This window comes from Setaria viridis, chromosome 2, assembly GCF_005286985.2.
Source record: "Setaria viridis chromosome 2, Setaria_viridis_v4.0, whole genome shotgun sequence".
In the NCBI taxonomy this organism is placed as follows: Eukaryota; Viridiplantae; Streptophyta; class Magnoliopsida; order Poales; family Poaceae; genus Setaria; species Setaria viridis.
The window spans coordinates 21,754,476-21,826,564 of record NC_048264.2 but is presented as its reverse complement, the minus strand read 5'-3'; the positions used below and the strand labels follow the sequence as shown (position 1 = coordinate 21,826,564).

Genomic DNA, 72,089 nt, shown 5'->3' with positions numbered 1-72,089 from the left:
TGTCATGGTAATACCTTCGTCAACTACCGTTTCTGTGGTCAACACGCTTACTGGTTCATTATTCTGCCAAAATGAAAGCTTTGATGTGAACAAGTTGCATTTTATATGTAAACATGTTGCATCTTCTGCAAGTAACCTTTGTTGCATTTGTATTACCTCTATAGCTGCATCCTCTATACGTGGTGGTGTGATGAAGTTGTTGTTGATACTTGGTCCATTTGGTGTGGTGTTGATGGTTCCTGGGATAGCCTGCATAGCCCAAAAGACAAGGAACATTAGCTAAAATAGAGGAGCCAAAAAAGGAGAACCGTGGTCTAAAGTTATTACCTGCCACAATGCTAATTGTATTTGTTGTTGTAGTGTTGACCGGAATTCTTCCTTGATTTCTTCAATTTGTTTCTTAGTTTCTTCCTTGTCTCTTTCCCTTGCTGAAACTGCATGTTCAAGCTTTTCTTTTAATTCTTCAACCTCTTGTTGGTGCTGCATTCTTTCTTGTCGAGCTAAAACTTCAGTACGAGCTGCATCTTCTTCTCTATGTTTCACTAGAGCATTTCTTGTTGGATATTTCGCCATGTATCCACGTCCATGACATCTGTATGACTTTATTCCAAGAGTTTTAGAGTAGTTGAGTTGGAAAACTGTGTTTTCCTCCTCAACCGTAAGGAAGGGCCTACCCTTCCCTTTTTCTACCTCTGTAACTTGGATGCAGGCATTTTCCTAAGTGAAACATGAGAAATAAATTAGAAGCATGTAATTTCAAACAGTTCCAAAATAGGTTTGAAACATGCTAAAATTTTAAAGGTGCAATCATATACAGGCACTCACCTAGATATCCCTAGAGTCTTCATTTGACCGTTGCCCATCCTTGGTGGGAGTAGTCATCCAAAGTTGCAAATCAGTAGTCTCCAAAGTTGCAAATCAGTAGTCTGTTGGCCATTACCCTTGTTTCTCTGAGATGGCAATAATTTAGCATTAGGTAACAACCATCTAAGAAAGTAATTAACTTAGCTAATGTTGTCATTACCTGTTCAAAACTAATTTGGGAATATGATTTCGATCCTGTGAGATGCTTAGTCTTCACCTTCTGGATTCCAGAGTTCCTAGTGCCAATTTTCTACAAAAGGTGTACAAGCAGCGCTCTGTTAATTACATTATACTTTAGTAGTGGAATCACTAAAGAAATTGGACACCGACGAACCTGGAATGGCTTACTTCCAAACTATTGGATCAAGTAGTACCACTCCACGTCGTCTAAATGTTCATGCTTATGCTTCATTCGTTGAGCGTAAGTGGAGTATGCCTTGTATGTCGAACTAAATGAAGCTCTCCATCCTTTGTACCTCTGTTTGGTAATTGCCCATATCTTTTCAGTAGCATCTTCAATGTCATCTAAGTTCCAAATTTTCTATTTGAATGGAAAGACAAATATAACATTAAAGCGAAGGTACTAAATTCATAACATTTGGCTAAAGAAAACAATTGACTTACCATCATTTCTTCTGCTATTGCTATTTTCACATTGTCCTTCACATCCTTCCATGATTGCACTCCTATAAGTGGAGCCATTTTCCTGGTAAAGATTACAATCTCATCCACAAATGTGCGGCTGTTCTCACCATAGGGGCCTCCCAGCAAGGAATTAAATTCGATCTTTAATTTCTGAGATCTGCTCTTACTTCTCTTTGTAGCTGCTTTATATCCTTTGAGACATCCACGTCCACGAGTTTTGGGTCCACCTTATTAACGTATGAAACAAATATAATATATATGATCACCAAAAGAGTATAATGCAAAATGGAAAGACCAGCACATACCATTCCTTTGTTGTTTTGGTTTTCTTGCATGAGCTGGCCTATCTTTGTTTGCTGTGCTCCTTTCCTGATTTCCCTCCCATCCAGTTATATGGTCATCTTCTGTATGTTCTTTCAATAATGACACTGCAAAAAAAATCACCATGCATCAATTATTTTATTGAATGTACAAGAGCTGGTAATATATTTGATGACATCATACAAGCAATTAAATTACGCATATGTCAACGACGGCTTGTATGCCTTAGCCATTCCTTGTATGTTTTGATTGTTTCGTCCCTGAAGTCATCCATGTAGTCTTTGAGTCATGATTAACCAGATGCACTTATCAAAGCAATATTGTGTTATAACATTTTTCATGGGTGATGCAAAGAATGATCGTACCTATGTCTGGTTCTTTGGCTTGCAGTTTTGCTAGCCACACCTTGTAGGCATCAAGGTGTTCATCTGTACCTGATTGATCATGTTTTTGCTTCCCCCCATGTTTCTTAATTGGTGTTATGCTGACATTTACCTCTGGTTCTAGCTCCCTTGACAATACCAACCTGATTTTCCTCTCCGCAGCATTGTCCTATAGCATTGCTTCTGCATGGCGTAAATATTCGATGGCCTAAAGTTTAGCTACATCCCTACCGCAACGTTTCTTGTAGTATAAGAAGTCCCTAGCTCCATACCCAAGCTATTCTTTGAAGTATACCACGTTATAAAATGAGATATGAGCTCTGTCTACTTCAATGTCGACGAATTCGTCGTCCTCAGGTTTCCCCTTGCGTTGGAAACAAAATTTCCACGTCTCATCCATCAATGGTTCACTGTTTGCAATAGAGCAAAAAAATAACATTGTGTGGTTTAAGATATTACTTACACTTTAATTTAACAAAATTAGCAAAATGTGATTGCAATACAGGAGGTAATATTTTTCTCATTATGATGAAACTTTGATTAATAATTTCTCTACTAGCATCGACTGATCAAACTTAGGAAACCGAACATCTGACATCATGTAAATGCTTCTAATATATTGAAAACTACGTTTCAGCCATCCACCTTTAGTTTAGATTACATAGATCTAAATCAGTGTTGTATATTAGATATGCATCAGGCAATATAAATAGTGAGGGCATAACAGTATGTTAGCATGTTCAGGAGGTTGTGCTGATGAAATTAGGATTGCTTATTGATGCATAGAAAATATCACTGAAATTTAAATTATTAGATGTGCAAAGAATATGACTGATAATTATTGGAACTGCCGTTGTCCTGCGTATATGCTTTTTGTTCATACACAATACGTATAGAAATCACCTTCTGTAACGCTGAAGTTACTGAATTTGAGTTCTTGTAATTCAGTTAGATGTGTTCTCCCAGAAGGCTCGGTATACCAATGACTTTTCTTGATGAATGGCTGCTGAACCTGGACAACACTTTGCAGTTTTGCAGACAACATGTGGTGTCGATCTGCTTCAGTTTAGCTTATTCTTTCTTAATAACACCAATGAACATCCATGGTTTGGTTCAAAACAAAAAACACAATAATTACTAAATTATTACACTCGATGACCAGCTTTGTGTTCTACAGATTCCTGGCATTCCTGCAACTTTGGAGATGTATAAAGTTTGCACCCTTCTAACATCATATGCATGTGTTTCAGAGTTTCTCAGCATCCAAACTTGTTTCATGGAGTTGCTGCTGGGATGTGAACAGTTACTCTGCAATTTGCATTTTTGTTGCCAGCATGTGGTGTCTAACTGCTTCAATTTGGCGCGCTCTTTTTCCATGAAAAAGATACTAGCAAAAGATAGAGGAACACTTTCTGGTCAGTCCAAACTGTAGTCTGCCATTTACTAGTCCCTCTTTATTTCTGCGTGAATCTGAATTGTTCGTTGTACTGTTGTACAAGGGGCTTGTCTTGGGTTCTGTACAGGCTTTGCAGAATTGGCCTACTGCTGAATTTTGGGATCTGTTTCGATAAACTATCGCGTGAAGACTTGTTCAACTGTCACTGACTTTGCATCTGGAAAATGGCGCGGCTACTATTGTGAAACATTTTAATTAGTGATCAATTAGTATTAGAGATACACTAGTAGAGAATTGGCCTTTAGTCCCGGTTGGTAGGGTGTATATCTCTCGGATATCCCTCCGGGATAAACCAACCGGGACAAAAGGGGGTCTTTAGTCCCGTGTTTTTTAACCGGGAGTAAAGGTCCCCCTTTAGTCCCGGTTCCCAACCGGGACTAAAGGGTTACCCTTTAGTCCCGGCTGGATTCCAACCGGGACTAAATGGCGCCTGCATGGCACTGCCGTGGCGCCTGAATTTTTCATGCATGCATCACGTATACGTAGTACCGCAGCCCTTTTAATTGTTAACCTTTAGTAGTTGAGATTTTTTTAGAACGAAATCAACTAGTATTTAAACGAATGAGATTTGTAATTATACAATTACTATATATATACACAATCCTTATACACAATTCATATACACAATTCAACTAGCTTAGGGGGCGTTTTCTTCCACTGACTTATTTTTAGCACGTGTCACATCAAATGTTTAGATACTAATTAGGAGTATTAAACGTAGACTATTTACAAAACCCATTACATAAGACGAATCTAAACGAGGAGACGAATCTATTAAGCCTAATTACGCCTAATTAATCCATCATTAGCAAATGTTTACTGTAGCAACACATTGTCAAATCATGGGCTAATTAGGCTTAATAGATTCGTCTCGCCGTTTAGATTCGTCTTATGTAATGGGTTTTGTAAATAGTCTATGTTTAATACTCCTAATTAGTATCTAAACATTCGATGTGACAGGTGCTAAAAATAAGTCAGTGGAAGAAAACCGGGCCTTAGTACAAATCGATCATAATTAGCGCGTATTATATATACAAATAAATCAAAGTATCTGTCTACAATCTTCCCGTCGTGGTGTTGCTGATCGGAGTGTCTAATTGTCGTCCATCGTAATAAAATTCTCCTTTTGGATTTACCACCTCGTCCATTATAAATCCAATGAGACCTTCACATATTGCCGCTACTCTTTCTTCCTTCAAGAGTCCTTGTTGAATATTTAACATCTATAATTTGGAAATTTGTGAATGTTACACGAACAAATACATATAAGGAGCTAGAAAATAATTAACTAGTAATAGTTTTATTTTACGTACTTTAAAGTTGTGCAGCATCATCTTCGGTCCCTTGGGTCCCATAAAACTGTGCATGTGCTCACAGATGTAGTAGCCACATAGATTATTCCCGGGTTCCTGTCTTAAGCACTTCAGTGCGAAAAAAAAATAAGTTATGAAATATTCGTGTTATACAATGTAATAAATGTGCAGACTTCATACGTACCGGGAAGTCTGTGTTCCATGTAAGTTTTTCTTTGAATGGACCTTTGTGTGTCCTTATGAATTGTTTCCATGCGCTGTGGATTAGAATAATGAATGATATAGTGTAACAGGGATAAAATTTAGGAAATAAACTTTTGCATAGAGATAAAGGTCCAGAATTATTACAAGCCTAGCATGTCTTGCACTTCTTGGTAGTCCACTGGATCTTTCCTTAACAAATCAAAGACAGTGACGTGGCTTCTTTCAGGCTCAATTATAATAAGGATCCAGTGGAAGCTGCGTGCGTAAAATGTTCATGCATATTAGAGCTAACTAACATGTAGAGATAAGGAAAAAGACATCGAAAGTAGACGGTATACACACACTTACTTGAAGTTGTATGGAAGTAGTATGAAATCCTTGAATGTTTGTTTGTCTAGGAAATTGTATACTTCCGCAAAGGTTTTTTCCGGCGCTAATTGTATTTGTTGTTGGTTAACTACAGATGGATCCATGAAGCCTACATGTAGGTATGCCTCTCGGCGGCATGTCTGAATTAGCATCCTACATGAAATGGAAGATGAAGTTAGTACGGTGACGCACACCAAAATTTACATGTAGAGATAAACGGATACTTACAGAACCCAAGCGCTGATCAGAGAGACATCCAGGGCATCATGATGGTACACTTCGTATATATCCTTGAAGTCTAGCCACAGCACTTTCTCCCCTTCACCGTGAAAATCTATCGGTTTTACCTTCATGCCGATCATCTCCCTCGAGTCGGCGGATGCCATCATGTACCATTGATGGAATGCGTACATCTTTGTTGATAGCTTCCGTACCAATGAAGGCTTTACTAGAGGTTTGCCTAGCTCATAAGGCCATCTCGGCTCAGGGGGCGGTGCAGTTGGCGTCTCAACTTGCCCTATGCATTCATCAAGTCCCAGACCTGTTTCTTCCATGAACTTCAATACATTTGCTTGTTGATCCAAGGGCATTGCTTTTACCCGTTGAGCATCTTTTTTTGATAAATGGCTGAGGTCGGGGACTGGACCGCTGGAAGATGACTTTCCTTTCCTTTTATCCTTTTCATCAGCCTTTACTAGAGCCCGTTCTTAGTTTGACAAGAGTGGTATCCTTTTCTTGGCTCCTTCTTCCATCCTGATAAAAAAGTTTAAATCTCGCCGACTTACTGGCGGTGGCTCCATCTCCCTTGCTTTTTTTTCTTCGGCTTGTTTCTTGAACCACTCACTGGCCTCTCGTTGGATTTCTGCCCACTGTTCCGCATGAGACATTGCCTCCCAGCGTTCCTTACGAGTCACTTCAGGCTCCTTTGTTTTCTTCTTTCTCTGTCTTTGCTTGGGAGGCGGTGCTTGTGACTTCTTTAGTGGTGGTGCAGGTTACTTCAAGGGGGCCGCTCTTGGTGCCGGCGACGGTGATCGGGGAGGGGTATTGTTATTGTCGTCGTCGCTCCCAACACCAGGATGTGGTGGAGATGGAGACCTTGATATAGATGGAAGGGACGGTCCTGGAGCAGGAGATGACGGTCTCGAGGTATGAGGAGAAGGTCGCTGCTGGGGATCTACGGGGAGCGGTCTTAAGGTCTGAGGAGATGGCTCCGTGCCGGGAATAATGATGTAGAGTTTTTGCCATAGAATGATCCCATGAAGCGCATCTGCCAATGTCTTTTCCCCGTCGCCTCCCGGGAAGTCGAGCTCTAGACCTTCATACTGGCTATCAACTATTTGCTCTACGCAGACGCTGGCGTAGCCTGGTGGAATTTCCATGCCATGACTGCTCTGCCCCGCTAGGGTTGCTAACGCACTCCCGTACGCTACCTGTACATATAGCAGAAGTAAACAAGTTGAACTCCAATCTCGAGGCCTGGATCAATTGACAAGATTGCATAAATATTATGTATAAGTATACCTTAATAGTGAGGTTGTCGACCGGTGCATGCAGCTCACATGAGGTCCGTTGTGTGATGGCATCCACGGGGAACCGTTGCTCCTCCACGGGTAACCTGGGCGTCTGCGCATCGGGGACCCCTGTAGAAGCACAACTGCTCAAGAGGCGTTGAGAAGGGCTGGCGGTGTTAGGAATCGGCAATGCTCCAGATTGGGCCAACTCCACAACTGCGTGGGTCACCCGCCGATTGATTTCATCCATCATTCTTTGTTCTTGTGCCTGCACTTTAGATTCTAGCATCTGCCGCCAGCTCTCCTCAATCTGTTCCTTTCTTCGCTTCCGGCTTCTGTACGAGGCGCTGTCGCCTCAGAAAGCAAACTTCCACGGAACCACCCCGAACCCTCGGCAACGTCCTGGGTGCTCTTGATTACCGAGGGCCAATGTGAGCTCATCATTTTCTCGGTCCACCTTCAACCTCCCAGCCTTGGAATCTTCAATGTTCTTCATGAGATGTTCGGCCTTCTTACGTATTGTGTCATTTAAAAATCAACGTCCCATCCTCTTGGCTTAGGGAGCCTCCATGAGCGTAGTACCAATTTTTTGATCGTTCGGGCCATTCAATAGTTGCAGGTACGATTCCCCGTTCGATCAGATCTTGTTCCATCTTCCTCCACTTGGGAATTGCTGAGCCATACCCACCTCGCCCCAAATGATGGTGGTAGCCTTCTGACTAGCATTTGCTGTGTTGGTCGTGATCTTTTTCACACCGTCTTCACTCCTCTTATATTCAACAAATGCATCCCAGTGGTCCCTCAACTTTGGCCATGCGTTGAAGTCTGGAGTTCGGCCCTTCTTAATGTAGTGGGTATCCAGCATCTTCTTGAATGTCTGGAATTGAGTAGCCATCTTCTTCAGCGTCCACGCTTTGACATCCTTCTCACTATATCCTTCGGGGAATGTGAAATGTCTCTTCACGTCTTCCCACAGCATATTCTTTTTTCTGTCTCCGGGAGGGCGTACGGATTAGTGCTTCTGCCCTTCCATTCTCTGATGCTGATAGGCACGTTGTCCCGGACGATTGCCCCGATCTGACTCACGTACTTCTTTGCTACTTTCTCAGGAGCAACCGGCCTGCCCTCTTCTATCGCTTCCGTGATGACAAGCCTCCCTTCCATCACCTTTGTACGACCTCGGGTCTTCTGCCCTTGCGTCGATCCGGAGGGCTAATAGTTCAAGATTCGTTAATTAGTACGTAGTAGTAACGGTGGCGTGAAACAATACAAGAATGGTTATATATACCTCGCCGGAACCTTCCGCCACGGCAAGTTGTTGCTGCGGCTGTTGCTCTTCATTCCCATCGGCGGACATGTTGAGGAACATGTCCGCCTGGGTGCCCTCTTTATCCGTGTATGATAGTGGAACGTTGTCGCCACTACCATCACCAGCGATTATCTGCTCCATGATATACCTTGCAGTCTCATCGTCTGCCATTTCAACTATTGATTGAAACATACATGGAATCATACATGACAGTCATACATGTATATAATGAAATCATAAAATAACATGAATCCTACAAAGTCCAGAATATTTATACAAATTTCTACGAATTTCTACGATATTCTACGAATTTCTAGCAATAACCACATGCGGTGCCTAGGTTGTGACGGCGGCGGTCAGGGCGGCGGAGGCGGGGACGGTTCCCTGGAACCACGGGCGGTGCCTAGGTTGTGACAGCGGCGGTCAGGGCGGCGCGGGACGGCGGGACAGCGTAGGCGGGGACGGTTCCCCGGAACCACGGGCGGTGCCTACTAGGTTGTGACGGCGGCGGTCACAGCGGCGGGACGGCGGAGGGGACACATATACAAAAATCTAACTTAAAAAAATTCTAACTTAAAATAAATCTAACTTAAAAATCTAACTTAAAAATCTAACTTAATTTTCTAACTTAACAATCATACTTAAAAATCTATCATAAAAATATAACTTAATTTTCTAACTTAAAAAAAAAGGCCCTCCCGGTCGGGGCGATGGAGGACGACGATGTCTGGGCGCGGTTGGCGGCGGGACGACGACAGCCGGCGCAATGGGGGACGACGACGGTGGCGGCCGGCGAGGGAGGCGGATGGGCGACGACGGCGGAGCAGAACGCGCGGGACTTGGCGAAAATTTTGCTAAGTGTAATTGGCGGGGGGTAGAAGGGGAGTACAGTGCCTTTTAACCCCTCCCCCCTTTTATCCCGGTTCGTAATGGTACCCGGGACAAAAGGGCCTTTTGTCGCGGGTCCCGTCACCAACCGGGATAAAAGGCCCCCCCCCTTTTATCCCGGTTGGTGACGGGACCCGGGACAAAAGGGTGCGTCCGCCAGGTGGGGCTGGAAGCGTACCCTTTTATCCCGGGTGCCACCACGAACCGGGATAAAAGGGGGGGCCTTTTATCCCAGTTGCAGTTGGCAACCGGGATAAAAGGGTACGTTCGGGCAGGAGACGAAACGTACCCTTTTATCCCGGTTGCCGTTTGCAACCGGGATAAAAGGGGGGCCTTTTGTCCCGGTTGCTGTTAGCACCCGAGACAAAAGGTCTTTTTTCCTAGTTTTGTTCTCCCGCCTGTTTTTTGGAAATGGATTTTATTTTATCTTTTCACTGCATTTCAGGATGAAATACAAAACCTTCACAGATTTTGTACATGCAAAAATATATTTAATTAACGAGTAATTTGACAATAAGTATGAATTAATCATTAATTCTATACCAGTTCATTTACCCTCTAAAATATTTATTTTACTGCATTGCTGTGATCAAGAAATTATTCAATTAAATAATTTCAATGCGCAGAAAAATCCATGTTTGTATGTGGTTAACATTGTTCATGTTTATCTAAAAAATCTTCACCTAACTAATTTAAGAACACATGAAACCATACATAGGGTAAATTACAAATTGTATCAATTAATTGTGGCGGATCCACTTCGGATCTACTGGTTAGACATGATTTAGCCGCCTAATATGCGACATTCATGCCTAAGCCCAATAAACACGAAGTGCCATCGGATTTTTCCTCCGATTTAACCACTTGAACAGGACCGATTTAGCAGACCCACACAAAGGTAGCGATTCCAGAGAGTACAACAAGTCCACCAAGTTAACAAATTAACCACTGGATTTAGTTGCGAAAGGAACATCAGAGTTTTACAAGATTTCCGGAAAAACAACAGAAAATAAAAACACTAGCGGAAGCAATCGTCGGGGTCGGACGTCCTGGTGAGGCCAGCCGGGACATCACTGATCCCTCTCCTCGCCGTCCGAGGAGGGATCCCACTCGACCGTCCAGCCCGGCGGAAGCTGGGGCGGCCAAGCACCAACAAGAGAGGGGTCGGTAGCAGCAGCTTCACCTGAAAAACAAGGGCCACAACAAGGCTGAGCTACTAAGCTCAACAAGACTTAACCGATAGGAGTAAAACTACTCCTCCTTCTAGACATGCAGGGCTTTTTGGCTGAGGGGTTTGTTTGCCAAAAGCACTAAGTAAAACCCTATTTTCAAGTTTTAGCGCCGGTTCTAGGTTCATTTACCGGTCTAGGTTTTGCAACCTGTTCTAAGAAATCATAGAGTCAACAAGATGTGTAGATATATCAATAAACATGTCATCATCAGATTCCTCATTTACTCAGGGTGACATAGCGATCAAGCAATCTCAAACTGTGAGAGGCAGACGAATCAATTCGAGTTCTTTAACCATGCATGGTGAACCTAACCTCACGACATCCGCGTACCCAGAGGTCGCTTCCTGTGTCGGCCTTCCCCATCAATCCCCTAACCCGTGTCGGGCCCATTTCCTTTGGTGCAAGGTTCCACAGACCCGGCCTCTGCCATTCTGGGGCCACGCATGCCACCACGTGCGACATCCAGCAGGGGAAACTCCGTTCCAAGAACAATGGGGCGACCGCTCACGTCTAGGTTCAATCCGGTACTAGGCTTCCTCATCCCATACTAAGTATGAGGCTAGTACTTTCAAACACTTGATCACGAACACCACCACTGTCGGGCCTTAGCAAGTTATTCGTAGACAGACGGGGCAAAAATCCGTCCACCAAAGAGTAAACAAAACCCTGCCCCGTCCATCGTCCTTATAGTTATAGCAAAAAGGTAGACATCCAACTCCTACAACTCACGAGTGACATGGAATCACTCGACTTTTACCGTCTCCTAGTTAAGCAAGCAGCTACTCGGTCCAACAGCTAGTGTTCAGATCATAGGAAACTAGGTCATGCATCTAGGGTTTTAAACAACTCCTATACGTAAATGCACAAGCATGTCACAGAAGGCATGCGCAAGTTTGGTAAAACACGCAGGGTTTTCATGCAACCGGGGCTTGCCTTCGAGCAAAGAGGAATGAAACTGCTCGACTTCGGGGGCGACTTCGGCTTCAGCGGGCAGGAGCTCAGCTACAGCTTCGTCTTCTGGTGCCGGGTGTAGCTCGTAGAAGCCGTCGGCGAGGCGCAGCTTTACACGAATGCAATGCAAGAGTTAGTTTTAGACGGTTATTTCAACAGCAACACTGCTCGCCTGAGCCCAGAAACTCGCGACAAAGGGCAGGAGGGTGGGGAGGTTCAAGAGAGCTGGTGAGGATCGAAAGGCAAGGGTCGGAAAGGAACTTATGATCTGATCCTTGAACTAGAGAATGTGGTATACTAGGGATCCTCAGACGCAAGCACTGAAGGGTTCCTAAGTTTTACACATACACCCTCGGGTTGAAGAAAAGATCACAGCCGAGCCCTCGGGCGAGGCGGATAAGGTCGGCGGGACAGATAGGGTCGGGCGAGACGGAACCGGGGTCGGGCGGATAGAAGGGGTCGGGCGAGGCGGACTGGGGTCGGCAGCGTACCTTCTTCCTGAAAGGAAAGCTTGGGGTCGGGAAGAAGCAGACTTGGGCGGAGGGACTAAAGCTTTGAACAAACGGCTAAGACCGGCAATGCTCCGGTGGCGGTGATGCTTCTTGTAGATCACAAGTAAGCTTTTACGTAGCACGGAGGAGCAAGCGGCTGGGTGACTTGGAGAACACTGAGGGAGAAGCTGAGAGAAGAGTTCCTCAAGAACTTGGCGTGTGGCGCTAGGAGCTTGAGCAGGGAGCGAGAGAATGGCTGAAGGCAACAATGGCGGAGGGAACTCTGGCGGGCTTGTGCATTCCCTTTTATAGCTGCTGGAATGGGGAAGGGAAGCAGCGCGGGAGAGAGAGAAGGGGAGCGGCGCGAAGGCCGGGGAGAAGCAATGGAGTGCTCTGCCGGGAAGGCAATTGAGCGACGAGGGCGGTGGTGCAAGACTCGGGGATGACGCCAGCGGTCATTGGGTTCTGCCGTCAGGGCGGCGCAGGAGCGGGTATGCCGGTGGTTGAGATTTGGCGGAGGCGGGCGTCGTCGTGCGGGAGATTTGATAGAAGCGACTGGTTAAACGGCGCTAGGATCGAGGGCGCACAGGTGAGAAGACAGGCAGGCTGCTGCTGCGCGAGCGAGCGCGAAGCAACACTCTGTCGGGGCGGCTTCTGACGGGGCGGGAAAAGGAGCTGTCGCTGCCGTGGTCGGGGTTGGCTGTGGAGGAATCGTCGTGTAGCGGAGACCAGGCGGCGCGACTGAGATCGAAGTGACGGAAAACACGGGCGACATCGGGCTCTGGGGCCGGGATCTGGCGGTGTGATGATGGGCGCGGGAGGCGAGGCTCTGCAGAAAGGTGGCAGAGGGCTTCCGACGCCATTGGGGAAGGGGGCGCGAGGATCCACTCGGTCGCGAGCCAGAGACAAAACTGAGCGGCGGCGGCGGAGAAGATGAGCCATGTGGCGGGGAGACTCTGAAGCGGGCATGCAACTCGAGTGCGCCTGTCGCGGAAGATCTGGGGGAAAAAGATCGCACGGGTCCACCGGCGGATAGAACGGGCGTTTGCGGAAGACTTAGAAGGATCCGACGGTGGGCTGAGCTCGCCGGGGTCGGGATCGGAGCGAAGCGGGGAGGGGTCGGGTCTCAGGGGTCGGGACCGGGCGGAAAGCTAAGCACTCAGGCGCGGTAAAACAAGACAGATGACTATGATCAAGGGCTCCGATTAAGATTAACTCGGGAGATTAGGGGTCGGTCGTCACATTAATACACAAAGGTCATGTACATTTAACGCATTACAATACAACGTTGTAAAATTTCTTCTTCACGAAAGTTCCTTGATCATGATCGCGGTGTAAGTACGGAGCCTCTTCTTTGGATAGCAGGATGCTTGGATCAACTTCAACGGCGAATGGAGGCATGCCATCAAACTGATCATAATCATCTGATTGGTCTATTTTATCCTCGACTCCCACAATTTTTCTTTTACCTGGAAGAACTATGTGGCACTTTGGCTCCCATGTCTCTTCTGGATTCCTCTTGGGTTTGCTACACATGTCCTTCACATAGAACACCTGATGCACATCATTGGCAAGTACGAATGGGTCATCACTGTATCCAGTCTTGCTCAGATCTACTATTGTCATTCCGTACTGATCTTTGGTGACGGCAGTTAGCTTCACCCAATTGCAAAGAAATAGAGGGATGTACAGTGGTCCGTATTCGAGTTCCCATATCTCCTGTATGAAACCATAATACGACTCCTTGCTATTATTTCTGTCCATGGCATCTATGCGGACACCACTATTCTGGTTCGTGCTTTTCTGGTCCTGGGCTCTCGTGTAAAATGTGTAACCATTTATCTCATAGCCTTGGAATTTGACGATTGTGCTAGCAGGTCCCCTGGCTAACCAGGCAAGCTGTGGGTGAATCTCAGAGTTACCCATAAGTTGTTGGCGCAACCAGGAGGGAAAAGTTTCCATGTGATGACGGGTAAGCCAAGCATCGGATTTGGTCGGGTTTTTGGAAGCTACCATCTGCCTGTGCTGCTCGATATACGGAGACACAAAGGATGACTGTTGTAGAACAGTGTAGTGTGCCTTGTCGAACAAATCAGTATCATTGCTCAAACTTGATTTCCTTCCAAGGGTGCCCATTCCTCGGAGCCTCCCCTCGTGGCGTGAAGTTGGAACCCTAATCGAGTCAATTGAATCAATGAAATCAACACAAAACTCGATCACCTCCTCTGTTCCATATCCCTTGGCGATGCTTCCTTCTGGACGGGCACGATTAAGAACATAGTTTTTTAGGACTGCCATGAACCTCTCGAAAGACCACATATTGTGCAGGTATACAGGTCCGAGAATACCAATCTCTTTTACTAGGTGAATCAGTAAGTGCGTCATAATATTGAAGAAGGATGGTGGAAATAACAACTCAAAACTGACAAGACATTGCACCACATCGTTCTGTAGCTTTGATAGCTTGGATGGATCGATTGCCTTCTGCAAAATCGCATTGAGAAACGCGCATAGCTTTACGAGCAGCAACCGGACATTTTCTGGTAGAACACCCCTCAGTGCAACCGGAAGCAACTGGGTCATCAACATGTGGCAGTCATGAGCCTTGAGATTTGTAAACTTCTTTTGTTTCATATTTATTATTCCCTTTATATTCGAGGAGTACCCAGACAGGACCTTCATACTATTCAAGCATTCAAACATGCTATCCTTCTCTTCCTTGCTGAGAGTGTAACTGGCAGGACGTAAGTAGTGCTGTCCATTATCTCTCTTTTCCGGATGTAGGTCATCTCGTTGCCCCATGGCTTTCAAGTCCTGTCGTGCTTCCAATGTATCTTTTGAGGTTCCATAGACACCCATGAAGCCTAGCACGTTCACGCAAAGATTCTTCATCAGGTGCATCATGTCTATTGCATTGCGAACCTCTAGGATTTCCCAATAAGGTAGCTCCCAAAATATTGACTTTTTCTTCCACATGGGTGCATGTCCGTTATCGTTGTTCGGAACAGGTTGGCTATCAAGTCCCTTTCCAAAGACTACATTTACATCCTTCATCATCTCGAACACACGCTTTCCATTACGGTGTGCAGGTTTTTTACGATGGTCTGGCGCCCCTTTGAAATGCATCCCGCTCTTTCTCAGCTGGTGGTGAGTAGGGAGAAATCGATGATGACCCATATAGATGACCTTCTACAGTGCTTCAAGTACATGCTGTCTGTGTCGTCTAAATAGTGGGTGCATGCCCGATATCCCTTATTTGTCTGTCCCGAAAGGTTACTCAATGCAGGCCAATCATTGATGGTTACGAACAACAATGCTCGTAGATTAAAGATCTCTTGTCTATCCTCATCCCACACACGTACACCTTCTTCCTTCCAGAGCTGTAAAAGGTCATCAACCAACGGCCTTAGGTACACGTCAATGTCGTTGCCGGGTTGTTTTGGGCCTTGGATAAGCGCCGGCATCATAATGAACTTCCGCTTCATGCACAGCCAAGGAGGAAGGTTGAACATACAAAGGGTCACAGGCCAAGTACTATGGCCACTACTCAACTCACCGAATGGATTGAATCCATCAGTGCTTAAACCAAACCTTATGTTCCTTGCTTCACTTTCAAAGTCTGGGAATGTTCTATCAATTGATCTCCACTGTGCCCCATCTGCGGGGTGTCTCAGCATCTCATCTTCCTTACGATCTTCTTTGTGCCATCGCATCAACTTAGCATTCGCCTTGTTCCTGAACAAGCGCTTCAAGCATGGTATTATAGGGAAATACCACATCACCTTCGCGGGAACTCTCTTCTTGGGAGACTGCCCCTCGACATCACCAGGATCATCTCGCCTGATCTTATACCACAGGGCTTCGCAGACGGGACAAGCATCCAATTTCTCGTATTCATCACCACGATAGAGGATACAGTCATTAGGGCATGCGTGTATCTTTTGAACATCCAATCCGAGAGGGCAAATAATCTGTTTAGCTTCATATGTTGTGGATGGTAATTCATTATTCTCAGGGAGAATCTTCTTGACAATGTTCAAAATCCCCTGAAATGCCTTATCGGACACACCATTTTTTGCCTTCCATTGCACAAATTCTAGTGTCGTACCTAGTTTTTTATGGCCCTGCTGGCAACCTGGGTACAACAATTTTTGGTGATCATCTATCATGCGCTGCAACTTTGCTGCTTCCTTCTCAGTTTCGCAATCTCTGTATGCATCTCGTATCACCTGACCAAGGTCATCAGTAGGGCCATTTTCTGCAAACTTATCTTCATCAGCCTCGCCCATTGTAGTACCTGCAAAAGCTTGGCCTGCAACCCAGTTCGGAATGGTGTCATCTTCCTCCTCCTCCTCGCCATCTTCCATTACAACACCTAGTTCACCGTGCTTGGTCCAAACCAAATAGTTATGCATGAAACCGTATTTAAATAAGTGGCTGTGAATAGTCCCCCAGGAATCCTTTGAATATTCCTTCTTGTTATTGCATTGGAAGCATGGACAACATACGAACCCATTCTCTGGCTTGTTCGCTTTTGCCACTTCGAGAAAATAATGCAAGCCATCAATAAACACCTTGCTCCGCCTGTCTGCATTATACATCCATTGCCGGTCCATCTGCATCATATTACGCATGAAAATGGATTACACTTGACAATGGATTACGCGTGAAAATCGATTAAAGATCCAAACAACATGGTACAATACAACAACATGAAGATCCAAATACACATATTTAAATTAAAGTCCCAAACAACATGATACAATACAACAAGCCATCGACTGGTTATTATCAAGAAGGACTTTAAGCATCCTTGGACGGTGAAGACGAAGGTTCCGCTGACCCAACCTCATCCTTAGGTTTATTTGTGCCGCCTGAAACGGTAGTACTAAGTGGACGTGAAACACCCGGGACTGAGGGTGGAGCATAACGACCACCAAAAGGAGGTTCCTGACCCGCGGCAACAGCTTCTTCATGACGTTGCTGCAAATAACGAAGCATTGCTTTTTCCAGCGCGCTCTTTTTCTTCGGCTTATGCTGAGGGCCAACTATGATTGGAACCTTCCCGAAATAGGAACCACGATCGCCCCCACCATCGCCACTTCCTCCAGTAGTAGAAGCCATCTATGTACAAAAATTATTACCTTAACACTGCATAAGTTGTTGAACTTGAAGACTGTGATCATCTCGCGAGGATGTCCTCAACTGGGCGGCACCGCACTTCGTCATGAAAGAGGTTAGATGCTACGGAAAAGGGGACACGGTCACGATGTCCGTATCCACTCTTTCTCGTAGAATCGACCCTCCTTCGTGACATACGTTGCTGCTCGGCGGAGAACATCCTTCGCGAGATGACCACGGTATGCAAGTTCAACAAGTATGGATTTGAAAACCTTATTGAATTTGATAAGTTCAACAAGTAGCAGAAGTCATCTATGTACAAAAATTCTTTCCTTACCACTACAGAAGTTGTTGAACTTGAAGACCGTGATCATTTCACGAGGATGTCCTCAACTGGGCGGCACCGCACTTCGTCATGAAAGAGGTTAGATGCTACGAAAAAGGGGACACGGTCACGATGTCCGTATCCACTCTTTCTCGTAGAATCGAACCTCCTTCTTAACATACGTTGCTGCTCGGCGGAGAACATCATAGCAGAAATGAACACGGTATGCAAGTTCAACAAGTATGGATTTAAAAAACCATATTGAATTTGATAAGATAAACCGTCTAGACAAGGTAGCATCATTTTTAAACCACTGCAATAATGCATACTATATATGACACATCAATCTCCCTCACATTCTAGCTCAAAATACCTCTCCATTTTTCTACTTCATCATCACATTCTAGCAAATAATCTTTCCATCTCCAAAGCATAAATCAAAGCATAACACGAGGATGAAGTAGCAAACCTTCGCAACACTTGTGTTGGCCGAGTGAAATTCCCACGAAAATGAGGGAAAAAACTTCGGGCAGCACCTCCCTTGCTTGCTTCGGCACCACCGGAGAGTAGGTGAAGCTCAGCTCTATCTGTCAATGTGCTGGACTGGCTCGGGCTGGAGGAGGAAGAAAGTCCTCTGTCTTGGCCGTATATAATGGGGATGAGTTTTTATCCTGATTAAAAACTCCAACCGAGACAAAAAGGAACACCTTTTGTCCCGGTTGAATAGTTAGTCCCGGTTGGAAGCTCCAACCGGGATAAAAGGGTGCCGCCACCGATAGCCCCCCACTAGCCGTTACCGGGAGTAAATCTCCCCTCCATTTTTGCCTACCATGGCGCACCCCCTTTTGTCACAGGCCAACTTTAAACCGGGACAAAAGGGGGCGGATCGAAAGCCAATTCTCTACTAGTGATATGCCATGAATTCGATTCCTTCTTGGATTTTGACATAGAGATACGACTTGCTGATTAACTGTCGCCTAAGAACAACCATACTGTGCCACCAAAAAAGATGGAACTCGGCGACTTGTCTCTCGTTGAGTAGATTGATTTTGATTCAAGCTCGCCCGATGATCTCGACGATCTGCCCCACGGTGGGCGCCAATGTCGGTGTTTTATACCGGTCGTCTACCAAGGGGTACCCGAGGTAGCAGAATGTGTAGCGGGGGATCGCCGGACCTGGAACTTGAAGGTAAAAGTGAGGACACGAGACACGGATTTAGACAGGTTCGAGCCGCTAGAGTAGCGTAATACCCTACTGTTGGGATACGAGGTAGGCTACACTAGCACAAAACAAAATTTTCTACCGCGTAAACCAGGAAAACTGCCGTATAAGGATCACAGGATTACCACTCGACGCACTACTGGTGCGGAAGATGTAGATTTGCGTCGATGCAGCGAAGTCGATCAACGTAGTCGTATGTAGTCGATCACGTCGACGTCCAGCAGCTCGTCCACGTGCAGCAAGATCTCCCTCGTGCCGCGGCTCGTCGTGGCTCGTCGGCGGCTCGTCGTGGCTCGTCGGCGGCTCGTCCAAGTGCTGCAGGCGCAACACCTCCAAGGTATCCACAAGTGCAGGAAGGAAGCGTCGCAAGCCGGATTGCTAGATCCGTGAGTTGCAACAGGCGAGGGTATGGGAGGCGCGGCAGATGAGTTTCGCCAAAAAGGTGTAAACCCTAGGGCGTCCCCACGCCTCTATTTGTAGAGGTTCCTAACGGGCCTCTGGGTCCGAGGCCCATTAGTACTTCTAAACCTAATCCAACTCGGATCACATCCGAATTGGGCTTCCAGCCCCTTAAGTGTGCGACCCTATGGCTTCGGATACGTATAGACATGGCCCGAGTACTCCTACTCGGCCCAATAGTCGGTAGCGGCCTCTAGCAAGATGTGCCAACTCCTATACGCACACGAAGATCATATCAAACGAACCATCACAACATTATATACATGCTATTCCCTTTGCCTCACGATATTTGGTCTAGCTTCAAGCCAACCGCTCTTTCTCGATCCTGTGATTCGGAATCCCTTTGTAGGTTAACTCTTAACCGTACGTAGCATGGCCATGCATTTTCGGATCCGATCACTCGAGGGGCCCAGAGATATCACTCTCAATCAGAGAGGGGCAAATCCCATCTTGATTGACCATGTCTCATAGCATGCTTCTTGACAAACCCGAAAACTACCTTTATAACTACCCTGTTACGGCGTAGCGTTTGATAGCCCCTAAGTAAGTCGATCCACATCTTGAATACATGAGACAATCTCAGGTCTAAGGATAAAGCGTATATGTTGTTTAAAGAGAGAATTACTTCTCGTGTTGGGTCAGTCCTAGCACATGTCTCCACATGTGTCCACATTATTAGTTCAACATCTCCATGTCCATGACTTGTGAAACATAGTCATCAACTAATACATGTGCTAGTCTAATATTCATGTGTGTCCTCACATGAACTCCGACTAGGGACAACTTTAGAATAACCATACAAGTAAAGAGTTTCACACACAATTCACATAATTGCAAATCAATTCAAGTAGCCTTTAATGGATATTCAAGGAACACAACATAAATCATGGATACAAATGGAATATCATCATCTCTATGATTGCCTCTAGGGCATACCTCCAACACCTACGTCCTGTTTAGGGGTGTTTGTATATTGCGTCCTTCACTTGGGTGTTGAGGTGTGACCTACCGAGCTAGGTACCCCTGCCCTCCTTTATATACTCCAGGAGGCAGAGTACTAGTCGGTTACAAGGAGGAGTCCTAGTAGGATTACACGAGACGAGTCCTAGTAGGATTACAGGGCGAATCCTAGTAGGAGTCTGACTTCTTCCTTCCTTGCGGGTATTGGGGATGTATCCCCGACACTAACATAACCGCACTTTGACATATCGCTGATCTGTGGGCCCGATGGGCTTGAGGTCTTCCACAAAGCACAACAATGCCGAACCGAGAACACCCACACCAAGCATAGATTAGAGAAGCTGCTGCCGGAGCTGTTGGTTCTCCCTTCTTAGTTGCTGCACTTTCTTTGTCAGGCCTTCCACCTTCTCCAGGACCAAATTCAGCACGCCAGACATTTCCATCTGCTTGTTCCGACAAGGTCCATTATGTGAAAAAAGAATTAAACCAAAGGGTACAAGAAAAAGGTTGAGCACAAACTAGCCTACAAACATTTCGAAACAGTAGGCATTGGTTCAGAACTTGGGACAAGGAATTGGACAGGCATATTTAACAAATGTGCATGGCTTATCCAGTGATAAAAATTCATGATTGTGCCAAACGAATGCAAGGACAAAAGAATAGCAAGCTGCCCTCCGATCCATTTTCAATATAAAAATACCTAGTTGTGAAAACAAATCAGATACAGGTAGATGAGGGGATCAAGGGCTCAACAGATCAGTACCTTGGATAAAAAAAAAGTCGGTACACTACTGAGTACAAATATGGAATGGAAAACAACAAGTGCAATCATAGCCATGGACACACAGAATCGTGAAAAAAAAACATTTTGAGTGTATACGTGACATCAACAAAAACACAAAATATATTTTACTTGATCATCATTTCTTCATATTTTCAGCAATAAAAGCAACATAGATCATCAATAAAATTTTAGTAAATTTTCATCATAATGAAAGTAATACTGCTGAAAACGTTACAGAAAGTGGGATGTACTTTAATATACTACTATAGCTTCAAAACAACACACATTGAAACAGAACAGCCCAGTTCCATTTTGAGAGGTCTTTGTGGAGCTCACTTTCATAGGGTAAGAAAACATGCACCACAAGCATTGTACCACTACTGGTCCAGGTATTCAGAATTAGTGTGATTTTCTACCAGAAACTACAAACTATGTGTGTTTCAAGAAATGAATTATGAAAATTGGAAGGTGAATGCAAAAGGATCACTAAGCATGAAAAGAAGGAAAAAAATAATAGACTTCCTAATGATGTTGATTTGGAGCTAAATTGAAACAATCCCGTAGGCACTTGCATTTTGCATATTCTTGGGATACATGAAGTGCATCTTTGTCGTCTCAAGAACACCCTCATCATGGAGCTTACGATAGGTGTGATCATTATCTCCAACTCTGAACATAGATACAAAGACGGGATAAGTGATGTGGTGCCTGCCACCCTCGATCATCCAAAACATAGCCCTCTCATTTGCAATATGTCCAAAGTACACGGTAGCAAAGAATTGTGCAATGATTTCCTTGTTCCAACTGTGCTTGAACCCCATGAAATGCTTAATTCTTTTCTCAGCACAAGCATTCATCACTTCATCAAATATAGGATTATGCTTCTTCCCCATATACCCAATGTGCTTCATGCATGATTTTGGACTTTCAAGAATGACGGTGGTGTGGAGATCCTGCTGAAAAGGAGTCCAAAATCTATACTCTTGAGCAGTCTTAGGAGCACTTTATGGAACCTCTCCTCTCAACCTTTTCACTATCTCAGTCATCCCATCCCCAAAATAATGTGTCGGTCCTCTATGAAAGGGATAGGTAGGCCTCTAAATGATGGGCATAGCAATATTGTCCACATCCTCATCATCACTCTCCTCATCCTCATCATCCTCTCCATCATCCTCATCACCATTTCCACCTCTACCATCATTATTGCCATCACCATCACCATCACCGTTGTCCTCATCACTGTCACTGCCTGCTGGTTCCTTGTCATTACGGTGCTTCACATTGTACTCCTCTTCCTCATCTTCATCACTGTTGGTATTTCTTAACATATGCAAATGAATCCACAAGCGCACGGATATACCATTGTAGCATTTCACCCAGAGAGTATTCAAGGTACCGATATTTATATTTTCCCAAAGAATGGCATGGTGTAGAAGAGGATATCGGATACATAACTTGGATAATATGCTCAAGAAATAGACTGACTACTCATAAAGGGGTAAGCCATGATAGAGTATAAGGGTAATATGACACACACACGTAGCCAATCTCAAGGATAAATAGAGAATAAAATAAATAAAATAATAGGCCTAAGGTTAGCGCGAGGGACAAACAAGGCTGCCACCACCTGCCGCCTACACCTCAAATCGTGGGGCACAGTCATATCAATGGATCCTTTGATGCCTAGGCACCACTCCCACGCACGTGATCACTACTCTAGCCCATCTGTAACCCTGACCATGATGATCGATAGGCATAGAACTAGAGCAAGCCCGAAGGCACACCAAATTGATACAATATAGTAAATCTAGACTAAGCATACGAGTATAACGATATGAAGCACAGGATATGGTATAGCATACTATCAAGATAGCATAAATACCAAACTCTGTATAAATATGATATAGATGAGTCAAGTACAAAGCCATACCGAAGGCCAACCGACCCAAGGGAGGGCAGAGCACTACTAGCGAGAAAGCTCTAGCCTAAGCTCCACTTCTAGCCTAAGGACTACTAGGATCCAGCACTGTCATGACGCCTATATTAGGTTGCAATATGGTTATTTTGGTTGCAATAAAGATCAATTACATCTATGTATGGTCATTGACAGGTGGTTGCATTTGGAACGGTGCAATAGGTCCTTGCATCCTTTTGGATATGGTGTTGCAATATGGTGGTTTTGCAATGCACATAAAAAAAACTAACGCAACTGCGATTTGGTTGCAAGCACGGATATTGCGACTAGCAGAATGGTTGCATGAATTATTGTTGCAATGAAATACGTGGCTGCAATATGATAGTATTGCCACAAATGAATTTGTCGCAAAATAGGTTTATTGTCACCCCGTAGTTACATGGGAATATGGCCATATTGCCATGCAATATGCTCCATTGCATCAAATAAATATTGCAACGTAAAAAATTTGCTGGCTAGAGTCACAATTGCAACATTCACTTGCTGGTAGCAATAAAAGGTAATGCAACGAATTATTATTAGTGGTCATAGATGGAAAATGTAACGAATTATTGTTGTTGGTAATAGATGGAAAATGCAATGAATTATTGTTAGTGGAAATAGATGGAAAATGCAACGAACCATTGTTGGTGGTAGACACGTCCTATAGCAACACATAAAGTTTGTGGTAGTAATGTATATTGCAACAACAAACAGTGGTTGCATAGTGCTTTGTTGCAACGATGGCATTTTAGCCAGCACCTTTTTAATTTTTTTTTGTAGCTAGAAATTCAATTGTTGTTACAAAATAATTGTGCCATGAATATATATTTCATCATCACATATAAGAACTCAAACCTTCATTAACTTTAAATATATGTCTCAACCAAAGTAATAACACAATGAATAGAGTACTGTTAAAATAAACATGACCACAACAGAATAAAAACATCATCTCTAACTACAAGTTTGCAACTATGTTTGGCATAAGAAAATAAAACTAAATATGAGTTCTCTTATTGATCTCTTCATGCCCCATCAGCACCAGCTGTCACCAATAAAAATTTCGATTATTCTTCATTCTTCTAGCTATCCAACACCAGCATATAGGCATAAAGCTTTCTCTAAATATTTTGGTTGTCCACGCTTTCCTGCAATTCATGAACACACATATAATTTATTAATTTAATATAGGAACCTTGGTGATTAAGTGCATGGAATAACTAATCACGTGCAAACTAAATGATCATAGTGACATAGTAAATATATAAACTAAATTAAGGAACACTCTGCAATAATATCATATACTGTTTGAGATGACAAGATCCCCACCAGTTTGATGAACTTTATTGACATATCATAAAAAACATATTGCCCACCATTTCAAAGACAAATCACATTGGTATTCATACCTGCTGTTTTTTCTTTTGATTATGAGTCCTCAATAGTTGTTGGGTAGAAACATAATTCAATGATCCATTGGAACCATTCTTTTTTTGGAAAGAGTTCTGGTTGCACTAGTCTTTGTTGTCATGGTAATACCTTCGTCAACTACTGTTTCTGTGGTCAACACGCTTACTGGTTCATTATTCTGCCAAAATGAAAGCTTTGATGTGAACAAGTTGCATTTTATATGTAAACATGTTGCATCTTCTGTAAGTAACCTTTGTTGCATTTGTATTACCTCTATAGCTGCATCCTCTATACGTGGTGGTGTAATAAAGTTGTTGTTGATACTTGGTCCGTTTGGTGTGGTGTCGATGGTCCCTGGGATAGCCTGTGTAGCCCAAAAGACAAGGAACATTAGCTAAAATAGAGGAGCCAAAAAAGGAAAACCGTGGTCCAAAGTTATTACCTGCCACAATGCTAATTGTATTTGTTGTTGTAGTGTTGACCAGAATTCTTCCCTGATTTCTTCAATTTGTTTCTTAGTTTCTTCCTTGTCTCTTTCCCTTGCTGAAACTGCATATTCAACCTTTTTTTTTAATTTTTCAACCTCTTATTGGTGCTGCATACTTTCTTGTCAAATACGGGCTGCATCTTCTTCTCTATGTTTCCGTAGAGCATTTCTTGTTGGATATTTTGCCATGTATCCACGTCCATGACATCTGTATGACTTTATTCCAAGAGTTTTAGAGTAGTTGAGTTGGAAAACTATGTTTTCCTCCTCAACCGTAAGGAAGGGCCTACCCTTCCCTTTTTCTACCTCTGTAACTTGGATGCAGGCATTTTCCTAAGTGAAACATGAGAAATAAATTAGAAGCATGTAATTTCAAATAGTTCCAAAATAGGTTGGAAACATGCTAAAATTTTAAAGGTGCAATCATATACAAGCACTCACGTAGATATCCCTAGAGTCTTCATTTGACCATTGCCCATCCTTGGTGTGAGTAGTCATCCAAAGTTGCAAATTAGTAGTCTGGTGGCCATTACCCTTATTTCTCTGAGATGGCAACAATTTAGCATTAGGTAACAACCATCTAAGAAAGTAATTAACTTAGCTAATGTTGTCATTACCTGTTCAAAACTAATTTGGGAATATGATTTTGATCCTGTGAGATGCTTAGTCTTCACCTTCTGGATTCCAGAGTTCCTAGTGCCAATTTTCTACAAAAGGTGTACAAGCAGCGCTTGTTATTTTCACATTGTCCTTCACATCCTTCCACGATTGCACTCCTATAAGTGGAGCCTTTTTCCTGGTAAAGATTACAATCTCATCCACAAATGTGCGGCTGTTCTCACCATAGGGGCCTCCCAGCAAGGAATCAAATTCGATCTTTAATTTCTGAGATCCGTTCTTACTTCTCTTTGTAGCTGCTTTATATCCTTTGAGACATCCATGTCCACGAGTTTTGGGTCCACCTTATTAACATATGAAACAAATATAATATATATGATCAGCAAAAGAGTATAATGCAAAATGGAAAGACCAGCACATACCATTCCTTTGTTGTTTTGGTTTTCTTGCATGAGCTGGCCTATCTTTGTTTGCTGTGCTCCTTTCCTGATTTCCCTCCCATCCAGTTATATGATAATATTCTGTATGTTCTTTCAATAATGACACTGTAAAAAAAATCACCATGCGTCAATTATTTTATTGAATGTACAAGAGCCGGTAATATATTTGATGACATCATAAAAGCAATTAAATTACGCATATGTTGACAACGGCTTGTATGCCTTAGCCATTCCTTGTATGTTTCGATTGTTTCGTCCCTGAAGTCATCCCTATAGTCTTTGAGTCATGATTAACCAGATGCACTTGTCAAAGCAACATTGTGTTATAACAATTTGAATGGGTGATGCAAAGAATGATCGTACCTATGTCTAGTTCTTTGGCTTGCAGTTTGCTAGCCACACCTTGTAGGCATCAAGGTGTTCATCTGTACCTGATTGATCATGTTTTCGCTTCCCCCCATATTGCTTAATTGGTGTTATGCTGACATTTACCTCTGGTTCTAGCTTCCTTGACAATACCAACATGATTTTCCTCTCCGCAGCATTGTCCTATAGCATTGCTTCTGAATGGCATAAATATTCGATGGCCTAAAATTTAGCTACATCCCTACCGCAACGTTTCTTGTAGTATAAGAAGTCCCTGGCTCCATACCCAAGCTGTTCTTTGAAGTATACCACGTTATAAAATGAGATATGAGCTCTATCTACTTCAATGTCGATGAATTCGTCGTCCTTAGGTTTCCCCTTGCGTTGTAAACAAAATTTCCATGTCTCACCCATCAATGGTTCACTGTGTGCAATAGAGCAAAAAAAATAACATTGTGTGGTTTAAGATATTACTTACACTTGAATTTAACAAAATTAGCAAAATGTGATTGCAATACAAGAGGTAATATTTTTCTCATTATGATGAAACTTTGATTAATAATTTCTCTACTAGCGTCGACTGATCAAACTTAGGAAACCAAACATCTGACATCATGTAAATGCTTCTAATATATTGAAAACTACATTTCAGCCATCCACCTTTAGTTTAGATTACATAGATCTAAATCAGTGTTGTATATTAGATATGCATCAGGCAATATAAATAGTGAGGGTATAACAGTATGTTTGCATGTTCAGGAGGTTGTGCTGATGAAATTAGGACTGCTTATTGATGCATAGAAAATATCACTCAAATTTAAATTATTAGGTGTGCAAAGAATATGACTGATAATTATTGGAAATGCCGTTGTCCTGCGTATATGCTTTTTGTTCATACACAATGAGTATAGAAATCATCCTTTAAATTCCTACATCAACACAGAGGGCAATCACCTAGTAATTTTTAGGTGAGAACACACCCTATATAAGGCTAGAATAAAGAATTATCAGAGGAAAAATATTGTGCCAGCAGGTGATGATTGAATGAACTTAAATTTCAGAAAAGAATAATCAGATACTAATCCAATTATAAACATTATAGATCTCTTTATACTAAGCAAGAAAGTTGATCCAGAACGCATACTTCTATCTTGATTAAAATGTCGAAATTTCTACAACGTATACAAGCCTCGATCGATCGGCCGATACCCATCACGTGCACCAACTAACACCAACAGTAGCATATACTATGTACCTGCTGTAGAGAAAACGTAGCATCCCTGAGCCATCACCGTAGTCGTTGCTGTCATCTTCCTGGACGACAGCTTCCTTAGTAGGACGGCGCCTCTCTTGTGAAGCAGATGCTGGATGATGAAGCATGGAAGATGGATGCGCAGATGTAGGAGGCGGCATCACGGCGCGCTTGCGTATGGCGCCGAAGGAAGCAGCCGTGGGTGTGTCCATCGAGCTGCCGTCGTGGTCTCCGTGGTCGCCGCCGTCGCTTGACCTAGCGTCAAAACCTACGCCGCTGCCACGCATGGTTGTTTCTGGAAAGAGGCACCGAAGGGTTGCCGTGTGATTGGATCTAATCCAGGAGCTAGCTATGGGGCTGTGCAGGTGGACCCAAACATGCAGGCTAATGAGGAGGTAGCACGGAAACTGCAAATACGCAAGCCCATAAGGTCGTCCTGGTGGGCGGCCCGCTCGACGCGCTGGGCTCCAACCTTTGGAAGGTGGACAGCTCGAACGGCTTGAGGCGCGCGCCCGGATCCTGTCTATCCATCAGCATACCGTACAGGTCGTCCGTCTCGTCGGAGCAGATGTGGTGAGGTGAGACGGCGAGCTTCTCGATGAGCATGGTGAGGTTCGCGTAGTGCAGCGCCAGGGCGGCGCCACCGAGGGACGTCGCCGGTGCATTGGTCAGAACGTCGTGCGTGGACTCGAGCACATGCCGATACTAGATGACGTGCATTATGACAACCAGTTACGCAAGCTGTTCCCTGAGGCAGTGCTGTCCCAGCAAGGATACGAGGTCCTCAATGGCCTCCTGACGTGCAACCCCAACAGGCGGCTCACGGCGGCTGCCGCGCTCAAACAACCATGGTTTGCCAAGGTCGACGCAATGGAGCTGCTGAGGACCGAAGAGGCGGAATCGGCATTGCCCAAGAAGCAGCTGCTCGTGGCTCCACTGCTCCAGCGGTGTGTGCAACCTGATGAGAGAGTCCTTCGATTTTTGGTGTAAAGAACTAAAGATCTGATCAGACTATTCAAACGAGCAGGTCATGTAATCGCTTATGTAATGTTCAGACGTACCGTAAATTGCATTATTATTGACTCGATTTGTGAGAAGAAATTTTCTGGTCCTATTGTCTGTGCTCTGCCGTGAACATCTCAGCTGAATCTACAGCATCTCTGAATTTTGGTAGTCCAGATTTCAGAATCGAAACAATATGTACATGCCGTTCTGTTGTGTATAACTATATATGCATATAATAGTAGTACTAGATTCGTTGGTGGTGGTGTCTGCTGGCAAGCAGCTATATGGGTTCATAGTTCAGACACCTGAACATCGATTGTTTTGTCAGTGCATAAACATGATTACATAACAGGAATCATATAGATCAAAACTCTGTATTCAAATTGCGCTCAACAGATTTCGGGAACTTCTGCGCTCTACAAATTTCTGAAACTTCTGTAACGCTGAAGTTACTGAATTTGAGTTCTTGTAATTCAGTTAGATGTGTTCTCCCAGAAGGCTCGGTATACCAATGACTTTTCTTGATGAATGGCTGCTGAACCTGGACAACACTTTGCAGTTTTGCAGACAACATGTGGTGTCGATCTGCTTCAGTTTAGCTTACTCTTTCTTAATAACACCAATGAACATCCATGGTTTGGTTCAAAACAAAAAACACAATAATTACTAAATTATTATACTCGATGACCAACTTTGTGTTCTACAGATTCCTGGCATTCCTGCAACTTTGGAGATGTATAAAGTTTGCACCCTTCTAACATCATATGCATGTGTTTCAGAGTTTCTCAGCATCCAAACTTGTTTCATGGAGTTGCTGCTGGGATGTGAACAGTTACTCTGCAATTTGCATTTTTGTTGCCAGCATGTGGTGTCTAACTGCTTCAATTTGGCGCGCTCTTTTTCCATGAAAAAGATACTAGCAAAAGATAGAGGAACACTTTCTGGTCAGTCCAAACTGTAGTCTGCCATTTACTAGTCCCTCTTTATTTCTGCGTGAATCTGAATTGTTCGTTGTACTGTTGTACAAGGGGCTTGTCTTGGGTTCTGTACAGGCTTTGCAGAATTGGCCTACTGCTGAATTTTGGGATCTGTTTCGATAAACTATCGCGTGAAGACTTGTTCAACTGTCACTGACTTTGCATCTAGAAAATCGCGCGGCTACTATTGTAAAACATTTTAATTAGTGATCAATTAATATTAGAGATAATTGTAGAGGATCTTTCATGAAAAAGTGTGGACCTTTCATGAAGAGACCAACTTCATGAAAGGATGTGGACCTTCCAACTCCCAAGAAACATGATGTCTTTCCCCCTTTATAAATATGTAACCAAACCATTCATTTAATCAATAGAGAGAATCCTCACATTCATTCTTTCGATCTCTCTTCAATTCTCAACAGCTACCGCGCGAGGTCACGTTATCAGTGAGGAAGAAAATTTGATAGATCCGGTGTCCAAACTTTCGTCAGTGTGCCCAGACCTTCGATGGCCGCCGCGTGGCATCCCAACAGATCAGACGCTATACGGAAAATACGGCTCTGTAGCAGCTAGGCGGACGCACGGCTCGTCCAAACTACACACGGCTCTAGCTCACTAAAGGTGCATCAGCTCGTCATGTACCCTGGTCGCTGGTCACTAGCCCCTAGGTCACCGATAAGATACATGAGTGTGGCTCGTCACGTACCCTGGTCGCTGCAAGCACAAGTGCTGGGACTTCTTGCGAGCGCACAGATATCTTCCTGCGAGGACATGGACGACACGAGTTCTTGTGTGAATCCCTTCGAGGTTCGAGCGCACGTTAGGTGAGAGAATGGAGCACTTGCAGGAATAGCGCGGCCACGCCACCACCGGCATTGAGGGCTATGACACAGGACGGGAGGTACTTGTGGATCCATGCCTAGGTCGCGCATTTCATCGAACACCTAGGACGCATATTTCGTCGAATAACTGGGAATCTGGGATGCTGTATGAATGGCTACACGACCGCCCACACCGAAGCACCGGTTGACGATACGATGTATTCTGGCGCGAACGAGCTCACGAATAGCAAGAATGGTTTTGAGCAGGTTCACTGGTTTCCAGGTTAAAAACTGATCACTGGAAACAGATTCAGTATGAAGTGGTTTAGAACCAACCAAACTGGCAAACCTATATTCAACTTTTCAACAGCAACAGAGAAGCAAGGAGAGAAGGCTCTGGACGCTCGACAGTGATGCCACTGAAAGTGACAGAGAGCCTTAGGAGAATGGAAAAACGGAACACCTGCAATGTGCCTACACTGCCTACCCCTGCAGTGTGGCTGTTCCTTCACCCGACGCCCAACAGACATGCTAGGTCTGCATGTCCTATAAACTAATGTTCTCCCATTCCATTCCATGCTAAGCACAAATTGAGACTTACGACTTGACACGAGGGGTGTTGAGATTTGGAGTTTGCGAGATTGGGCGGCATGCTACTCATTCCCTCTTGTGTTTCATGTGGAATTCGATCAGGGTACCAAGCACATTCTCAGGAGATGATTGCGGGAGCTAGTGTGGTATTGTGCAAGGGATCTTGAGATGAAGTCCGCCTTCACTGTAGGCAGCATGTAACACCTCTGGTGTTTAGAAAACTTTAAGCAAGTTTAATTAAAATTAAACGTGTCATTGCATCTCACATTGTTCATAAGCCAAACGGTCATCTTATATGTTTATGTTTAAATTTTTGCAAATTTCATGTTTAAAAATTAAATTTAAAAGCCAAACTAAAAGTTAGAGCAACATGTGGATGTGAATAGTTGAAATGTTATTTTGCTCATAAACATGATTATTAGAAAGCATATACGTGATATATGTGAAAATAGTTCTGAATTTTCTTATAGGAGCAAAATGTTTAAATTAGCCATGTTTGAGTGCTTGCCAATTTAAATTCCTTTAAATAACCTATATGTTTTATGGTCAAAATGGAACGAAAAAACTATCTAGTTTCATAATATGTAACCCTTGTTATGTGATTCCAAGTTTAAAGGTTTAAAAATATTAGTCAAAATTTGGTCAAACAGCAATTTTGAAACCAGTTAACTGAACCTAGGATTCAGTGAGTTTTCCTCAACTTGGAGCCTTCCTATCTCCGAAACCAATTCTAATTGGACCAAACTTCCTTACTAAAATTTGAAGTACTACATACTAGATATAACTTTGATATAGCTACTAGGGTCGGGTTGTATAGTGTTTATGAAAGTTTCGGCCACCTGAATATGTGTTTCCCGAGCAATTATAACTGAACCCCTTTGATTCAGTTTCGTCAGAGGGGGGGACTGGGCGTGCGCGCCTCAGAGCCGTGCCACCAGGGCGCACGGCGTGTCGACGCCTCGGCCCAAGTGATGTTTTGGGTTTTGTTGTTTTTCGTATTTTGGAGTATAGGTTCAATCTTGTTTATTGCATAGAAAATTGTAGAAAAATACTAAAAATGCAAAACTAAATTTTGTTCGGTTCCTGGTGAATACATCTATGCAAATAAGATGGAGCTGGGGCGGGGCAGAGAGGGGCGCGACCGGCCGCGGGTGGTTGGGGCGGGGGCAGCGCGCGGCTCGCCGGGGTTAGGCAGGGGCTGGCGCGGGCGGGGCTCGGGCGGGGGAGCGCGGCCTTGCCGGTAGGCTGGCGGCTGGCGGCGAGTCACTGCCAGGCGCGGCCACAGCCGGGGGAGGGCCACGCGGTGGCCGGGGAAGACCAGGCGAGCGCGCGGTGGCTGGTCGCGGTGAAGAAGACTCGCGACAGGAGAAAGAGAAGAAAAAAATAGAATGAACCGTCATTTTCCACTTACCAGTGGCAGTGGTGCTCCACGAATCGATGGATTTGGTGGCAGATTCACCATTTTTTAAGTAGATCAGCGGTGGAGCTGCTGAAGCTGAAACCGTTTGACTGAAAAAATCTAGAGCAGAGGTGTTTTTTTATCTGAAGCTTCGTGGAAGTTTCGAGCCTCGTAGGTGCGGTCCGGACCCGACCTGCAAAAAACAGTAAAACACTAACCGCACACATGTGATGTGCTGACGCGGCCACGGCTCCAAAATCATCAAAGGAAAATTAATTCTGAAAGATAACGATTTCCGTAAAATATCACTAAAAGAATACGCACTGTAAAATACCACTGAAAGATGCAATTGTGAACCGAAATTAGCACTCTGTTAAAATTTGCACAAATCGTTGTTAACTAGGAAAAAAATACCCCTAACCTATCAATGTTCACTGGATAGAGTATTCATGATTCCTCGAAGAAGGGAAGAGAAGCAATATCAACGAAGAAATGCAACTGCTTATTTGCTTCTACTGAGAAAGGGAATAAAAACAATATCCACGAACTGTCTAGCATTCAACCTCCATTATTTGAGTAACAAAGAAACAGAGGGAAGGAAGTGGACAAGCTCGGAAGCTATTGCAGCCGCACAACATTCTATCTTCCCGATGGTTCACCTACTCATCCAAAGCTGCCAGCAGAAACGCGCGAAGCGAGCGACGGCGGCGTGCGGCTCGAATGCCGGAGTGCGTCCCCAGGGTAGCACATATGGCACCTAATACGGCGACGGATTGCGGCTCCAGCGGCCCGCGCGGCCGCGCCGCAGCTTCCGCGCTGCCCCGCACGTCGCGCAGGCTCCACCTTCGCTCGTCCTAGCACCGTGTGCTCGCTCCATAGAGGATCTGCGACTGGGAGCCGTGGACAAGACAAGGGTAGAAATGTCATTTCAAGTCCGTTTATGTTCGTCACTTGGAAAATGAGTTCCAAGCACACAATATGCAACGGATTGGTAATCTATACCTAATATAGAGAGAATATTTTCTTCCAACCGTCAATTTTTTTCAACCGTCGTGATCATTTTGTAAAAAAACTCTTAACTTTTTCGTAATCAACCCGCAATCCAAATGCTGAACAAATGGGGGGCTCGGGTGGAAAAAGGAGGGAAGAGAGGGGGTTAAAGGGGAAAAAGCTTCTCCTTTTCGTCCCCTCCTCGCCTTGTCGCTGCTCGACCCTGTCGCCCCGGGTCCCCGCGGCGCCCCCTGTCGCCGCCCTCCACATCCCGTGCTGCCCCCCATCGCGCCCCTCCACGTCCCATGCCGCCCTGACTGCGCTGCCCCGACCTTCTTTGGTCCCTCTCTCCCTTCCGAGGCCCGCTCGTCCCTTCCTCCATCTCTCACCAGCGGCACGGCGGCTCATTCCCAGCTGAGGTTGATGACGATGTAAAGGTAGCGTATGCGGGCCGCGGCGGCAGCGTTGGATCGGAGCAGGAGGCGATAGCGGTACTGTGCATGGACGAGGGTCTTGGTGTCGATGGGTTCTGTAGTATGCAGAACACTGGTCAAAGTGAGTAGTGAGTATTTTGCAGATCTGATTCGGCCTCTGTGGAGAAATTTGTGGCTGATGTGTTTTTCTTTATTCTGCGAAGCCGGCTGTGATGACGGATGAGATTGACAGAGTTGTGCATCAGATGATCATCGACGCAGGCGCCTACCCTTCTCCCCTTGGAACGGCGGGTTTCCGAACAGTGTCTGCACGCAGTGAACGAGTGCACCTGTCATGGAATCCCTGATTCTCGCGAGCTACAGGTTGATCGATTTTTTTGGCTTTGAATTGCTTCAAGTGTAGCAGTTAATCAGATGCATTTCTTGTTGAGCCATAGAAGCATAATAACATACTATAGTTAGTAAATATTCTCGTAAGTAGTTAGATTGCATTATAACAATTACAAACTAGCTCTGAAACAAGATGTGTCAGCTGGTACAATTGCTGAACTTAATTTTGAGCTGAACAGTTATGCTTGCTTTGACTGACCTTGCAGGATGGAGACATTATCAACATTGATTACCGTCTACTTGAACGTATGTGCTACAACTATTCTTTTCCTTATGAGCCACCATGTTCCTTTCCTTGTCATCGCTCTGTTCTAATGTGGTCAATATGGTCATTGCTAATCTTCTCGCTTTGTAAAGTGACATGGAGTGTTGCTCCAGGATATCACGGGGACACCTCAAGAACATACATTTGTGAAGATGTTGATGAATCTACTAAACAAATTGTCAATGTGTAATTCTGCTGTTCCATCTTCTGACTAATTACCTAATATATTGTTTGAGCCCGTATCTGAATAACCTACTTATTTGTCTATAACAGGTCACTGAAGAGTACATGATGAGGGGGCATATTAGCATGTAGGCACGGTGATTTAATCGTATATATCATTATTTATCATAACATGAAAAAAAAATCTATTTTTAAAGAAATTTAAATGGTACTCGAGCGCCCTACCTGGGCTGTGAATCAGACCCAAGGTGATGACATAAAAGAAAAAAAAAGGATAAATTCGATTTAAATAAGACTTCTACGTTTGAATAATTATGAATAAAATAACGTAGAATGTAAATAATAAAAAAAATATAGATTCAGGGTAATATAAAAAAAAGTAAATTCAAATTTTCTACAATTATGTTATTTAAAGTAAAGCCAAAACTAAAAAAATTATCCAATGCCCGTAGCAATGCACGGGCAAGTCCATACATTAATTAATTAATTTGCAAACATCTAAATAGATATTACTCTTAGAACTCTCAACTACAGCTATTCCGATTCTCAACCTAATAAAACTCAACTATAGCTATGACTCTTTTATAAATTATCCAAATATAACATCAAAAATATTAAGTTATATTAAAACATGATTAGAGTCATATTAAAACATGATTAGCTACATAAAGACCAAATTATATAGTATGGTAATATATTGATGTAGTTTTCATGTAGCCGTAGCAACATATAGGCATATTTGCTAGTTTTAGATAATGTTTGTATCTTTTGATGGTATTTTATCGAGATAAGATGTTTTAATGGTATTTTTCGAAAATCAGTTATCTTCCGGAGCTAGAACCAATTTTGTCAATCCCAAAGGTGAACCCTAGGTCCCTAGCCCCAAATTTCGTCCCAAATCTCGCCGCCTGCTGCCATCCCATCCGATCCCCTTGCCTCTACTTGGATTGGATCTGTTCACCTCCCCTGCTTCCTCGCCCTTCACGGACATGGCTGCCTCCACCGTCTCCTCCTGCGTTCCACCTTCTCTTCCCGAGTCCGCCGCCGCCTCAGGCTTGGTTCTCCTCGACAGGTGGTGCTACATCGCCGACCTCCCCAACAACACCACCGCCGCGAGCACCACGAGCAGCGGCTTGCCTATCAAGGTGACCTTCCGCGCCGCCCGCCCGCCACTTCTCTCCCACTTTTGTGTCCACTGCCCTGGCCTGGACTTCCGCAAAATAGGGCCCAAGATTGTCGCCACCGACGCAGATCTCGTCCTCCTCCGCGTTCCCATCGACCCCAACAGCATCAACAGAGGATTGGACTGGGACTACTTCGTCTACAGGCCGCGCGCCCAGTGGCTAAATCTGCTACCGAACCCGCACCCCAGGGTGCTCGACGACTCCGCAACTGCCCTCATTAGCCGCGAAGACGGCGCTTGGTATGTCGTTGCTGCTCTCGGTGTTAGGCTCCCCCTGTACGATGGCCGCGCGCTCATTAGGTGGGACTTCGACCTCCACCTGTACAGATCCTCAGATTCCAAAGGGTGGATCTCCAAGCGGTTGTCAGTGAATGAGTTCGAGAGGGACAAGCTTATCCCTTTACCTCGAGCAGTCGACAGGCTGTACCACGAGACGGAGAAGACCATCACAATTGGTGGTGAGCATGGCACGGTCGCCTGGGTGGACCTCTGGCGTGGCATCTTCTTTTGCGACGTGCTCAAGGAATGCCCACTGCTCCAGGATGTCCCACTGCCAGTGCCGGCAAGGGGTGACTGGGATCGCCTCCTCAGAGCAAGTACATTGGTGTCGTCTAATAGACAGTCTCATGTATTGACACGTAATCTTGAGACGATTTAACAGGCAACCTGTACAATGGGTTGTCCTATAAGTTGTCTGGTAGTGGTATATAATTCCTTAATTTGTGCATAAGAAAAATAAAATATTATGAGTTGCATGGCAACAATAACTCATACAATGGTTGTTAAGTTGTCTCGTAGTCCTACAATTTAGCTCATGAGGTGGTTGTTTCACGAAGCAACGACCTCTTTCTCTCTCCTCGCTCTCTCTCCTCCACATCATCAAAAATTCTACGTGGCACTGCATGAGACGACCTATGAGACCGCTGACGTGTAGCAATGTACTTGCCCTCAGACATTGTAACCCCAGCTATTTGCGGGACGTAACTATCAGCCGAAACAAAGACTTGATCAAGTATGTAGAGTTGGAATTCTTGTACCGAGAAGAGCTGAATGCCACCCCTGTTTCCCACACTGACTGGGTGTGCAATAACTCAAGGAAATCCCAGGTCATCCGTGATGGCTGGAAGTCCACAACATGGAACATGGCAATACCGGTTGGTTTGGGGGAGGGCTGGCACCGTGACTGTGTAATTGACGTTAAAGACGTCAACTTGGAGGCTAGTGACCCATGTCTTTCTGATCTCATGGCTATGCTGAGCAGCAAGACCACACGAACATGGAAGGAACTTCCAGTGGCATGCTCCATCCTAAGCATGGATGATGATGTCGTTTCTTGCTTTCTCAAACCAGACCCAGGTACATGGACAAGTTGGAAGTGATATTTGCTATTGATGTGAGGAAGGCAACATTGCGAGGATTGGCTGAGCTTGATGTCCAGAAGAGCACCATTTTCTTCCCGAACTTCTGCACAAGTGAGATCTGCAGGGGTACCTGAGCAGTATTAAGGTAACTTCTGTATGCTGGTAAGTTCCCTTTATGTTTTTATGTGCGACTATATGTATGAATGCCATGCTTGCCATGAGAACTAGTGAATCACTGTGTTGGTACCATTCTGGTTTCAGTCGGGTCTAGAGCTTAGCAAGTTAGTGCATCTAATTCAGGGAGCTATGGCTTGATGACAGTGTGATTCAATGGAGGGTTATTGATATGACTTGTTCTGTACAGTGTTGTTGATGTTGTATATCAGTTGATCAAACAAATCCTGTCAATCCAATAAAAATAAGTTTGTGTTAAGCTGAATTTTTGTTGTTTGTGTGCGATCCTTCCTGTGAAATGTTAGAAAAACTGTTATGGAAGTAAACAAGGCCACAGCTCAGTTTTCTTTAACTGTGGTGGAGTTCTGTCAATCAATACTAAACAGCTTATATTGAAATAAAAAGACAAATATTAAGATTATTTTTATTTTGCTTGAATCGTCCGTACAATACTTATTTTTGTCATTAATTCTTAATCTACTTTGAAATATACTAATATGCCTTAAAACATGATAATTATTTGCTAATACCATCATTGGCATGTTAATACCCTGCATCTCACGAGCCTGGCTTGGGAGAAACGGATTTCAATCTCGTTTCCTGGGAGCCAGGCTCGCTGGCTACTTTTGCATGCCATGGGACAGGCTTAGACATTCCCCTAGGCAACCAAATGTCCAAAAGCTGCACCCACAGAGCCTGGCTGGGGCATCTGCAGGGAACCAAATACATTTTTATTGGACATGGTATTGAGTTGTGTTTATGATAGAAACTAAGTTCCTCTGGGTTTTCACTTCAAGAATATTATATTTGACCAAAACAAACATGCATAATTTATTCTTGCTTTTATGTTTCTTTCTATTTTTTGTGCTAGTTACTGATAAACATGAGACTTGTTCTTGTTGGATAAAAATAATAATTCTTGCTGTAGAGAATTTTTTTCTCATTCAAAACGTGAGCTATTCTCTTTGATGCAGATAGAAGCGAAGCGAGCTGAAAAGTAGCTATCAAACAAACTGAACAGGGTAAACCATCTGAGGTGCATGCGAAGAACTGGCTAGGACAAAGAAGCGTCAACCTGTTTGTTGAAACATGGTACAAAGAATCTGGATGCAGACATTGGAGATTGAACTTCTTGAGTTGATTTATGAAAATTATGTGTAATGCAACTATCTGGATTATGTTGCTTGCAGTATGCAGATACAGGTACTTTATTATGTACTAGTGAACTTGTGTGGGCTAAATGTTTTGGTTGAACCATGTTTGTATGTGTTATGATTTGGTTTTAAATTTTTCTGTATGCACATTTTCTCTTTTGTTCCTGGCATCCCACGTAATGTCTATCTAATGATTTATTGATTTAAATGTACTACTCCCTCAATTTACATTTATTTGTTGATACTGCAGTTCAAAACAAAAGCTGTTATAATATATGACGCTTCTGTTCATAGCAAGCACTGCCGCCCTACCTGCATGACGGCTGCTAGCTGCTTCAGTTCGTCAGCCATTTTGGTGGTTCCTGACTACCTGGTGGTGTTGGTTAAGCTCTTCAGCATCCCCTCTCTGTCTCTGATACAGCATTTTAGGCCCGTTTGCCTGTAAATAACCTGGGTTCGTCAGGCAAAGATGAGATGATGTTTACTGGCTTGAACTGTGCAAGGGCTAGGTGATGATCCAAGATGCGGTGGTAGCTGTTGTGATTCGTGAGAATCGCATCAGTGTATCTACAGTTCAGACTTCGATCCCAGGATTTATTTCTGACTAGGTGATGGTCCATGCGATGCTACGCGAAATTAAAAAAAATCATTCTAAAAATATTGCAAGAAAATAATAAAAACATTTTCAGTAACTAAATACATGGCAAAGATGATGGAAAGAAATGGTACTTAAAATTCTAGTAAAAGCTTTTAAGAATTATCTAGCTAGAGAATGCTATAGTAATTCATATTTTTCAATTTGTCACACTAATGTAATACCTCCGTTCCAAATTTCTATTTGTTGTTGACTTTTTCTGACGTTTGATCATTTTTCTTATTAAAAAGTTGTGTAAATATCATTTATTTTGTTTGTGACTTACTATTATATTTATTACATGCATACATAAATAAACACTACTTATAAAATACGAACTGGTTTCATCCAAAGAAAAAATCGTGTGCGCGCCTTGCTTGCTGGCCCCACCACCATCCGCAGCGCCCGCGAGGTCTCCGACTCAGATAGGCTCGTGCGCTGTGCGTGTACCTCTGGGCTGGCCCAGTTAGCCACCGTCTTTGGCAGGTGGGCCTCCTGGAGGGCTTTGTCCTTGGTCTTTGTGGATTTGTACTGTTTTGATTTGGTTTGTGGACCTTCTTTCCCTCACGGGTGTATGAGCTTGTTTGAGTGATGTGTTTCTTCTTTACTTTAGCCCATTTCTTCTCTTTATTCACCTATGGGTCCCTGCATACAATACTTAACCAAAGCTTGTGGAAATAGTTAGCATTAAACCTCTAAGCCTATATTGGTGAAGGTTTTCTTAATGTTTGGTATATAAGTTGACGGTTCACTTTTGTGATAAGGACCGTCAACAGGCACCGACCTTTGGCCAGAAGGTCTAAGGGTGTGGCAACACCCTTCGGACCGCCCAGGACGGCTCGTCAGGGGAGAGTACACGTGTATGTACCAGCCCGCGCCCCCGACGTCAGCACTGACCTCGCCAGGATGACCCGTCAAGATCAGGAGCCTGGCCCAGTGGTGGACCCTGTACGGGGTAGCAGGAGGGTGGGACCCAGCACCGGATGACGGTGTGATAGGGTCGTGAGCTTGCCAAGGAGGTCGAGGAAAGCTGAAACAAGTGGCATGCTCAGGCTCAGGTCTACCCACTCATTACTTGCACGGACATCTGTCACGGCTCCGTCCTATTTGCTGTCATGGAGTTGCCGGACGGGATGGGAGCATGCCACAGAGCAAGCCTGGCCTTGCGTAGGCAGCCCACGCCGCACAGGAGTTGTCGTACAAGGGCGTGCGAAGCCCACGACCAAGCCAAGAATACAGGACAAGGAAGATCTCGTCCACGGCATTGCCCCCGACCTCTAAGGTTGGGGACCCCCTCCTCTTCTAAAAACATTGTCACCCGATCCTTGACCTATATAAAGGGAATTGGGCCTTCTCTCTCGATAGATAGACTCTCTCTCACACACCCTTGCAACACACAACATTCGCTCGCACGAACACCCACTTGCAAGCACCCTGTTGTAAGCCCCTGAGCATACAATCCAAGGAACATGACTCCTGCCGAACCTGGACGTAGAGACATTCCCGAACTAGTATAATTCTTTGGGTCTTGTGTGCTAGCCATCGGAAGTGAGAAGAGCGCGGCGTATAATCACTAATCGGCGACAAAACACCAACACACATAGACAAGAAGAACATAGTAGCTCCCCCCTATATCTTATAATTCGTGGGGTGCAACAAGTGTGTGTAACAAATAAAATCCATGATACATATGACATGAAAACACTCAACAAGAGATAAGAGGATGTGTGCTATCATGGGCTAGACCGGTCAGCACACACATAAAACATTTATCATCCAATCATGCATATCAAACTATCACAAAGTCACTTAAGAGCATAAGTAAGGTCTACACACACATTAGCACACATTACAAGTTCTCACGTCCACAAAGGTTCAAATTCCAATTATTACAGAGAAGTTTCTTAGCCAACTGATAGATCAGTCAGACCGGTCTTGCTGACCGGTCAAACCTGCTCTACTATGCCAAGTTCCAAAGATGAAGCTTTAATCCTCTTCTTCTCCATCTTGTCATCAAGCATCTATAAAAGGGCCTGGAGAAGATTTAGCTGCAGTCACTGATCCTCATGTCCATGTCCACCCTCTCCTGGTGGGTGCCCTTCCCAATGAGTGCCTTCATGCATCCAATGAATAGGAGAGATAAGATAAGTAGAATCCGGCACTGTGATTTCAGAGAGAGAAGCAAGAGTGCTATCTAACATACCCTGAGTGAATGGAGGAGGAGGAGGAGGAGGAGGTCCAAAGATATATTGTACTACAAACTCGACCGTATCCAAAGGAGGTGGAGGAGCTGCTGCATAGGAAGCACCCGGAATGCTACCACTAGCTGCTGCTGAAGATGAAGCTCCTGAAAAAGACGCAAAGGCGGATGCCGGATAAAAAGGATAAGGACCTTCATGAACACTCGGATATGAGACAAATGTATCAAATCCTCCTGCTGGGTGTGGCTGAAAAGGCGGAGGAGCCAAAGATGAACCACCAGTGTCCAGATAGAACATGCTGTAATACTTATCAAAGTACCCGGATGACATGTATCCTTCAATTCTTGCCTCAACTGATGGAATCTCAACCTCTGGAGGTGAAGGATACATAGGAGAGCGAGGAGGTTGAAGATTCATGGAACTGTGCATCATCTTAATGGAATCTCGCTCCTTCTTGCTAGCTCTCCACTATTGTTGTTCCACCTCAATGTCCCTCTGACTCTTATACATGCCAACAAGAAAATTTATGAACCTCTTTATCAGAGAAGAGGGCTTCTCATGCTACCTATGAGTGTGGCTGCGCTGCCCAGACCCAAACCAGTCAGACCGGTCCCTGCCTGGGTCATAGCCGGCTGCTGAAACTGCTGCTGCTCAAGCTCTTCTATCCATTGTCCTTGCTGCTCAGGTTCTATTTCAGCTGGAGGAGATGGAATTCTAGGTGTCTTGCTCACAGGAGGTCTCAATGGCTTGTGCTTCATGTCCCTAGGATATTTAGTCTTTGTTGTCTTCTCAATCATATACATGATGTAGGGACTATAGCTGCAAATCTTTTGAGGATTCTCTAATAAATTCTTGATTTCTTGCCAAATAAGGTCACCCACGCTAAATTGAGGTTCTCCCGGTTTCAAAGCCACCATTAAGTTCCTTTGGAAGAGTGTCACATCGGAAGTATTTCCATCTCTAGGTGTAAGGGTCTTCCTTAATAGCCGGTTTAGAATGGCATAATATGTGTATAGGCTCTTCGCTTTCCCCTAATCACTTCTCTTAAAAATACGGACTTTATGAAATTTTTCTTAAAATAAACACATCCTCTCTTCCCCGAATACCAAAACCTTTTTATAAATAGACCTTGCATAAAATACTGGCATGTTGCGTTTGATTGCTCTAGCGATCCCTCTTAAACTTTTCCTTCCGAATCCTTTGAATCAATATTCGAATTCTATTCAAATAGTAACTCCATTAAAACCTATGAAATATTCAAACATTTCCTCTCATCAATTAAACCCTTTAAACCTCCCCAAAAGTTCTAGAAACCTTTTAAAAATATTCCCTTTCTTAAAAAAACCCGAAGCTAATACTCAAATCTAATTTGAATATTAATTCTATTCAAAACACCATAAAAACACTAGCCATCATAGTCATGCACAACTATTTCTAATCTGCAAAACCCTTTCAAAAGCCCCATTCTTATATTTCAAGCCCATACTTTGAATCCCACCCAAATTCGAAATCCAAATTAAATTGGATCTAAAACCGCATCAAATAAATCAAAAACCCTTCTCTATCTCTCACGGGCCAGCAACACAAATTCCAGCCCGCTTCTCACTCGGCCTAGCTCGCAACCCACCTCTCTTCCACTTTTCGCTGCGGCCTAGCCCGGACTCCCAATCCGCTTGCCTAGCCCATCTCACCACACGGCCCACTCATCCTTCCGCCCCGGCTTGCTCCACCTCCTCGCTACGGCCCACTAAGGCAAGCCGGCCTAGCTCGTCCGCACCCCGCTCGCCCAGCGCCGGCTGTGGTGTTTGTTCCGCCAGCACCTGCCTCCCCCCACCGCCGCGCCGGTTTTTAACCTAGTGCTGTTGACACGGGTTTTGACCTTGCCCAAGATACATGAATTATAATATAATAAAATAATATTGATAGCTAAATTACATTTAAATATGAAATAAATAAAGAACTATGAAATCAATCAATATAATCTCATATCAGCCATGAGAGATAAAAATATGTGCATGTATGGTCGTAAGAACTGTACCGTCGTATATGTACTGCTTACGCATGACTAAGACTAGCGGTAGGGGTATACGACCAATCGATATACCATCACTTTACACATGTAGACATATGCATGTGATCAAGAATTCTATGGCTAGCTAAATAGTTAGTCAACTAAAGAAATTTAAACCATCTACACGACACTCGTCGAATGAATGAAAAGAATAAAAGAAGATGGATAAAACGGGAATATAATGAGTAGAAAGGCCATCAGCTCAACCCACGCCCAAGTACATACGGGCCCAAGTACACCTTTTGGCTAATTGATTAATTAGCTAAGGAAACAAATGAGCCTAAAAAAATATACATGGCGCTCTCTGCTCAAGTAAACATCGACCAAGCAAGTTAGTTAAACCATATCTGTATATATCGCCAAGGAAATTAAATGGCACAAACTAGCGTGAGTAATCGTAGGTGTATATGTGCACATACTAAAATACTTCATCATGATATAACCAAAGCTGGAGCCTGGAGTCATATCTCTACACGTGCAAAAGTGACCAGAACATGGCCCAGCTGCCAGCCAATGCAAGCCTACGGATTGGATCAAGCCTGTTAGCTGGACATGTACACGTAAACTAGGGGTGCGTTTGGTTGGGTGTACGGCAGCGTACGTGTACGAGTTCGTCCTGGATCGAACCTTGTCCCAGCGTTTGGTTGATTGAATCGTACCACACCATCCTAGACAGAATTGTACCAGCTCAGAGAATATTCCACAAATATGCTGAACCATCCCGTACGCCCAAAATAAGCGGACCGCGGCGTCCAGAACGCGCCGCACAACCCCTCGCGACCCGCAGGACGACGCTCGCGACCCACCGCTCCTCCGCCGACTCTTCTTCCCCGCCGCCGCCGCTCATAGGTCCGCCGCCGGCTCCCCGACGCCGCCGCTCGTCTAGCGCCCGTCAGCCCACTCCTCCCCCACCTCTTCGCCAGCCCCGACCGCTCTTCGCCGGCCCCGACTGCTCTTTGCCGACCCAGACCAGATCCTCGCCGGCCACGACCAGATCCTCACCGGCAGCCACCAGATCCTCGCGCGGCAGCCACCAGGCAAGGTATGACCCGTGGTTCCCCCTTTTTTCCCTTGTGTTGCGCGAACCCTAATCTTGTCCAGCGATGGGTTTGCGTGGGTCAGGCACCAAGATTGGACCAAGGTTTGCGGCAGCGGAGGTAGAGGGATTGTTCTTGGTCGACTACTCTCTGATTCAAGGTACGGGGACCAAATCCTAGGATCTGTCAGTTTAGATGCATTTCCTCTTTTCTGTCAGTTGGATTAAACTCATGGTAGAATGTTACATGTGAATTGCCTACTTTTCTGTTCATGTGAATTGCCTGCTTTTCTGGTAGAATGTTACATCTATTGTCAGTTTAGATTTGCTTGACCATGGAGATGCAGGGTAACACTGAAATTCTTATTGCAAATGTTGCTCTTGGATGCCTCTAAGTAGTGCACAATGAGAAGAAAACAATAATAACTGAGTGCTTCTTTGTTAGATGAATATATTCCGAGTATAATGGAGTTGTATCCTCTAGGTTAGTTGTATCCTCTAGGTACTTTTGGGCACCTGAATGGGTGTAAGGCGTGTAACTTGCATACGCTCCTACAAATGGGAGTTGCAGAAAAATACAAATGAATATATTCCTTTTGGATCCTACAAATGAATATTCCTGAATTGGAGTTTTTCGGTTGCTTTTGGATCATCATGGACTCATGGTCCGGCCTTGCCGGCTTCTTATATTTTGAAATAATGTGCATGTTAGGCTTCTTATATTCTGAAATAATGACATTGTGTTTAGATCTTTTTGAATGGACATTTGTGTTTAGGGGTAGATAAAATAGTTCTGTCCTGACACTGTCTTTCCCCTATATGCTATCTTTCCCCTATTTAAGCAATATTTTTCATTGCTTTGGGTCATGTAGATGGACAAGAGGCAAGTTAAAAGGAGAAAATTGCTTATCAATGCTGCTGCATATATTGCCGCTTCTATGGTTGTTCTGTATGTCCGGTCCAGATTAAGGAATAGGAGAGAGCCTATTACATATGGCCCATTAGTGGAAAGGGATGCGGCTAGAATATCCTACATGAATGATAAAATTTTGCGGGATGACACAACCTGCACAAATATGATTAGGCTTAAGAGAGCATCTTTCTTTCAACTGTGTCAAGTTTTAAGGGAACGACAGTTGCTTTGTGACACAATACATGTATCTGTTGAAGAGCAAGTTGCCATGTTCCTCCATACGATTGGACACAATGAAAGGAATAGAGTAGTTGCTACAAACTTCGGGAGATCAAGTGAAACAATGAGTAGATACTTTAGAATCGTCCTCAATGCCATAGGTGAGCTGAGAAATGATCTTATCCAACCACCTTCTTTGGAGACCCCAACCAAAATCGCAGGCAACCCTAGATGGGATCCATACTTTAAGGTATGATACTTGACAATCGTACCTTGCTGATAGGTTTATATTTCTAGGAACTAGTCCTTCTTACGTGTTGAACAAATAGGACTGTATTGGAGCCATTGATGGAACACATATACGGGCCTCGGTTAGTAAGTCAATGGAGCTAGCTTTTCGTGGTAGAAAGTCATTTGCAACACAAAATGTGATGGCTCCTGTAGATTTTGATATGAAATTCACTTATGTTCTGGCTAGTTGGGAGGGCACAACACATGATGCTGTGGTTTTAGCAGATGCCCTAGAGCGTGAGAATGGTGGCTTACGAGTTCCCGAAGGTAATATTACTATAGTTGTATGTGTTCATACACTAATTTACTTAAAACCAATAAAATAAGCATTGTGTTCCTCATATCATAGGAAAATTCTACCTTGTGGATGTGGGATACGGAGCCAAACTTGGATTCATGCCACCTTTTCGTGGTGTGCGCTATCACTTGAATGAGTGGGGAAACAATCCAGTCCAAAATGAGAAGGAGCTATTCAATCTAAGGCATTCCTCTCTACGTGTGACTGTAGAACGTGCCTTTGGATCACTCAAGAGAAGATTTAAAGTCCTTGATGATGCTACGCCATTCTTCCCATACCTTACTCAAGTCGATATTGTCATAGCATGTTGTATCCTCCATAACTGGGTTGTTTCTCAAGACACTGATTGTTTCATTCTGCCGAAGAACACATTGACACCTAGTTCCCATACTTCAGCTAGTGCACAGGCAAATGACCATAGGTTGATGGTTGAAAAGCAACTAATTGCTGAAAGGATGTGGCAAGATCGACAAAACCACTATGGCCATTAAATATAGTGTCCTTATGTAACAAGAACTTTGTAATATTTGCAATTTTTTGTACCTATAACCTTTTGTGTTCTTAAATTATTATACTGGTGTGATTATTTTTATTATGATTTACATATTGTTTGCAACAATTTACTATTGTTTGCTATCAGCCATATTCAATGGACTAATGCGATGCTGTTGGAACCTTATATTTTTTTCACTTTCTTGGTAGGAAATGGATGCTGCTGGGGGCCATATTCAATGGACCAATGCGATGTCAACATTTGTGCTGACCTACTTGTCTAATCTAGTGAGGAATGGCAATCGCACCAACTTTGTGTGCAAGCAAGTCCACCTTAATGGTTGTGCTAAGGCTTTAAATGGGAGTCTGGGTTGTCAAGTTTCTGGTACCCAAGTTAGTAACCATCTGAGGAAGTGGAAAAAACTTTATAAAAAGATGAAGAGGCTCCAGAATATCAGTGCTGCTCTTTGGGATGAAGATACTTGCACAATTACTCTTGATGCAGGTCACTACCAAGAATACATCAAGGTAAGATTATATAATATTTCTGCTCTCTAGTAATTTTAATGTGGTGCGCTGTCTTTCTGCTCTCTAGTAATTTCTGCTCTCTTGTTGCTTGTCAGTAAGTAGAGGAATGAAATGTAATTAGTTATGAGTTATGACTGTAGGGAACTAATTGTTCATGAGCATTCATGAGATCATTGTTTGGATGCTCATGATTAGTTCTTTGTCGCAATGATGGGCGGTGTTCTCGTTCTGTAGTCATATTTCCACATTTCTTCATGCATATTCATATTACATGTCTTTCTACAGGTTTTGAAATCAGTATAGAGCCATATCTCTAAAGTGCTTTTGTCTAGATCATGATGTGTGTTATTAACACATATTTTTTTCTCTGCCAAGATCAAGCTACCTGTTGTATCTGAAGGTTTATATTTTCTTTTAGATAATGATATGAAGGTTTATATACAGCTATGCAAGTAGTACAATACTCCCATAGCTTACCAACGCACAGTACTGCAAATTCGGGCAACTAGCTGGGATTATCTGGAAGCTTACCAATGCTCATGATCTGTGTCGATGTTAACCCTAGCTAGCTGAACACAGCAGCATGAATTGTTTGAGCTGGCAGATATAATCAAGGGGCTGGAGAGGGACATGCCCCATTTTAATGTGGTGTGCTGTCTTAGCTATATTCTGTTCACTTGAGTTGTTTGAGCTGGCAGATATATTCAAGCAGCATGAATTGTTTGAGCATGAATTTCTTACTACATGTTTTCTATGTAGGAGTAGCCATTAATGCAAAACACTATTTCCTATATTCTGTTCACTTGAGTTCAATTGTGCTGATATTACTGTTCTACTTATTTTGGACCTAGCAGGATCATAAGGATGATGCCAACTTCCTAAACACACCATTGGAGCACTACCGAGAGATGGAAATAATTTTTGACAATGCTATGGCTACTGGAAAGTATGCCAAGGGAAGCAGTGAAGCTCTTGGAACAGATTTCATTGATTTGGAAAAGGTGGAGGCAAGTAATGGAGCTGCAAATGAACAAGGATGTGCTAGTGAAGCTCCCACGGAATCGTGCAACAACGGTGAAGCCACAACGTCAAGCAATATTGGTGGTCAGTCTTCAGCTAGTAAACTACCAGCAGCAAGGAGGGCTAGGATAGGTGCTGATGACGGTGGACAATCTTCAACCAGTCAGCCACCAACAAGGAGGGCAAGGATAAGTGGTGATGATGATTTGGGATATATGTTACTCAGTGGCCTTGAAAAACTCTCAGATGATATTGTGCAAACTGCTACTGCTTCTGTAGACAGTGAGCTCCCAAAAGACCTATATGACAATCTGATGGTTGTCCCCGGATTCGATGAAGCCTACCTGGTCCACTACTATGCTTACTTATGTGACCATCCTTCAGTAGCAAGGGCGTTCAACAGGTTGTCGGTGTCAAACAAAATGGTATGGATTGGCTGATATATCAAGGAGTACATTCCAGGTTTTTAGTTCAACAGTTTTTTTAGTTGAGTTATCTTCTAATCTATTCCATAAACAAAAATTACATGTTCAGCTATGTATTTGAAACAGTTTAGTTCAGCTATGTATTTGAACTTTTGGATATATTATAGACATATTACTTAAACTATGTGCTCTATGTGCTCGTTTGATTGGAGGCTTGGGCTAACACCCAGGTAGACTAGCTTCTATCAAGTTAAGTTCTTTATGGTGACATTATTAGTGATCTATGTGCTGGTTTGATTGGAGGCTTGGGCATTTGTGGTGACATTCTTTATGGTGACACCCCAGTTGCAATATTGGTGAAGGTGGCATTTGTCTGGCAGAAGCTGTTCATGGTTCTGCTCCTAATATTGCTGGCAAGGTGAGTTGGTCTTTAAACAATATCCCCTGTTTACACGCCGCGCCAATCGCCCTGCTGCCGGGAGGTGGCCCGAACGCTAGCTAGATTATGCCAAGGCCAAGGCCAATCTTGTACATCCATCCAACCAAACAAGAACATGTATGAACTTGTACATCTTATATACAAGCAACCAAACACATGTGGGTGTACCATCCTATGTGGGATGATTCCATCCAAAATGCACCATTCTATCCATGAACCATTAAATTCAACAAACCAACGCACCCTAGGCCAAGAATACAGGACAAGGAAGATCTCGTCCACGGCATTGCCCCCGACCTCTAAGGTTGGGGACCCCCTCCTCTTCTAAAAACATTGTCACCCGATCCTTGACCTATATAAAGGGAACTGGGCCTTCTCTCTCGATAGATAGACTCTCTCACACACACCCTTGCAATACACAACATTCGCTTGCACGAACACCCACTTGCAAGCACCCCGTTGTAAGCCCCTGAGCATACAATCCAAGGAACATGACTCCTGCCGAACCTGGACGTAGAGACATTCCCGAACTAGTATAATTCTTTGGGTCTTGTGTGCTAGCCATCGGAAGTGAGAAGAGCGCGGGTATAATCACTAATCGGCGGTACGAAACACCAACACACATAGACAAGAAGAACATGGAAGCTCCCCCTATATCTTATAATTCGTGGGGTGCAACAAGTGTGTGTAACAAATAAAATCCATGATACCTATGACATGAAAACACTCAACAAGGGATAAGAGGATGTGTGCTATCATGGGCTAGACCGGTCAGCACACACATAAAACATTCATCATCTAATCATGCATATCAAATTATCACAAAGTCACTTAAGAGCATAAGTAAGGTCTACACACACATTAGCACACATTACAAGTTCTCAAGTCCACAAAGGTTCAAATTCCAATTATTACAGAGAAGTTTCTTAGCCAACTGACAGATCAGTCAGACCGGTCTTATTGACCGGTCAAACCTGCTCTACTATGCCAAGTTCCGAAGATGAAGCTTTAATCCTCTTCTTCTCCATATTGTCATCAAGCATCCATAAAAGGCCTGGAGAAGATTTAGCTGCAGTCACTGATCCTCATGTCCATGTCCACCCTCTCCTGGTGGGTGCCCTTCCCAATGAGTGCCTTCATGCATCCAATGAATAGGAGAGATAAGATAAGTAGAATCCGGCACTGTGATTTCAGAGAGAGAAGCAAGAGTGCTATCTAACATACCCTGAGTGAATGGAGGAGGAGGAGGAGGTCCAAAGATAGATTGTACTACAAACTCGACCATATCCAAAGGAGGTGGAGGAGCTGCTGCATAGGAAGCACCCGGAATGCTACCACTAGCTGCTGCTGAAGATGAAGCTCTTGAAAAAGACCCAAAGGCGGATGTCGGATAAAAAGGATAAGGATCTTCATGAACACTCGGATATGAGACAAATGTATCGAATCCTCCTGCTGGGTGTGGCTGAAAAGGCGGAGGAGCCAAAGATGAACCACCAGTGTCCAGATAGAACATGCTGTAATACTTATCAAAGTACCCGGATGACATGTATCCTTCAATTCTTGCCTCAATTGATGGAATCTCAACCTCTGGAGGTGAAGGATACATAGGAGAGCGAGGAGGTTGAAGATTCATGGAACTGTGCATCATCTTAATGGAATCTCGCTCCTTCTTGTACATCCATCCAACCAAACAAGAACATGTATGAACTTGTACATCTTATATACAAGCAACCAAACACATGTGGGTGTACCATCCTATGCGGGATGATTCCATCCAAAATGCACCATTCTATCCATGAACCATTAAATTCAACAAACCAACGCACCCTAGGCCAACCAGCTGGTTTATCCTTCACCGTCAGGGTCCACAAATCAGTCATGGAAACTAAGAGGCTCTCGTCAAAAACGCCCGTCAGCCTGACCGAGTCCAGGCGACTCTCCACGAGACGCACGTCGCTTTTTCTGCGCGCACGAACGCGGCTCCAGCGCGACTGCCGCTCGAAACCTCCCAAGCCATCGTCTGGTTCCTCGGCTCTATAAATACAGAGTCATCGGCAGAGGAACGCGCCCCCGCCTCATCATCCAAAAAATCGCCGTCAGGCGCCCCGATCATCATCCACAGAAGCACCGCCAGGCTGCCGGATCAACACCAGGAGAGCTCCGTCAGGCTGCCGGCAAGAGCAATCCGTCGGCCAGTCAACAAAGGCTCCGTCAGGCTGCAAGAGCGACCCAAGCTCCTGCCCCTCCACGCCGATCGATAAGCACCGTCAGGCCGCAGAAATACTGCGCCGGCGGGCATCGACGCCAAGGCATCGACAAGAGGAGAGAAGGCTCAAAGGCTGCTGCACTCTCCATCAACATCGCCGGAAGAAATCACTGCTTGAAGGTGAGAAACTCCATCGGTCTCTCCGAGCCATCGGTTTGGTCATCACGATACAAACCAAAAGTGCAATCTTGCTCCATCTTATATTATCCATGTTCTTGCCATCATACTTTGCATGAGCCCTACGATTTGGTCTAGTTAGTGGATACAAGTCATGAATGTTGGCTCGGTCCCTACTATGAATACAAATTGAGGTCGTGCACGTTTATTTTATCATCTAGGCTCAGTTCTCTCCAGGACAAATTGAGTCTAGGCTCAGTTCTCTCCATGACAAATTGAGTCTAGGAAAATCGTGTTACTCATCGCCTTGGCACAAGTGATTTAGCATGAGCTCTACGGTTTGGTCTAGTTAGCGGATACAAGCCACAAACGATGGTTCGGTCCCTAAGATACAAACTGAGGCCGTGCATATTTTTTCCATCATCATTCATGTCAAATACAAATAGAGGTCGTGCGTATCGTATCGCTGCTAAGATCATATATATTGGCCGTGATTGTGCATCAATGCCGTCTCACACGTATAAGCGCTATATGCCAAGAAAAATTCCATCAACTCCATCTTCGCCTAATAGTTCCATGCGCATGGCATGCCTATAGCTGTTCGGCGAAACAAATAGATAAAGTAATATGCATTGGTTATGCTCCGAATATGCCGCCACAAAAAAAAGGAGTGCGAGTATACAAACAGATGCCCTGTTCAAAACGCATTATATGCCCATATATAAAAGAAAGGAGTTAAAAGATGTAGCCTTGTTTGATATCAATATCATACAGCGCGCGTCAACTAAAACAGGCACCGTATGATTATTGACACATCCATGTATGCACAAACTGCTGTAGGCTAAAGAAATGTGCGCCAAGCACCTAAACAATCTGAAACGTCATGGCTCAAATAGACTCCATGCCTCACAGGAGAAAATTCCTTTTGGCCGGATGAATAAAGTAGCTTGAAGGCTGCATACATGTGTCCACTAATTAAATGGGCACGCAATCACAGTAGCATGCCCCAAAAATACAATACGCGCATACATGCTACCATGCTAGTCGTTAAATGAAAGAATAAATAAATGTACAATAATCATGCATGAGGCAGCATAAATCGAGATTAGTCAGAATACCTAAATGTGCACTGACCGTTGTACGCAAACAACAAAGAAACATGCGTGCCAAGCATCCACCAGACCCAAAACGCTATGGAACAGATAAGGCTCCATGCGTAATGACCGGGATAATCACTCTAGCAAAATAAAAAGCAACGTCAGTTAGGCTCCGTGCATGCCGGGACCAAAACAAACAAATGGGTATGCGAACAGAATACCTTTCTGCAAGATACACTACGTGCACACATGTCACGTAGTAAAAATACTAAGAAAAGGAGATCTCTAAAAGATGCCCTGTGTGCTACTCCCTTCGTTCTAAATTATTGATTATTTTAACTTTTCTAGATTAAGTAGTAGTGAAAGTAAATGATAAAGAAATAAATATTTCTTAATCTTGACGTACATACATGTAGCTTATCACTCTACATGCACAAAGCCGTGAATCATATCATCATCATCATTCCAAAATAAATGTATGGCGACCTGGAGACAATCTACATCGACGCCAAGATTGAAGGCTTTTTTTTTATCTTTATTAGATGTTGTAATAGTTTGCCACATGCTGTAATTTTCCTTTTTAATGTTGGAATTCTTAATAAGGAGTTTCTCTTCGGAGATGTAATTAACATAATTTTTATATATATATATGTAAGAATTATGGAAGTATGTTACTCGTTTATTTGTCCCACTTAAATTACGCAAAATTAAACTTGTCTCTGCTGACGCAAAGGCGGCCGTTCCAACCGCCAGTTCACCACCATCAGACGCGTGGGCCCGGGCAAGCCTGATGCCATCAGTTGTCGTCCACCCCCCTCTTCCATTGCGTGCGCCTGGTCCACATGAACCCATGACACAGCAGCGCCCCCACTCCACCGCCCGGATCCACCGGTCCACGGCAAAGTGCCGAGGCCAGACCCCACCTCACGTGCAAGCCTATGTGAATTTGCTAGATCCACTCAATTAATGTACACAATCATTCACTTAGAGCCCTTCTCTTTTTCCAAAAATTCTCCAAAATTCTTCAAAAATACTAGGAGATATTCTAAACCTACCCATGCTTTCCTTTGCCACTGTTCATTTCAAATCATGTTATCCATACACTCCTCATTTTCTCCAATAGAAAAACTCCTCTTGTGTGTACACAAGAATTTGCGCATCGGCCGTTCTTCTCCCAAAAATTCCCAAAAAATTCCTAAAAATACTACAAAGCCATTCAAGCCTATTCATACCTTTCTTTTCCATAGTTCACCTTATATGAGTTCCTCTTCTATCTTTTACTATGATCTTAGAGCCCACCTTTATGAGTCCCTCTTCTATCTTTTACTATGCCGCACCGCCTCCACCCGTCATAAGGCTGAAGGCCTCGGGTCGAAGTCAAGTGCGTCGTGCGGCCTTTAGCCACTATTACCCATGACTGCAATAGCACCAAGCTGGTTGTTCCTCGCTACCCTATCGACGCCGCTAACCCTATCGCTGCCACGCACCTGCTTGATCTTTACTAGGCCCCACCTATTGCCGGGTGACTATCACCAGGTCAGGTCGAAGCGGTGTCCGTCAAGCAAGCTCTCAAGTTCTGCTCCTAAAAGAAACTTGCCGAACTCCACCGGCCATAGGGCCGAGCCCCGAGACAAAGCCGAGTTCATCATACAAGTTTCCATTTCTACCACCCAGCACCCAAATCATATCTACGGTCCATTCTAGCTGAGATGCTACCCGATTAAAACCCAAATCCTTAACCAAACCCAGCCGTCATGCTGCCCAATAAAAATCCCAGATATCATCCCGGCATAGCCATTATGCCACCCAATCTAAACCCAGAGATACCCCCCCACCTAAGCCGTTATGCAACTTGATCAAAATCTCAATTATCATCCAAACCTAGCCGTTGTGCCGCTCGACCAATACCCTAAACATCCATAGGGAATTGATCATTAAATTCTCTAGAATTTCCTAAAAATCTAGCCACCCAACCCATTAATTATTTAGAAACCCATTTCTAAATAATTAATGAATTATCTTTCGAATATCCAAGAATTCACCTTTAATTATAAGGTAATTCCCAGAATATTCATCCTTTTCCTTTCTTTTCATTTCTTAGGAATTTATTGGAGTATTGTTTTATTGATTATTATTTTATATGCGTTTGTCAGATGATAGACGACTAGGATTTGCCCAAGCCAAGGATCCAGAAGGGCTCAAAGCCAAGAACCCTTGTCGCCCTAGGAGACGTTAAGGATTCTTCGATAAAGGCAATTCCGGACTCCTAGGGCATACTTTATCCCATTAAGTGCAAGAGTAATAACATGACCACCTTAAAATGGATTGCATTATTTTCCAAATTATTTCTCTAGGATACGTGCTGGCTAGATTGCCCCTTTTTGCTATTGAAATGCCACAGGCCACACCACCCTAGAAAAACCACCTGTCCCTCCAAACCTCCCTATAATAGATATGCTAGGCAAGTTGAGTCACGTCCCATAAATGGAAATAAAACCTGGTTGGATTCTCTCCAAGGATCTAACACCCCACCTTAAATATTTATGTTTTTATAAAAATACTTATGAAGGGTTTTTCCTTTGTGAATGCGTGAGTTAATTACAAAATGATAGTAACTAAACCCCTAGGGTGTATATTGGACCTACGGCTAAGAGGATAGCCTCTATGGAGGACATGCTGCCTTGACACTTAACCTAGTCATGTAAGGACCGGTTCATTGGGATAGTCTTTCTTGTGACATGTACTGGCATATGTGCCAAAAAGGTACAACATTCAGGAGTGCCTATTCATGTGAGGCTTTCATTCGAACCCCGGTAGCTGAACCTAGTCATCCATCCTAAGGGGCCAAGGTGGGCAACGGGTATGCTGGAGCAGGACCTTCACATAGTCCCAAGTCCGGTTAGCACGAGTTGACTATTTGGAGGGTCGGAGACCCTAAGGGCCTGAGGCCCTATTTTATATATATTTGTGCACATTTTTTGGTATTGGATCTGCGTAGCGGATGGTTAGTGGCCCCTGTTTACACCCTAGTATATCTGTGGATGGACCTAGGGAATGCTATCTAGAGATAGACACGGGCGGGCATGGGCCTCGTAAGTCAGTACTGCCTAGGAACAAGGTATGGGCTGATCGAACGTATGGATATGTACACATTTGTGCAAAGTTTTGATCTATCGATAGCCGAGGTTCATGGTTACGAGCCCACTTTGTTAAAGCCCCCATGATTAGTCTTTGGGTGGGAATTGGTGTACTAAATATGCTGGATGAAGGTCGTGGACCGAACTCCAGAACTAAAACCTGAGGACTGGTAGGGGAGGTAGTCTTCCGCCTTCAGGACCACAACTTTTATTATATAATATAATAATAACCTCTTAGAGAGTCTTTATAAAACTCACCATTTTAAATCTACTTGCATATGTGAGATGCTTTAGGCATAGGTTTTGCCTCTCAACCATATTCCTTAACCACCTCCCATATTGTATTTAATATACTAGTTAAGGTTGGGATTTGCTACCAACAGAAGTGTACTCAGCTTTTCTTTCATCATATAAGTCTCCACGTGTTTTAGACCATCTTGCTAGTGGATGGGCACCTGCACTTCCCTTCACTGCGCTAAGGTGAAAACCTTTCTTTTATTAAATTATACACCTTTTATTGCTTAAAATACCGAACTGTGATGGTAACTGAGCCTACTGATCCAAGGACTAATACAAGTGATCAGCAGGACTCCCAGAGGGAGGTCCCCACAGAAGATATGCTCAATATAATGTTTTTTGTTTTTATTCCCTCGATATATTGCTATAAAAATTTAGAAAAAAAAATTGTTGATACAAACTATTTTCCTGTTTCATCATGTCAATGGCATTCGAGGCCATGTGAGCTGAATTCCTTGTCATCCCCTACCATTTCCAAGGAAATATTTCCTATAGAAATCTCTCTCATTGTGAACAAGTTATCTAATATACATGAAAAAAACCATCAGATATAGGACTATAGGAGTCATTAGTCACAACCCTAGTTCTTTCTTAAATCATGTTCTGCTCCAATTTCACTGCCTCCACGCAGCTTGTCATGCCACCGCCACTTATTCTCACTTCTTGTCGGTGTTTTAGACCGGCAACCTGAGTAACAGTCGAGAAAGCATAGCAAATCACACCCAGCAGTAGAGTCGACTACTTGGTCAATCCTGGGTAGTCCAAAGGGGTCCTTTGGACAATGTTTGTTGAGGTCTGTGTAATCGACGCACATTCTTCATTTGTTGTTTTTCTTGCGAACGAGTACAGGATTGGCTAGCCAGTCAAGGTGAAAGACTTCTTTGATAAACCCTGTTGCGAGTAGTTTGGCTAGCTCTTTTTTGATTGCTTCTTGTCTATCTTGGGCGAACCTGCGGAGGCGCTATCGTTTTGGGGTAGCTTTGGGATCAACATTTAGAGAGTGCTCAATCAGTTCCTTGGGAACACCAAGCATGTCAGCTGGTTTCCAGGCGAAGATATCGTGGTTTGCCTGAAAAAAACTAATGAGCGCGGTTTCCTATTTAGGGTCTAGCCTTGTACCAATCAGAGCTGTTTTAGAAGATTCGCTAGTTTGGAGATCAACTGTTTTGAAGTCTTTCTCATTTGTTGGCTTCACCTTTGCTGACCCCGACTTGTTTTCTGGTATTTCGAGTTCTGTTGGGTGAAGTTTCTTTGAAGCTGAGAAAACTTGTTGCATAGGGCTGGGTGCTTGAGAGGTTGTGGCAATCTCCACTGCTTCGGTGTCGCACTCGTAGGATCGCCGTAAATCTCCTCATAGCGTTAGTTCTCCCTTGGGCCCTAGCATTTTGAGTACCAAGTAAACGTAGTGTGGTATAGCCATAAACTTAGCTAGAGCTGGTCTGCCGAGTATGGCGTGTAAGATGTCTCGAAGTCGGTGACTTCAAACCTAATGTACTCGGTTCGGTAGTGTTCCTTAGTTTCGAAAGTGACTGGCAGGACAACTTGTCCTAGTGGTATGGCTGCATTTCCTGGTACGATTTCTAGAAGGGTGAGTCTGTTGTAGTGAGCATGTCCGTGACGTCAAGACACATTTTCCTTAGTGTTTTGGCGAAAATGACGTTGAGTCCGCTTCCGCCATCGATGAATACTTTTGTCAGTTTTGAGCCTGTAACAACGGGATCGAGTACTAGGGGGAATCGACCTGGTTCTGAGAATTTTGTCCATTGGTCCCTTCTGCTGAAGGTTATGGGTACCTCTGACCATTTTAGCGGTGTTGGATCTATTGGTTTGATGGCCATGATTTCCCTGAGTACCAGTTTACTGGACCGCTTGGATGCGGTGCCTGGGATTTCGCCAAAGATGACGTTGACTATTTTGGAGGCGGTCTGGAAGTCGCCTTCTCCTTCTTCGTCATTGTGGACTTTGTTTTTGCCTTTATCTTTTTTCTTGTTGTACTCCTCGGGAGGTGGTGGTGCGGGCAAATCTTGCATTACTCGGTGCATGCTGTAGTAATCTATTACTGAGTGTTTGCTAGCGGGTGCCATGGGCACTATTTTTTGAGTAGTTCGGTGAAGCTTGGCCCGTCATCATTTTTGCGGGATCCCTTCGTCCCTGAGTTAGTCATGGAAGCAATGGTGTTGTCAGGTTTTCGTTTGCGATTTTGATTACTCAAAAAGTTGTTTCGAGTATCGCTGTGTCGGTTTCTATCCTGGTCATGGTTGTTATTGTCGCGCCCGCGGTTGTGATGAGAGCCTCACAACACTTCGATTTTATAAATTAATAAAAGGGGCGGAGCACATACAGAGGGAGGAGGGGGGAGGGGGAGGGGGAAGAAGGAGAAGGTATTACAAAAATAGAGTCTAGCTATTGAATAAATAAAAGCTTTCAATTACTGATTGCAAGTCCTTCCCAGTGCGCTTCGTCTTGGGCTCCTCCATCTTCTTGTGGATCTCTTTAGGAAGTTGCTTTAACATCAGCTTGATTACATTCTTTGTGTTGACCTTGGAAAGGTCATCCTCATCAGGCATTGTAGTCAAATGTATCCTCTTCCTCTTTCCTAATGGAGTCACCAAAATGTGTGTTGATGCAAATTTGGTCACATACTAAAAGTACTAGAACTTGTGAATTAGAAATGGATCTTGGTGTGAATCTACAAAAATAGGCAGATCCTGTTTTCTAAAATAGGCCAGACTAGTTTTTTTAAGTTTCATCATGCATGAAAACCTATGAAATCCTGCTTGGGAGGACGGGAGGGATCCCATCAGGGCTGGTGCACCTAGCCTTGCTCTAGAATCGGTAGGACAGCTAAAACATACTCATGCAATGTAAAGATGATGGAAGAATAACAAGCATGGGCTTGAAAAAGCAATTGTTTAGAAAAAAAGATAAAATGTTAAAAAGCAGTAGATTTTTTTGTGTTTGATCAATTAGATCCCTTCAACTGGTCATGCCCTTTATATTTAAATGGAGGGAAGGTGTTGCACCATTAAAAGTCAAAACACCTATAAATCTCATAACAAAATACAACTCCTACTTGAGTTACAGGCAAAAACTGGCCTGACCGCACTACCAGAAACTGGAGATTTCGTGACGGGAACAATTTTTTATGAGAGTTAAAAACAAACTCTCATGAAATTAATATTTTTCATGAAGGTGATGTAAATCCCACCATGAAAATTCATTTTCATGAGGGTGATTCACACACTGCCCCAAAAATTATAATTTTCGTGATGGTGTTGGATAACCCGCCATGAAATATACTCATTAACATGAGAGTTATTGTAAACTCTCATGAAAATTGTTGTGCACGTGCCACTGCTCCTCGTTTTAGTGGAAAAAGTTCACTTTCGCGCCACAGCCCGCGCTTTGTTCGGCGTTCACGCCAATGAAGAAAAAGGCCTGTGCGGCCGCGCGCGCCATTTTTTTTTTGGCCCAACATACAGCCCGAGACACCCCCCCAAAACCCTATCCTCCCTAGCGCCGTCATCCACTCACCCGCATCCACTTGAGCCCCGAAAAAAATCACGCCCCCTCCACCCATGGCCGTAGCACCCCCGCCGCTGCCGGCCTAGCCGGGAGCCACGCCGTCCGCTCCGGCCGCCGCTGCCGCCCTATGTTGGAGCCCTGCTAGTTCTCTCAGGCCACCGCCACCCTAGCTCCATCCCCTGCGCACCACCTGTCTCAAGCCGCCGCCGCCCTAGGTCCATATTCAGGACACCGCCACCTCTTAGGATCCTGCCGCTTCTCCAAACCTCTCCCTGCCGCCTCTCAAGCCGCCACCGCCCTTGTGTAGAATTGGCTTTAAGGAAGACTACAGAATATGGACAGCACATGGTGAGGGACTTGACAATACCTATGTTGAAGGTGGACATGATGAGAATTTTGCTGAAACTGACAACATGGATGAAATATTAGCTAGCCTAGTTGGTGAACATCCACCACTAATTGATGAGCAGCCACCTGCCTATGCTCGAGCTTTTTATAGGATGGTTCAAAACATTGATCAATTAGTACATGAGAATACATCACACTTATCCCTATCTGGTACGGCATGCCTGCTAGCATTGAAAGCACAGTATAACATGTCAATTGCACACTTTGAGGCAAACTTAGAATTAATCCATGAACTATTGCCTCCAGAATCTAAGTTGCCCAAGGACTTCTATCAGTCAAAGAAGCTATTTGAGGGTCTTGGTATGGCACATGTCAAAATTGATGTTTGTTATTATAATTGCGTGCTTTACTACAAAGATAATCAAAGCAAAGACAAGTGTGATGTTTGTGATTTATCTTGCTATGAAGAAGGTAATAGCCGAGTGCCACGTAAAGTGTTGCGGTACCTTCCCATCACAGATAGGCCGCAGAGGTTATATTTGCATAAGAATACGACAAATCTATTGCGGTCTCACAAGCCATGCACTTCTGGCAAAATGGTGCACCCTTGTGATGGAGAAGCGTGGCAAAAGTTTGACAAAGACTTTCCAGACTTTGCTACTAACCCTAGAAATGTGCGTCTTGCTTTTGCAACAGATGGTTTTACCCCCTTTGGTTTCATGGCAGCACCTTACTCTTGTTGTCCAGTGTTTGTTACCCCATTGAATTTTCCACCATGCACAATCATGAAATCAGAGTACATATTTCTTTCCCTTGTGATCCCAGGTCATGAACATCCTGGAAAGAAACTAGGCATTCTAATGCAACCTTTAGTTGATGAATTAGTGAGTTTGTAGGAAGGGGTAGACACTTGGGATGCTTCACTCAAGAAAACATTTAAAATGCAAGCAGCCTATCTATGGTAAGTCCATGATTTCCCTGCTTATAGCAACTTTGCTGGATGGAGCACACATGGTAGGCTTGCATGTCCAGTGTGCTTAAGTGATAGTAATGCATTTACACTTCATCATGGTCACAAGGCTTGCTGGTTTGATTGCCATAGACATTTCTTACCTATAGACCATGAATTCAGATTCCAAAATAATGCATTTCGTAAGGACACAGTGGTTCTTGATGAGGCTCCAAGGCTTTTAGGACTAAAGAGCCATGATTACCACATATTCATGGAGCGCTTACTCCCTGTTGCATTCCGTGGATTTCTTCCGAATAGCATATGGTTGTCTTTAGCTGAGCTTAGCTTTCTATATAGACAATTGTGTGCCAAAGAGTTTAGCAAGGATACCGTATGTTCATTAGAGAAGCAAGTAGTTTTTATTATTTGCAAATTGGAGAAGATATTTCCTCCTGGTTTCTTCAATCCTATGCAACATCTAATAATCCATCTTCCTCGTGAGGCTCGACTAGGAGGGCCTGTGCAATCCAGTTGGAATTATCCATATGAGAGGTAAAAAACATAACTTGTTGTACTAAGTCTTTAGCAAAAATAACCTTCTCTTAATGCTTTCTTCAGTTCATGTAGGAAAATCCAAAAACTTAAAGCCAAAGTACAAAATAAGGCACGTGTTGAGGGCTGCATTGTTGAGGCTCAATTAGTTGAGGAGGCAGTAAATTTCCTCACTCTCTTTTTTAGTCCCAAGCTCAGTCAATTAGAAAAGATTCCTCGCTACGATGATGGTGCTGCTACCTTCAAAAGTTCATGCGACCTTGGAATTTTTTGAGTCCCTGGCCGTTACATGAGCCCTCGGGGTGTTCATGAGCTGCCAAAAGAGAAATATGAGGCTGCTTTTTATACATTTTTACAAACATGCTGGAGATGGATGAATTCTTCTAGTACGTGCATGTTCAACCTTGAGTCCTAGTATATTTTGTATCTAGTTTGCTAACACTAGCTAACTTATTTTTGGCCCCTTAGAAAATTTGATAAGGAGCATTGGAAGAGTAGAAGTATACCAAGACCTGACAAGTTCCACGAGTTAAAGTTGAAATGATGGAAAAACAGTCGTGGGCAGCATGGTCCTAACTTATTTGATTGGTTCAGACAAGAAGTAATGCTGCTGAATAATCATAATTCACATTAACACCATTTGTATACTCCTAAAACTAACACACTGTTACTATTGTTGACATGCAGTGCTTGCAGAATCCTACTATTGATAGTGCATTGCATGAAATATCATTTTGTTTTCGTAGAATGGTGAACAACTATGGGGTTTACGATGTGAATGGGTATAGATTTCATTCTGAAGAGTATGAGAGAACAAAACCCAGATTAACCACAGTTAATAGTGGAGTTTGTGTGCCTTGTATTGATGAAAATGACAACGAGTTGGAGTATTATGGTATTATTAAGGACATCGTAAGAATAAAATGGGAAGGGCACTTGCAGCTAGAGATGGTGTTTTTGATTGTTGCTGGTTTGATCCCACACCAGATTGAACAAGGCGTACTCCAAATTTAGGATTGGTGGAGATCAAGCATTCTTCTAGACTTGCAGTGTTTGAACCATTTGTCATGGCGAGTCAAGTTAAGCTAGTCTATTATTTGCCTTATGCATGCAATGACAAATCTGATCTAATAGATTGGTGGGTTGTATATATTGTGTCTCCATGAAACTATATTCCGGCAAATGACACCAATGATGACTCAGATCCTCCTAATGAGCCAATAGAAGTATGGTTCTATCAAGAGGATGGGCTGCCAGGCTCTCTTGTCATTGATTTAGGGGCTGAACTAGACAACATAGTTCTAATTGTCTCTGATGAGATAACCAATCCAGCTGATCATGAATTTTTGGCTGAATTGAATACTAAAGCTCAAGATGAAGATATGGATGATCTGGAGTCTGATGGAGATGGAGAAGATGAACAAGATGATCCACCTAAATATGCACCTAATGACCTAGATGATTTTTAGAATATTGTTTTCTTCAAATAAATTTGGTTGTACTACTAAGTAATGTACTGCTAGAAGTAATGTACTGCTAAATGTTTACTACCTCTGCTAGAAGTTATATGTGTTGCTGAATGCATTTTCATCTAAAATTCAGTTTTTTCACTTATTGTGTTTGTGTTGCCCCTCTAAAATATGTGCTCTTACCATCTAACATTTATGTTTCATTTATTATATTTATATTATTCCTCGAAAATATGTGCTCTCTAATCTACATTTCGTAATAATGTTGGACATGTATGGGCTTCGATACAGAGGGCTTGCACAAAAAAGGCCATGCTCAGCCACCAGTGGGAACTCCCAAGGGATCAATGCTTATGGTGACAATGCCAGCTCTCAAAGACCCACCAGTGTGAACTCTCAATGGACCATTACTGATGGTGGCACTGCCAACTCTCAAAGACCCACCAGTGGAAACTCTCAAGGGATCATTGTTGATGGTGGCACTGTCAACTCTCAAAGACCCACTAGTGGGAACTCTCAAGGAAAAAATGTTGATGTTGGCACTGTCAGCTCACAAAGAGTTGCTGATGATCAGATCGATGCACAAATGAGCACTGGTGGTTGTCTTGACTCCAATGATGGTGCAACCGTGCAAGTGGCTCTTTATTGGTTAGGGATGAACCTCCAAAAAAGGCAAGAGGGTGAGGGAAAGGAATTTGACAAAATTGAGAGTGCCTCCATCTAATGAGAAGGTTATGCTGAAGCCTGTGGGTACCCGGTGCGTATATGTAGTTTCAATCCTATGGTTGTCATTAAGGATTTGTGCTAATGATTTCCTTTTTGCTTCTGAAACATTTTTGCTACTATTTCTGCTACCTCCAGTGTGTTACTAGTACTAGGATGTGCACTGTTGGTTCAATATTTATCATTTTTTTGTTGCTGAAACCCTTTTGTAACTAGTCTACTACATGTAGATGTTTGTGGTACCAGGACATGCACATGCTATCTAGATAATATATGTTCGTTCAATATTATACCATTATTTTTCTATATACTATTCTGCGTGATATTCAATTTGCCTCCACATGATAATCTAACCAATTAGACTACTATCTCATAAATTTTGCAACCTGAGATACTATATTCTTTGTTACAGTAAATTCACCTATGTGAACTACAACCCTAGAGACTACAAGTATGGTTCACAAGTTGGAGTTATTATTAGATGGCTATACCCGGGTATGGTCAATATCCGTGATGAGGAAGGCAGACTTGTTGAAAGACGGGTAGCAATGTCATGGCATGATTATTATTGCAAAAAGGATAGCATTGGAGTAACGTATGCCAAGCTAGTCAAGTGTGAATTCTAGGTAATGAAACTAACCATCATGTACCCATTTTCACTCTACTATTTGACTTGAAATACCTAACTTTTCCTCTTTTATGTATGTAGAGAGTGTTCAAGGTAACTCGAGCTGATGTGAGAAAAGTTGATAGTAATTTGGATGCGTATCTAGTGAAAAGAGTTTCTGATTTGATATATCAAACTCGTTTGGATGTGTTGGCGCTAGAAATCGGCTGATCGAATTCCCAGCGTCGGACACACGACGAGGCAACGTTAATAAAGAAAACTGCTAGAGTAATCTAAACAACGCTACAGTAGCAACACTAGGAACAGATCTAATCGGCTATGCGTAAAATAAATAGATAAAACAATGAAGTACAAGAAAAGCCGAAATTACCGATTCCTAGCTGGATAACTAGTGATAAAACTAGAACAGGTAAAACCTAGAATTCTAGTAAATATCGATAACTGATGAATAAATCTAAACGAAACGACAGCGATGCGCCCGAAGTTAAAGCTTAGAATTTACTCGATAAGCGGAACTTACAAGATCGGCCGGAGGTCAAGTTGATGCAGCCCCGCCAACCCGTACAAACTCGTGAAAAAGGAAGAAAAGTGTTGGCGAAGTCGCCTGCTTGAAAGTAAGTACGAGGAAATAGTAGTTTGTTGTATTGAGTTGATGATGATTACAGATCTACAAGGGTGGCTATTTATAGCCCCGTACAAACGACTTCTTATCCGACTAGAACTCTATCCCTAAATTTAAACAGAAAATGAATATTTACAAGTACGATTCGTACTAGGTCGATTATCACGCGCTTCATGGGCTGATTCCCTCTTCATCTTCATAATCCTTTTTAGGCCCACACCGGCCCAACTATTCCAGCCTCCTAATCGGCCGATCATCTCATCGGCAAGGGACAACCGATTAGGACCCACACGTCGGGGCTCAGACTACTTCGACCCTGGAAACTAAGATCGGGCGAGGCAGAGCTCCAAGGGTCAATCGGCCGATCCTCGACTCTAGCATCAATTGGCCGATCCTCGACTGTAGCACCAACCAACCGATCCTTGACTGTAGCTCCAATCGGCCGATCTCAAATCGTCGCCCTTGCACCTTGCCGCATCTTCTAATTTCTTCCTCTCCTAACGCCGATTTTACTCGTGTCGAAATCTGGCGTCAACACATGCCCCCCAGTTTTGGAGTAAAACATAGTCTTTACTTCGAAATTCTTTTCAACTTCCCTTCCGAAACAGACGCAATGAAAATATCCTTCCGTTTCGCGGTTTCCAACCTGATGATTGCAATCTTTTTGAAACGGGCGCCCACGACAACCACTACTCCCGAAAAACTCGAAACGCCGGCGCGGTAAAAATTTCACTTTTACCCCTTCTCAGACCTCCTTTAAATATCAGCTCATCCTGTACTTCCCTTACGAGCTCATGTCCTTCTTTCTCAGCGCACAGGCCTTCTTCTCCTTCCAGCACTTTCCTTAGTCCTCCAGCTCTTCGGCGCCTTCTTCCTTTCACATTCCTTCCTACCTCTCCAATGGCGGCACCTTCAGGCACTTCACCAACGCCCGAAGCTCCGGAAATGACGCCTTCGGCGGAGGTTCCAGTAGCGACGGTGACGGTTCCATCGATGGGAGAAGGAGCTCCATCAGCGAAAGTTGAGGCTTCATCTGAGATCCCATTGGCGGCTTCATCATCTGCAGCTGCACCGGCAATTCCGCCGATTACGAGGAGCTTCATCCCAGAGGTCATTACCGAAACTTTCCCTATCAGTAATGCATTTACTTTAGATCTATTTCTTACCCTCGCACCCCCTTTCCTTTTTAGGCGGTTAGGCATCACATCACCATTCGTCTCACAAAAAACCCCGGCCTTATCTGCCTTGGTCCCATGGGAAACCCAGATCCAACCGACTTAATCAATTTGGAAACCCATAGGATCCCCTTCAAACAATCAACTATGGACCTAGATCATTGGTCGGGTACCTTTAGGTCTTGGCCGAATGAAACTCCCGGCTGGAGGGAATGGTACCAGCGGATAGCCGCCTCTAAGAAGGTCCAATGGGACGAGCTCAAAATCGGCCAATGCATCGATCTATCCTTGTCCCAAATGGAACGGAATGAGCCATTAGTGATGGCAGCTTCTTATTTCTGGTCCGATGCTCTCAATGCATTCCTGTTTGGACACGGACCAATGACCCCCACACTGGCCGATGTAGTCTTGCTGACCGGCCTGGACATTTCTTCCCCAGACACCCCTTTCCGCCTTATAGCCACAACATCCCATCGGCTGGACACAAGGGGAATCGGCGGGTCGAAAGGTTTCATCAGATGCAACAAAAGGGCCGGATCTGTCGAGAACAGAGAGCACACGGCCTTCCTGATGATGTGGCTGGAGAAACACTTCTTCTGTGGGAGAGCAGCTGGTCCATCTACAAATACTCAAGCTCTGGCCGAAGCATTATCGATAGGGACTTCCGTTCCCCTTGGAAAGCACTTATTGGGAGCAGCCTACCACACACTTCACCAAATCGGCATCAAACTATCCCAAGGGGAGCCGATTGGAAACCCAGGTGGACCCTGGTGGTTTATTAACTTATGGCTTAACCTGTACATGAGCAAGATTTCCCAGCAGCGAGTGGAACACATGATGTTCCCCAACGTCGAATCAGCAGAGAATCCAACTGTCTGACGCCGATGTACGTCCTTCGGCGAAGCGGCATCGGCCTTCTCCGGTTGCTCGTACTCTGCTACCAAGGTGGCTGAATACTTTCGGTGTTTTTATAACGGCTTTAGTGAAGATGCAACCGTCTGGTTCCCTTATCGGAGAGATGACCCAATCTTTAAGCTCCCTTCTTGCTTCGAGTCGACTACCGGCTGATTCAACGAAGATCTCACAGACGAACTAATTAAACCGGGAATCTTACCGGCCAACTTCTTCTCGGGGAAAGATGCTCCTACGTATGAGTTCTACAACCCCTCCGCTGCAGCGCGGCAATTTGGCATGGGTCAATTGCCGATTCAGGCATACTTCGCCGGCCGAGCAAAGTTCAGAGATGAGCTCACCAAGGGCCTCGACAACAATCGCTTGCGAGACCGGATCCCAGACTCCAGTACCATAGACTTGAATGAGTGGACAGTAACCCCCTTCGCCGTTCAACCATTCAAGCTGTGGTGGGCCGAATGGAAACAGTATCTGTTCTGCACTTCTGCATCGACATACTGCAACCTCCTGGACCCAACCAACATCGATCCGAATGCCGAGGTATTCTTCCCTGACCGATTTTCATTCCTTATTAATGTTGTTAAACATGTATACTAACTCTTGCTGTTGTCTCAGTTCGAAAACCACGTTCCCCCAACACGCAGCCGGAGTGGCCGGCCGATAGAGGACCATCATCCATACACCACCTTCCCTCTTATCGGCTATAATGCCCCTTCCGTGGATGTGATCGCCGGCCGATCGAAGCAGGCGCAAAAGAAGGTTATCAAGAAGACCAGTCGCCGAGTACGAGCTCGTATAGGATTGGCCGATCCTCCTATGATTACATCGGCAGAAACTTCGGCCGCACCGCCCCTTCCAGCCGCTGGAGAAGTAGACATTCAAGTCGTCACGGAAGCTGGGGCAGCCGCTGCATCATTACTGGTGGAGGCCATGCAGGTAAACTTGTTGTCCGATCCTACCGATTGCCATCTCTATACTGACTCATCTTATATTAGACTGCACAAATCACCTCTGTGGACCCACAACAATCGGCAGCAACCCAATCGGTCATCGACACGCCAACGCTTCCATCTGCCAAGGTATACTACCCTTCAACCGATTCTCCTAGTATTTGAATGATGTTCTTATTCAATCTTTTGACACAGGTGACCGGCACACTAAGCGCCCCGCCTAATCAACCACTGGTCATCTTTCGAGAAGCTGGCCCGAGCAAAGCACCAATCATTGTGGAGTCTTCTTCTTCTGACGAACCAATGGTACCAGCCCCTGAATCGAGGGTAACGGCCTCTCAAATGCAGTTTGAAGAAATCCGTTTTAAGGAGGTAAGAGATTTCCCACCCTTACTCGGCCGATTTGCTATCACCATTGGCTGATTTGTTTTCTTTTTGACTTACTATTTTCCAGGAACAGGACACCCCCAACAACAGTCTTTTTTCGTTTGCGGTCACACTCTCCGATGACGAGGAAGTCGCCTCTCATCAGGTCACTTTGAGCTCTGTCCCTGATGACGTTCGTGCCAAACTTGCAAGCATCCGATCTCTTCTTCAAGAGGACATCGGCCGATTGGTAGAAGATGCCTCGCCGATTCGGCAACTTTTTGGTGACGTCAGCGGGCGAGTACCAGAAGAAGCGGAAGAGGCCTTGGCGCCGGCCGCGTATATCGAGTCAATGAGGATTCCGGTCTTTAGGGCCCTGCGCCACATGGCTGATCGCGCCAAGTTGACCAAGACTCGTGAAGAAGAAGACACGTACAAGCGTCAAGCTCAAGAGGTGCATCAACGGATCCACTTTCTGGAAGACTCTCGCCCGGGAATTGTCAGCACGATAGATCGCCTCAAACGCCGAAGAGCAGAGCTTGCCAAGGAGATGGAGCAGGTGACCAAAGCAATAAACGCCGAAGAGAAGAGGCTTCAGGAACTTCCTTCCGTCATCGCCTATCTGAAACGGGAGAGGCAGCACCTGGCTCACGAAGCCCTCAAACTCCACTGCCATATGTCAGAAGTCCCTGGATCGGCAGAGGATGCTCAACGAGTCCTGGACTCTGCCGATCAGATCCGGCGCCGAGCGATCGCAGCTATCAACGCCCTTCTGGGCGACCTGTAAAAGCACTGGCAGTCTTTGTATGAACATTAATATCTCCTTTGACCGTCCTTCGCGGCACCCCCTTATTTATTACCTTTTTCACTTCCGATGGGACGCATCTTACCAAACATCCACGCCTTCTTTTCTTATAAACGCCGGCCTAGGTCCCCGTTCTGAGAGTACCTGTCTAGCTCGGCTTCATCTTCCCTGACTTGTTTTCATCAGCGCGCTTTTCAGTCATGTCTTCTTCATCCTCTACCTTTTCCTCTGTTAATCAGGTAAAAGATTTGCCTTCATTTTCTTTCTCAGTTTAATTCCTCTAAAGAGAATTACATTTTCGGCGGCTATATGTATATTGTTGCTTTTCGTAGCCGCGGCGCCTTAGCCCTGAGCTCGAATGAGCCATCGGACTTGTGCACTCCGACGAACCGTTGTCGCAAGAAGACAAGGATTTAATCAGGGCTCATCGCGACGAACTCCAAGAGCACGTCCCTGCTGACATCCGACGGATCTGGGACTTTCTTGACGGCGACGATCACCGGCGACCTCAAGCCGACAGAAGTCACGCGCTTCCTCATCAAATCATCCTTGAAGATGTAGCAGCAGGAGCATCACGCCCAGCAATGGACCGGAGTCATCCTCTCCCCCGTCAAGTCGAAGCAGAGGCTGCGATGAAAGAGATAGAAGAACGGTACATCCGTCTTCTGATAGAACTAGGTCGGGCTGAGAGAGAGCTTAAGAAAAGGCGTGGTTAATTATTTTTTGTTCAAAGGGCGACTTGTACCGTGTCGGCCGTGTAACCCATTGTCCGTACCGAATAAAATATATCGGCCGATTTGGACGATTATGTTTTTTCTCCAGACGATTCCTTTTGTATCGGCTGTGTGCTTGTTCATCATGGTTGATCCTTATGCTCCGACCCATATACTAGGGTAGTACCTTTTCAAGTATCTTCCGTTCAGAGCCCTAGTAAACTCTTCTCCTTCGATCGTTTCCAGAATATAAGCGTTTCTTGGAGCACATCTGCTGATTTTATATGGCCCTTCCCACGTAGGGGACCACTTACCGAATTTAGGATCTTTCGACCCGATCGGCAACACTAACTTCCATACCAGGTCCCCCGGAGATAATTGTTTGACTTTGACCTTCTTATCATACCACCTGGTCACTTTCTTCTTGTTTTCTTTGATGCTTATCAAAGCTCTCAATCATTGGCCAGCCAAGTCATCAAGTTCCCTTTTCATGAGTGAGGAGTAGTCGTTGGCCGCCAACTGGTCTTGGAGCGAAGTGCGTCTCGACCCTGCCCTCAATTCCCATGGTAGTACTGCCTCGTGACCGTACACCAACTGATAAGGGGACATCTTGGTGGCCCCATGGCAAGCCATCCTGTATGCCCATAGGGCTTCAGTTAGACATAAATGCCATTTTTTCGGCTGTTCCTCTATCTTCCTCTTGATTAACTTAATTATCCCTTTGTTGGAAGATTCAGCCTGGCCATTAGCTTGGGCATAATACGGAGAGGAGTTTAACAATTTGATTCCCATGTCGGCCATGAACTCCTCGAATTCTCCTGATGTAAACATCGTCCCTTGATCGGTCGTGATAGTCTGGGGAATGCTGAAACGGTAGACGATATGGTCCCTTACAAAGTCAACCATAGCAGCCGATGTTACGGCCTTTAACAGAATCGCCTCCACCCATTTGGTGAAATAATCAGTGGCCACCAGAATGAACTTGTGCCCTTTGCTTGACGGAGGATAAATTTGGCCGATGAGGTCTATTCCCCAACCTATGAACAGCCATGGTTTGATAATGGGATTCATGGCCGATGCGGGCGCACGTTGGACATTCCCGTATTTCTGACAATCCTGGCATCCTTTATAATATTTGAAGCAATCTTCGAGGATCGTCGGCCAGTAATACCCCTTATTCCTAATCATCCATTTCATCTTATGTGCCGACTGGTGGGATCCACACACTCCTTCGTGGATCTCTCCCATCAGTGTCTTAGCCTCCTCCGTTCCTAGACACTTCAGTAGGACGCCATCGATTGTTCGGTAGAACAAGTCGTCTTCCAGTAACACATATTTGGTAGCATGGAAACATACCCGCCGATCCACTTTCTTAGATGGATCTTTCAGGTAATCGGCAATCTCCTTTCGCCAGTCATTGGCCGCGAGCTCTAGAACCATAGCGCCTTGAATTGGCCGATACCCAGATGCGTGCTGGGCGAGCTTGTTGGCATCCTCATTGTGATTCCTTGGGATGTGCTCAATAACTGCAGACTTGAATTCTTTCAGAAGCTGCAAGCAATCTTCGTAATAAATCCTCAACACATCGTCCTTGCACTCGGACCTCCCTGTTAATTGATCCACGATAAGCATGGAATCCCCAAAAATTTCGACAGAATTAGCCTTGACTTCCCTTAATAATTGTAACCCCTTCAGTACAGCTCGGTACTCTGCTTGATTGTTAGTGGCGGATGCTTCTATTGGCAGAGAGAAATCATAGCTTGCCCCCCGAGGCGATATAAGGACGATGCCGATTCCTGATCCGGCCCCACATGATGATCCATCAAAGTATAAGGTCCAAGGTACTGGTTCTACGAAGGTAGCCTCTGGTCCGCAGTGCTGGGCAACGAAATCGGCCATGACCTGACCCTTAACGGCTTTTGCCGATTCATATCGAAGGTCAAACTCCGACAAAGCCAAGATCCATTTTCCGATTCGTCCTTTCAAAATTGGCAATGACAGCATGTATTTTACCACGTCGTCCTTGCATACGACCACACATTCCGCTGATAGCAAATAGTGCCTGAGTTTGGTGCATGAGAAGTAAATGATGAGGACACCACAAGTACATCTACACCAGCAGCACCTCAGGCGCCTCCAGTTGCTCCTCCACCTCAGGCGCCTACAGTTGGTCATCCAGTTGGGCCAATCACTCGGGCCCGTGTGAGAGAATTAAACTTCATCATGGTGTTAAGGAACGAAGGCCCATCGGAATAAGAAGATGGCCCAACAGGGCAGCCAAGGTGGGGCGCCTAGGGTTGGGCGCACGTGACCCCTTCGGACTCCAGGGGCTGCGCCCCCTTTATTTAGTCCGAGTCCTTTTTGTTTACGACTTGAGTTTTGTTTTACATCTAGCTTTAGCTACTCTTGAACACGCGCAAATACGCACTGTCCTTGTGTGATTCAGAACTCCACCTTCGAGTGATACTTAGATTGCTCGCCTCTTTTTCTTGTTCGTTCTTTGATTGCGGACAGGAATCGATCTTCGTGATCAGGCAAATCTCGCACCGGCGAGGTTGGTAACCATCGGGAGTTGGTTCAGCGATTGCATTGGCGCTTCGGGT

The 72,089-nt window shown here is 44.3% G+C and overlaps 1 protein-coding gene and 2 pseudogenes across 1 annotated transcript; all 3 read left to right on the top strand.

Annotated features, from left to right (window-relative positions):
* Window positions 1–35,135: 35,135 nt before the first annotated feature.
* LOC117842835 (uncharacterized) lies at window positions 35,136–38,473 on the top strand (annotated as a pseudogene).
* A 7,249-nt stretch (window positions 38,474–45,722) lies between these two features.
* On the top strand, window positions 45,723–46,419 carry LOC140221991 (uncharacterized). Its single transcript, XM_072291954.1, has 2 exons — window positions 45,723–45,897; window positions 45,980–46,419. The coding sequence occupies exons 1-2, from the start codon at window positions 45,723–45,725 to the stop codon at window positions 46,417–46,419; spliced, it is 615 nt and encodes a 204-aa protein (XP_072148055.1).
* Window positions 46,420–46,633: 214 nt separating this feature from the next.
* Window positions 46,634–61,397, top strand: LOC117844172 (uncharacterized; annotated as a pseudogene).
* Window positions 61,398–72,089: the final 10,692 nt, after the last annotated feature.

What these genes read in the sequence shown, in the direction of transcription:
- LOC140221991 (XM_072291954.1), top strand. Translation starts at nt 45,723, where the DNA reads ATGGAGCTAGCTTTTCGTGGTAGAAAGTCATTTGCAACACAAAATGTG. An exon ending in TGGCTTACGAGTTCCCGAAG is followed by an intron (nt 45,898 to 45,979) that starts GTAATATTACTA and finishes CTCATATCATAG; the next exon opens with GAAAATTCTACCTTGTGGAT.